The sequence below is a fragment of the Artibeus jamaicensis genome, unplaced genomic scaffold (genome assembly GCF_021234435.1).
Source record: "Artibeus jamaicensis isolate MK-2021 breed Jamaican fruit bat unplaced genomic scaffold, CSHL_Jam_final contig_465, whole genome shotgun sequence".
Classification (NCBI taxonomy): Eukaryota; Metazoa; Chordata; class Mammalia; order Chiroptera; family Phyllostomidae; genus Artibeus; species Artibeus jamaicensis.
This window is the reverse complement of record NW_026521843.1, coordinates 22082685-22154773: the sequence shown is the minus strand read 5'-3', so window position 1 is coordinate 22154773 and position 72089 is coordinate 22082685. Positions and strand designations below refer to the sequence as shown.

Below are 72089 nucleotides of genomic sequence, written 5' to 3'. Positions count from 1 at the left end.
CATATCTTAGTTGGAATTAATCAACCTGCTTCTTCTGGGATTCCCCCTGAGGAAATGAACATTCTGAAGAGGTAGGGATTGGGAATATTTTGGAAGAGGGGGTACATACAGTAAGGAAAGAAGACATTGCTGGTATTCCAGAGGAAGATTAAATAAGACATATAAGGACTAAGACAACAGAATCTATCTGCAGTGAAGATCAGGGCAGTGCTGAAGAAAGGGGCCCCCAAAATATAGGAGAAAAAGAAGTTGCAGATCATCAAAGTTGAGCTACATGGTGTTCTAAAAACTAGCTCTGGAGACTGGGCTTCTGGCTCTCCAAACAGCTCATTATGCTCCCTTCCTGTCCTTTATGACCCAAAGAAAGGCACAAGTCCCTGGCATACCTTCTAATAATCTGTGCCTCTGGCACAGGAGAAAGGGAGCAGAATCAGAGGCTCATCACCACCACCGCCACACCTGAGCCAGGAAATCGGCAAGCCATGCTCAGGTCCAGCTGCAATCTGCCAAGCTATAGAGCAGATACTGCCGGCCTGGCGTTTTCTGTGAGGCACTGTTGTAACTCTCTGCCAGGAAGTGCCTTTGGAAGGCAAAGAAACAGAGACCAGACACCTAACTTTATAAAAACTAACAAGCGTCTAATCTTCCCAGTGGCTTGCTTGTACAGCTGTAGTGCTTGCTTGTGACATCTCCTTTCCCCATACGCTGGCCAACCGTAACACTCAAGAACACTTTCATAAAGGGACAGAGGGAACCCAACACCACCAGGGCGTTTTTCCAGAAGGGATTTGAGAATGCCCTTCCTCTCAATTTTACTTGAGCCAACAACATTCATCTTACTAATATTCTTCTGTCAGAGACCGAATTTCAGATGACAAAACTCTATTTTCCAGAATCTTCTATGTTGCAACTGCCTATTAATTACCTCTGCTTCTCATCTGCCCCCACCCCCCAACAGGGCTTAATGTTTAGTCTGCAGTTTGTGTAATCATTCTCCTGCTTCATAATTACTCTCCAGACTTAGCTCTGAAGGCACCCCCACAAAGTCTGTGCTTTTCATTTTCTTATAATAATGCATCATCAGGTCTGTATTCAGCTTGCTCAGGGGTTGAGATGAATCTTTAGGCAGCACTTGCTCTTTGAGCAAATGCCCAGTTTTACACCTACTTCTCAGACTCTCGGGTCGAAGGCCAGGTGAGTGGGTTCTGGGAGTGGTGAACAGGAGAAGCCATCTGTGTTTCCATTGTGCGTGCAGATGGAGTTTCCACACATCCTGAGGCAAGGAGACTTCACCACCCCATTTTCAAAACTGGCCCTTTCCAAGTTGGAATAGTAATGAGCTTTAAGGAGTCCTCACACGGCCTTGTACACTTACCTGCCAGGCCTAGACTTGTGTCAGACTTGGACCGGTGCAGCCAGGAAGGGCAGGTCTATCCAGTGGGAATGGACTCTTGGCTTCAAAGTAGAAGCAAAAAGAAAAAGAAAGCCACGAGGGTTCAGAGGAAGATGGTTACCTTGTCAGAACAAGTCTCTCATGGTGCATAGTGACTCGCCTGTCCTTAAGTGTCAAGGCCCTCTGTAATCCAACACACTAGCTATTTCCGGTGCTAACTTCAATTATTCATCATTCTGAAGTTCATTGCAGCCAGATTGCCTTACTCATCTCACTCTTATGCACATTGGATCTCTCACCACCTCTGTGATTTGGCTTATGCCTCCTCCTGCCTGGAATGCCCTCGTTTAATATTCAGTTTGAATCTAGTTTCTCCAGAGATTTTCTCTTCCCCCCAGCCCCAAAGAATCTCTTACCTCTCTGAGACCATTCCATATATTCTGTTTGTAAATCAACCATCTCTGCTTCTCTTCTACTGTTACCTTCAAGTTTCATTCACATCTTTTATAGTTACTTTGAAGTTTTGATGTATTTTCTACACAAATCCAAGTTCCTGGAAGGTAAAGACCTTGTCATATTATCCTCACATCTCTCAGAGCATCAACAACAGTACTCAATAGTGTCTTTATTTGCTTTGGTTTATTTGCTATATCAAACTCAGAGTCTGCTGATTCTTTGCCTTCCTAGCAAAAGCCAGAGTTAAGAATCAGTGAATAGAGATTCAGCCCCTTTAGCAACAACACTGAGTTCATTTATTCACTGGTATTGTGATGTTAGGGTTTGCATTAGCTTTCTTACTCCTGCATTATAACTGCATGTCCACTACCAGAAAGTGCATAGTAAATTGTTCTGTGTTTTTGAGTGTCTGCATGTGTGTTGCTAGAATGAGAGCCAACTTGCTCTCTACTCTCTGTGAAAAGGGAAATTAGCCATGGTTACTGAAAACTGGAGAACAAATTCAAAGTAAATATCTGTGCATGAGTTTGCTTTCACCCAAAATCTGAATACCCACATGAGACTGAATTTGTAAATATTTACTGTAACTCGCGGTTTAAAAAAAATAACTGACTTCCTAAGCTCTATTGCTGCCAAAATATCTTTTTCTTGCATGACTACCCAGTGTTCTGACCTGTGGCTGGCAACATACACTGTCTTATGATAACCTGAAAGGCATCAGTAAGGCTCTACATGTACTTATATGTGCAGGAATAAAAAGGAAAAAAAAGAAGGAGAGAGAGAATATAAGAAACTTGAAAAAATTTGAGAGAGAGTAACTGACAAAACTACTATTTCCAATGATATCTGAAGTCCACTATATGAGTTAAATAAAACATTGCCCTAACAAGTACAGAAGTTTTATAAAAGATTTGGGCAGGGATGACTGATCCCCAAAGCTGACAGGTTCACAGCCTACCCACTGTTCCCACTACAGTTCAGGCCACAGACCCACGTTCTCAGAACCTCACCTGGAAGGTCATGGCAGAACTGCAATTCTCACAGAGGCCACACCACCCAGAGGCCGGTTGCTTACTGTCCTCTGTTCTCAAGTTTCTGAGCCCACGTGAACAATCTTTATGTTCATGCTGAATCAAATTGGAGTTAGAACTTGCTCTTTCCTTCTCTGCCCAGTTCTGCTATTTCTATCCCCCAGCATGGCTTCAATCCTTACTAGAGCAGCTGGATATAAAAAAAGGACCAGCTACATATTTCGTAGGGTTCAGAGGAAAGAGAAAATGTGGGACCCCTTGTTCAAAAACTGTTAACAATTTCAAGACAGCAACTGCAGAGCGTTAAACCAAGTGCAGGCCCCTCCTGGGCATGGGGCACTGTGGGACTATACAGGTTCCACAGCCGTGAAGTTGGCTCTGATACAGAAAGTCACAGGAATTGCAGCCATACACGTGAAGTGCATGCCATTTGTGGTCAATTACTGTACAGCATAATAGTAATTGTGCATTTCATAATTATGTAAGTGAAAAATGGAATCATGACATAAACACTGCTTTGTAATAACACAATGCAAGGCATTGTTTATACTACGTGCAGGATTTACTTTGCTGAATAGCATATTGATTACAGAACCAAACCCTATTCACGTGCAGACAATCTTCAGAGGGGCCCTGAGGTAATTATTCTTCTCACAAATTTTAACTTGCAGAGGGAATGGGTGATGTGACTCAAAAAGGCTTCTCCTTACACAACCACCAAGAGCAGCAATAGTAGGTTTAGGAGCTCAAACTAAGACTCTTTCCTTCTTTTGCTTTCAAGACAAACCAGAAAATTAAAATCAGACTGGGTCACGCTAAGCGAGGCGATTCCTAGGCTTTTGTATTTTGTAGACCAGTCATATTTCCAAGACACTTAAGAGATGGACATAAAATTGACATATTTTAATTTAGCCATGTAAGGATAGCAAAAAGAAACCATTGATTCATAAAAGAGAGAACATTTATAACAAAAAGGTGTACAAGAACACGATTTCAAAATAAAGACAGTTCTGTAGTGAATTTAGCATTATGAATTACTCACAGCAATGCTATTTTTTCTCACCTGTGCAGAGGCAGGTGAAAACTTTTCCTCTATTCTTAACAGGGTGAGTGGGTGGACATTAATGGACTATGGGCCTAAAGGTCAGGCAGGGGCTACGAGAATGCCCATAAAGAGGACTGAAGTGTCATTTTGCTCTAACATTGATTCCTTAAGACTCACGGCAGTTTTTGCTCTAGAGAAACCATCATTTTTGATATTGTCATCTAGCTGTCAGCTTCCCCCTCCTCTTGTTCTCCCAGCTCCATTCCTTAGAGATTTTGTTAAACTTGGCCCAAACCCTACCCCTACCTCTCTGGACCCTCAGAAGGGTTCTTTTCATCTTCTTTAGGAGCACCTGGGACTTGCTTCTCTTTTTGCCTCCCTGCTCCAGTATTCACACAGGATGCCTCTGGTTCAGGTCTATTACTTCCATTGAAAAACAACCAATCAAAAAAATCTATTCTGTTTAAGTGCTACAAGATTTATGAAACTTCATTAAGATTGGTTGGCCATGTGGTCTTCAACCATCATCCTTAATCCTCTTCCTTATTCCTTATCTCCCTGGGACATGAGACAAATCCCATCTCTCTTGCCAAACAGTTTTGCTCCCAACAAGATCCCATGGATATATAGCAGTTTTTAGTATCTATCACGGTAGGGCTCCCAAACCAATAGCATCCTCTCCTAAAGGAATCCTGGTGGATTTAATGTGTTCCCCACTCATTTCCTATCATTAACTCCACACACTTACTCCCCTGGTTACTTTAGCTCTCAATGATCTCTTTCTCTTCTGAGTTTATACACTCACTGCTCAGGGGCCATGGGTACAATATCATGTAATCCATTATCCTTTGCTAGTGTTTTATGTGTTTGTCTTGGTCCTAAATTGGGTTGTGATGTATCTGCCAGTCAGGGCAGTAATGCTTACATATCTAAGCATTCATTCATTCAACATCTGAGCCTTTGGGTGTTTCCTATGTGGCAGGCACACATGCTTAATACAGATAGCAGCAGTTGCTCCTGAGAAGCTGATGGCATAGGAAGGGGCAGAAGTATATACATAAACAGATGGATTACAATACATTGTGGGAAGTGTTATAACAGAGGTGTGAACGGTTTAGGGGAGTCCAAAAGAGGAAAAATTATTTCTACTCAGGAGAGTTGGAAAGGCCACTATAGGATGTATAAGAGTTTCTAGGTGAAAAGTATTCCAGATAAGAAGAATAAAATATGTAATGACTCAGATAGGAAAAGGCACGTTACCTATGAAAAAAACAAAAAAGTTCAATATGACTAGGATGCAGCCCCTAGAATGGATGAGAAAGAAGTAAGCGCAGATTGTTAGGAAAGGCTATAAAAAAAGCCTTCTGAATTTCTCATAGCTCCTGGACTATAGCTAGATGTATAGTCTGTACTTAATAAATAACAATAACGTACTTCCGTAGAGCACTTTAGCATCTTCAAAGAATTTCTGCATTCACAACAACCTTGTAAATGAATGATAGATCCTCCTAATTTGAAGATGATAAGTTGAGGAATGGAGAGTGTTAATGACGTGTTTCAAGCAACTCAGGACTTCTGGTCAAGATGGTGGCCTAGGTAAACACAGCTCACCTTTTTGCACAACCACATAAAAATTACAACTAAATTATAGAACAACCATCACTCAGAACCATCACTCAGAGTTGAATGGAAGTCTGCTATGGAATTAAAAGAACACATCCATCTAGACTGGTAGAAGGGGCTGCTCCTACATACTCATGTAGTAGGTAAAAATTCAGAAGGGGTATTTCAGGAGTGAGAAGTCCAGACCCACACAAGACCCCCTAGCCCAGGATACCAGGAAGGTAAGTTCCCTGTACTTCTAGCTGCAAAACCCAGCAGGGTTTGAGTCAGCAGAAGAAACTTCTGGGGTCCCAAGGAGTTCCTCTTAACCCACATACAAGCTTACTCAGACTCACTCCCTCTGAGCTCCAGCACTAGGATAGCAGCTTAAAAGGCACTAGTGCTGCATACAGGGAGGAACTGACATATCTGGTATCAAGGCAAGAGCTGGAGTTTAGCTGTCTTCCTCACAGAAAGGTGGGCAGAGCCACAGGGCTGGCAAGTGGGTGTAATATATAAGACTCCATCAATCTGTCTAGCACTGATTGCCTCACCCCGGAGATCTCCTGAGGCTCCCTCCCACCCAATTTGCAGCTATTAACAGTGATTTTTCCATATGAATGGCTGGTCTCGGCTCAAGCTTCCTAAATTCTTTCAAACAAGCAATAGCTGCTGTCAGTGAGCCTCTAGCACCACTTTTGCTAAGTGGCCCCAGACCCAGCACTAGCAGTAGCCAGTCTAAATTTACAGCTTGGCCTTGCCTGGGAATCTCCAAGCCCTGCACAAATAGCAATCATCTCAGATTACTTTATAGCTCAGGCAGGATGGCCACTGGCAAAACACAGATTGGGCTGACCTTGGCCTTCACCACCCAGGAAACCCCAGGGCCAGCACAACAGGGATAGCTACAGGCCACATTGGAATACCACTGTTACCGAACAACAAGAGGAGGTCCAAGGGAGGGGCAATACAATATTTGGCCCACCTAGGGATGCCCAAAACTGCTGTACAACAGGGGCCCCTCCCAAAACCAAAATACTAAAATCTACTGGGCCCTTCTGTCCGCCGCCAATTGGAAAGACATCTCTTAATGCCAGAGATTTGTGAAAAGGAAACAAAATGTTTATTTAATGCTACTCAGGCCTAATGCCACCATTAAAATATCAAAGTCCTTTAGGGTATACACCTACACCAACACAGCACTCCCTTCTCCCACTGTCCCAACTCCGGGTACCGTAAATCAGGAAAAGAGCACACGTCTGTGTTGCAGGCTGCTGGCACCGTCAGCTGTGTCCCTGTGCAGGATCTCGAGTTAATCCAAAGTACCATGGTACCCTCTCATGGTCCACTGGCAAGAGTCCTTTGTACCCAGTTCCAGTCAAAGTCTCTCTTGCTTTTCAGGCCCCGCGGGGCGGGGCACCCCAAAGCCGCGTGGGCCTCTTCTACCAAAGCTGCAGGAGTCCGCACTTCACCAAAAGCATGTGGCTGTCTTCTTCACCTGGCTGCAGGGATCTCCATTCTGGCAAAGCTGCGTGGTTCTTCCCTTTTCACCTGGGAAAGAGGGGGTCCACACCCTGCCAAAACCACGTGGCTCCCTCTTTCACCTCACCAAGAGGGGGTCCTCACTCTGCTGAAACCGCGTGGTTCTCCTTCATCTGGCCAAGCGGGGACCCTTCATGTCTCGGAGCCAGTCTTTTCCAAGCTCTCACCTAGGCGCTCTCACTCCGGAGCACAGCCCCTTGTTACATTCTAAGTCCAAGCCCTTCTCACTCCGGAGAGCAGCCCTTAGTTACATTCTGAGTCTCTGCTAGTTCCTTCTCAGTCCATTCACTCAGGAGAGCAGCCCCTAGTTTCCATCCTGAGTCCTCCTAGTTCCATCCTCAGTCCCTACTAGTTCCTTCTCCCTTCTTCCTCCAGGAGTCCAGCTCCTAGTATTTTTCTCATGAGTCCCAGTCTTTCTCCCTGGCTCCAAACTTGGCCAGTCCTATTTAACATATCTATGAAACCAGTTAAAGGTTATAGATATGTTAAATAACCCGTCCCCCCGGAGGTTAGCTCCAAAACTGTTGCTATGCAAAATAGCTCTCAATGGCCCTGGCTCCATTCATCCCTTCCCCCTGGGGGGGGCTGCACCCTCATATGTCTCTCCAACATTTCTATACACTTTGAATTCTGGACACCTTTCTAAATCTTTTGGGGGCCCCCCTTGCTGCACCCTGTATCACCACCACGCTGCCCCTGCAGGGCTGATCCTCCATAGATCGCAGAGGTTGGTGATCAGTGGTCACAGTCAGTCCGTGCAACTGACTGGCCTGGGTAAATCCCTCCCATTAACATGCCAACAGCAACCAAGGCTCAACTATAACAGGAGGGTGTACTCAGCCAACATGAAGGGCGCAACTCAAGTACCCATGTTGGGTGACAGGGGAGGCTGTGCCACTGGACCCTACAGGACACCTACTACATTAGGCCACACTACCAAGACATGGAGTCAAAGCAGCTCTACCTAATACACAGAAACAAACACAGGGAGGCTGCCATAATTAAGAGAGATAGAAACATGGCCCAAATGAAAAAAACAGATCAAACCTCTAGAAAAGGAGCTAAACGAAATGGAGATAAGCCATCTATCAGATGCAGAGTTCAAAACACTGGCTATAAGGATACTCAAGGAACTTAGAGAGGACCTTAACATCATAAAAAAAAAAAAAAAGATCTAGTCAGAAACAAAGGTTACACTAATTGAAATAAAGAACAATTTATAGGGAAACAGTTATAGATTAGATGAAGCTGAGAATCAAATCAATGATTTGGGCCATAAGGAAGCAGAAAACAACCAATTGGCACTACAAGAAGAAAAAAGAATCAAAAACAATGAGGACAGTGTAAGCAGCCTATGGGACAATGTCAAGCATTCCAGCATTCACATCATAGGGGTACCAGAAAGAGAAGAGAAAGAGTAAGAAATTGGAAATCTATTAGAAAAAATAATGAAAGAAAAATTCCCTAATTTGGTGAAGGAAATAGACATGCAAGTCCAAGAAACACAGAGTCCCAAACAGGATGGATGGAAAAAGACCCACTTTAAGACACATCATAATTAAAATGCCAAGGATTTCCCTGGCTGGTGTAGTTCAGTGGATTGAGTGTGGGCTGCGAAACAAGGGGTCGCCGGTTTGATTCCCAGTCAGGGCACGTGCCTGGGTTGCAGGCCAGGTCCCCGGTGGGGGCCACATGAGAAGCAACCATCCATTGATGTTTCTCTCCCTCTCTGTCTCCCTCCCTTCCTTCTCTCTAAAAATAAACAAATAAAATCTTAATAAAATAAAATAAAATGCCAAGGGTTAAAGATAAAGGGACAGTCTTAAAAGCAGCAAGAGAAAAGAAGTAAGTTACCTACAGGGGACTTCTCTTAAGACTGTCACCTGACATCTCAAAAGAAACTTTGTAGGCTAAGTGGGACTGGCAAGAAGTATTCAAAGTCATGAAAAGCAGGGACCTACAACCAAGATTGCTTTACCCAGTAAGACTATTATTTAGAATTGAAAGGCAGATAAAAAGCTTCCCAGACAAGAAAAAAATGAAAGGAGTTTGTCATCACCAAGCCCTTATTGTATGAAATGTTATAGGAACTTATTTAAGGAAAGAATATCTAAACTATGAACATTAAATGGCAATCAATACGTACCTGCCACAAAGTGAATCTAAAAAAACAAGCTAAGCAAAGAAAAGAACAGAGACAGTATCATGGATACAGAGAACATTTTTATGGCTTTCAGATGGGAGAGAGTTTGGGGGAATGGGTGAAGAGGTGATGGGATTAAGAAGTACAAATAGGTAGGTACAGAATAGCCATGGGCATGTAAAGTACAGTATAGGAAATGGAGTAGCCAAAGAACTTATACTCATGACTCATGAACATGAACAATGGGATGGGAATTGCCTGAAGGAGTGGGGGATGCTGGGTAGAAGGGGTAAAGGGGGAGAAATCGGGACAGCGGTATTAGCATAACAAATAAAATATAATAAAAAAAGTAACTCAGCTAAGTATTATCAGGTGAGACTCTAATCTAGCTAGCTCTCTTTATTCTAAATCCAAACCCTTTTTATCACCCAGATTATAGGTGAGCAGGCCATGGCTACCATAGTTAAAAAGCCTTTAGAGTGAGATTCAAAACAATTTGTTGGAAAGAAAATAAGCTTCAGGGCCATAATATCCAAGTTCAAGTCCTGATTCTATCACTTATGACTCAAGTGACTTAGGAACGTGACAAAACCTCTCCACCTGTTTTGTCATCTGTCAACAACACGACAGGAGAAGCCTTCCCCACAGAACTGTTGATGAGATCAAGGCATGCATACGATCCCTCCGTACATTGGAAGTCACTATGTGAATGTTACAAAACTATTTTCAAGTGACTGTTTAACAGAAGAAACTTTACTTGCACATTACCTTTCACTAAATAAATACGGACTTATTTTAAGTTATACCAAATATTTTTATTTTGGCCTAACTAGTCTGATGTGCCCTTAAGTCTATTCACTCTTATTTTTCCTGGACTCTACTTTATGAGGTCAGTTTTATTTCTAAAATGAATTATAAACTCACTTACATATGAATCATTTGCTGTCCTCATTTCACACCACAAGGACTATTTTTGGGGGGTGAAGGGGAAGAGTTGACAGCAATTATAAGCTCCTGTAAGAACTGGTTATTTGCTCAGATAAAATGACTCCTTTCTCTGTGGGCTTCCCTTTGAAAGAAATTGGTTAAGAAATGCTATTTTCCAGGACCTTTGTACCATTAAACTATGGCCACTAGGGTGCTGGGTAGGAGGAGAGGACACTGGGATATGCCATGCAAATGTCAGTCAGATCTGTCAACACCCACCCCAGTGACTTTGCAGGCCATTAGTCAGCTTTTCCTCCAAGTGTCTACATTCAGAAAAACCAAGCTTACCTACCTAAAATTAAAAAGTACCTTTAACATCAAAACAATAGTGAAGTAACTAGTCCAACACAGGAGTGAAAATAAAATGGTCTAATTTTATCCCTTCCACTCTGTGCCCCCATCCCCCACAATCTAGCCCTTTAATCAATTAGGGCCATGTAGCATAAAAAAAGGCCTAGAAAAAAATTACAGCTGATATTTTCCACTGAACCAGTCACCCCCACCTTTTTCCCCCCCTAAGGTTAATAGTGAAAGCTCTGTTTGTTTCACAATGCATTAATTCTTACTGCTTGCAAGAAATTATTTTTGGAGGTATCATATTTTAATATGTTTCCATTAATCTTTCCACATGATTCCCTTGCTTTTAAGTACTGCCCTTCCAACCAGGCTCACCCAACAATGCCCACGCTTCATACGCTCCCAGCCCCGAGACAGGCCAAACACTGTGTTCATCGCCTGGAACACAGCCTGGGTGCTGGTGGGGAGAGAGAGAACATTTGCAACCACGCTCAAGTGTCATGGTGGTTTTTAGCTGGCAAAAGCATCTGAGCATAAGTTGTTGCACTTTTCATGCTCATGAAGGGATTTTCCAAAAATCTAAGCTATGTTTTGAAATCGGCATTATTGTAGGTTATTATAGCTCCCTCCACTCTCATTCTTTCTCCAGCTCTCTGCTTCCCAAATGCTTGTGGGGAAGAACTTGTGGAAAACACAGCCAGGGGAAAGGCTGGCTTTTGAGGGGAGGAGAGGGGAGAGGCCAGAGATTAAAACAATAGGCTGATTAAAAGAAAAGTTGCATTATATTCTTTCACATGTTGATGAGCCTAATTATACCAAATCTTGTTTACTATGTTCTCCATTTAAAATGCCAGAGTGGAAAGGATGAATGCCAATGTGAGAAAGTCAGTCTTGAGACAGGAAGGCTCCAAACACACTGCAGTCCCCATCATGGAAGGCCACTGATTAGTACTTTTCTCTTTCCCTTCCAAATTCCAAGGCCTAGTTACATTAACGGTACACTCTTTCCTTGCCCCCCGCCCCCAGATATCATACTTCTATCTCTTGTATCGAGACCTTAGAAATAGAATGACCAGTGTTTGAATTCACTCTTTTCATCTTATCAGGTTACTTAGAGTTTCTGAGCCTCAGTTACTTCCCTTATAAAATGAGGATACAGGTACCAAGCTGATAGATTGTGTCACTATGATGATTAAAGAGAAGTCACATTGACTGGCACATGGGAAAGTACTCAATAAATGACAGGTATTATTGCCACGACCATTATTACTGCTGTGGTGGGCTGTTACACTGTGGCCTCCCCAATAAACAACTCCTCCTGGTCTCCATCCCCTTGTAAAGTCCCCTCCCGCATTAAAGCTGATCCTGATCATGTGACATGAGTTGGCCAATGTGGATTTAGCAAATGTGATACAAGCAGAGGCTTGTCAAGCACTTACACAATTAGGTTTGTTTTCTTGGAAAACTTCCTCTTGGAGTTTGTAGGTGCCAGCTGCCATACTGTGAGGACAGCTAGGCTGTCCTGCTGGAGAGAGGCCATGAGGAGACACCCTGGAGGACAAGACACCACGCCACATACTGGGGAAGGCCACCTGGGGGAGAACTGAGATGCCCCAGCTGACCTCCCATTGAATATGGCCAACACCACCGAAAGCAGAGTAACTGCCCACAGAATTGTAAGAAATGAAAAATTGTTGTTCCTAAAGAATTGAAACACCTGGGAAGGAAAAAGTAAACATTTTGATGAGTTTTACTCAACTGATAAAGATACCATAGCCTGGACTTTAAAGTCAGGACAGCCATGGGCTGAATCAATTACAAACTACACGACCGTGGGCAAATTAATTCTCCTCTCTAAGCCACAGTTTTACCATCTATGCGTGAAAGTAACTGTAGTTTCTTCATGGGGTTGTTGTGAGGATTAAACAAGAGAATCCATATAGAACAGTGAGTTCGATGCCAGGAGCACAGCTAGCATTTAAAACACGTAAGGGAAATTACCATCGTTTTCCTTCAGGTGGAAATAGAAACATAGCAACTTTGTTCAAAATACTGGGACACCTTGTTAATAACAAGTTGGCAAAGGATACTGCCCAACATTGTGACCCTAAGGACACATGAAGTGGCTAAAGAAGCCAGTCGTTGATATCCAGGTGATTTCTGCTGTGGCAGCTGAGTTAAAAGACCCACAACTGCTTACACTCTCTTTTCCTCTACTTAAAAAAAATATTGACTCTGAGTTTTCACAGGTGCTTTAGATTTACTCATGGGGCCTTTGTACAACCACCGGTCTTTGTTGTTCTTCTAAGGGGGGGGGGGTAGAGCTAAACCCCAGCAAACCTGATTTGGCTCCAGGAATCTGACCCAAGAGAGAGAGAGAATGTACGTCATCTTTTTTACCAAAAATGAGAAGAGTTCATCAGAGCAAACACATTAAGAACCGCTTCAGGGGGATCTAACTCCCATGCACTGTGAGGGCAGTCTGCCTGGTTTTCAGCCTAAGCAATGGCCAGGATTTTACAAAAATCCAAGCGTTTCTGGAATCACCTAGCCAACCCAGAAGGGGAGTCGAGAGTGTGTTACGGGAGTGAGAGGGGCCTCTAGGAAATGCAGTCAGTGTATATTAGAAGGCGCCTAAAAGATGTTATTTTAAAGGAAATCAGGCTGGTGCATGGGTAGTCATAAACCTCCAACACCTGTTCCACAGCCCCTAACCCTGCCCATCTTTAAGGAATGCACAGTGTTACCTTTGCTGGCAGCGTGAGCCTACTGATGAGGAAAGATTGAGTGTTTTTCAGGCAAATTCCATTTTTCTGAGCGATTTGGAAACTTTGTGTGGAGGATTGGTGGAAAAAGTTTTCCCAGAATCCTAGGACTGGAAGGGATTACGGAGTTGCTATCCATATATCTGAGAAAGACAGCACAATAGTCTTTCTCAGAATCCTTAAACGCTTTAGAACTTAGGAGCGTTTGAGTCTTCTCTGTGGAGTTTTCTCTCATCTTAGGACAGTTGGGCAGTTTGCTGGACCCTGAGACTCCTGGCAGGTGAACTGTGCTTCTCGGGGGCAGCACCTCCCTCCTACTCTCTGCTTGGCAGTGTCCATCCTCCTGTCCTTCTCATTTATCCAAGCAGGCCCCTTCTCCTGTCTGCAGATCAGCTCAGACAGACTCTAGGAAGTCCCCATCAACTTCCTCAGATTTAGAGATTACCCAGGGAACCTCTGTTTAATTTACTCCATGAAGTTGTCCCAAATGTTGCCAATATGGCGAGTGAAAGGGGGAGATATAGGCAGACCAAAAAAATTACAGAAAGGCTTGTACCACCAAGCAGCCAAGACTCTAGGAGAAGGAAACAGACACTGTGACCCTGCAAAGGACAGGGCAAAGGCCTAAGAAAAGCAAAGGAAAAAAGAGACCAGCCAATGGCAAGGCAACAGAAGCAGAAAGACTACCACAGGCCGAGAGGGCAAGACCCCATTTCTGCCCACCTCTTCCTCCAGGGCCCTGGCAGGGACTCACTGGGCAAAGTCTCTGCCAGCACCACTCCAGCTTTCTGCTACCAATGATAGGAAGATGCTACCTGGAGCCCTTCTGATTAAAAGCCAGGCTACAAGTGTGTGAGTGCCAGATGAGAAACTCATGGTAGAAATGTCAACTTGGGTCATTTTAAAAATGATCCCACCGGGAAGTGCTTTATGGAAGAGGCATGGTGAGCACAATGGAAAAGTCTAGAAGCTTTAGTTAGAAGGACCATGCTGGCAAATCTGTCAAGGAGCTGAGGCCAAAGGAGAGCAGCTCCAGATCACATGACGATCACCAAGCAAGAACGTTCTGATTGCTCCTCTTCCTCTTCCTCTTCCTTTTCCTCTTCCTCTTCCCCTGGCCCAGCCCTGGCATCCCAGTGGCTCCCCAGAGAGTTGTGAAAGTGTTCTACCAGGGACACAAGGGACAGGCACTTTCCCCTCCCCAGCCACACAGGTGTCTAGGTAACAAGCTCAGGATGGTAAGCTTCCCCTTTAGTTGTCACTATTTTACAGTTTGAGTTTCGTAAGGACAAATAAGATGTATTTTTGTGGCTAGATGTTGTAGAAGGGCTTTTTAATTTCTAGCTAAGGACAACCAAAAACATGATGACTGTTACATGAGATTTCATTCAATGGTGGGAGTCAGGAGGAAGGACCCGAGACCAAGTTTGCTGGAGAGCCATGAAAACAATGTTCAGGGTCACACCAGATCAATCTCTACCTGTTTGCCACAGCGGTGAGATGTTCGCTGGGTCCTCAGTATGGATGGTCTCTGATTAACATCTCTCAGGGTCAGTCTGGCTCAGGAGGAATGAATGGAAGGGCAGCCAGGACGCCAGATTGGGTTAGCAAGGTTCCAGGACTTCTGTGGTTGTTGGGGTGGGGTGACCAGTTCTTCCCCTGCTTCACCTCTGGTCCCCTGTGTCCCCAGGCTCTCCATCCACTAGCCCAGATGATGCCCTGCATGGCTAGCCACTCATGGTGCCTGAGATCAGGTTTCGATCTTTTCTGAAGCTATCCTTCAGAAGTCATTATTGGGATTTTAGAAAATTAATACAAATGCCTCTCTCACCTGCTCATATTCAGAACCAGTGGAAAGAGATAAATATGGGAGTTAAGCAGATGGAGACCGAAACCATCACTTTATTACTGATAAAGCTGTGGGTGACTGTGGCTTTGCTGCAAGGACCAGATGAGTAGGCAAGCATCACTCCCCCAAAATAAGACTGTCCACAGCAGCACTGACCACCCGCAAGTCTCTCATGAGGGAATCTGCCCAGGTAAACCCCAGTTCAGGGGAGCCCAGGGGCCATGGAACAAGGCCTCTGAGGTGGGCTGGTCCCAAAGCTAGAGGGGCATGAAGAGGGCTGAGCCCTCCTTCTCAAGGGTTGCTCCAAGTTCCCCAATCAGGTAAGTCTCCTGTCCTCCTCCAGGAGAAGAGTGAGGGGGCAGAAGTAGCAGAAGAACCAAGATCCTTCTACAGTGATTAAAACGGGCAGCAAGTCCCTGCACACCTGCTGCCCATCGAGTTTTACTGGCAAAGAGATCAGAGCCAGGACCCTCTGCTGGAAGAGGCGCGAGTGTGGCAGGCACACTCCGTTCCCTCCCCACAGTGCGGCTTGGACATCCTTGGGAAACGTCATCTGGGCCCCCAGGGAACAGCCTCCTCCCACAGACACAGAACATGCTGCCCCTTTGGCTCCTCTGGAGATCTGATTTCTGTGGCTTGATACCCACCTCCTTGAGGTTTATGGGTGCCCCTTGCCTCTTCTGTCCCAGTACCGCTGCTGCCCATCGGCACCTACACACTGCCTGGCACAGTCAGCAGGCACCTCTGCTTGAGGAAATCAGGAAGGAAGGGGTGAGGCCAGCCACCTCCCTCACTTTGGCTTCATTCAGAAGCAGGGCTTGCCTACAGCCCTGAGACCTCGCTGGTCATAATCTCACTGTGGGCCTCCTTCAGGATCTAAAGCCAGCCAGTTGTGCCTGGCTTTGGACTGGATTCACAACAGCCATCATCTACTTGCGTGGTCAGAAGAACAATTCCTGGGAGAAGCCAAAAGGGATCATGATGTTTACTGACTGTGGAGAAGGAATTGAGAGTAGAGCTGTGTGGATTCATATTACTGGATATTTCTTTCCATCCCCTTTAAATCAGTGATTTTTAACTTTGCAGGTGGGTGGGAGGAAAGTAGGCAAGAGGGGAGTTACAGTTCCTTTAAATAAATTAATGAAAGCTAGAGGCACTCTGCCTCCCAAAATGCACACACACAATGTTTATGTATATAAATATGTGTGTAAGTACATATGTCAATGTGAATATATATATATACATAGTATTTTATACATAATATGTATAAAATATTATACAGTATATATATTAAATATAAAAAATATATTTGTGTGTATATACATACATATAGATAGATAGATAGATAGATATAAAACCCTTGCTTTTAATCATATATAGTTTAGAAATATACAGGACATTAAATGTAATTTGGTACGAAAACGAGATTTCAATTGCATTTAAAAATTATTTTTTTAATAAATTGATATCCTATATCCTTTAAAAGTTGAAATACATTTCATAAAGATAACTGAAACTATTCAAAGATATGCAGAATAAATTGTTCAGCTAAAAAGATTGTTACTGTTATTGAACATTTATTTAAGTCTGAGCTTCCTGGCAGTTAAGAAAAAGAGAAACATCATAAAAAGTAACCAATTATTGAGAACTGTGTGTTGTTTTCTAAGACCTGTGAAGGATACAGAGAATGTTTAAAGCATGGTCCTGCCCTGAAGGAGGAACTATTACAGAACAGACACACAGGGGCCCGGACTCCAGAGGACGGTATACTAACACTGTCCTGAACGCCTACTGGACTCAATTGTCCACCACCAGAGGAAGGACGTCTCTCAATGCCAGAGATTTGTGAAAAGGAAAGGAAATGTTTATTTAATGCTATACAGACTTAAAGTAGTGACCTAACATCTTCATTATATCAAACTCCTTTAGGATATCCACCGACGCACACAACTCTCCCTTCTTCCCCTCCCTAATTCGGGGTACCATAACTCAGGAAAAGAGCAAAAGTCTGGGATCCAGGCTCCTGCCACCATCAGCTGTGTTGCCCTCCAGGCAGGATCTCTAATTAATCCAAAACCATGTGGCACCTTCTCACAGTCTACTGGCAAGAGTTCTTTGTACCCATTTTCCAGGCAAAGTCTCTCCTGCTTCCCAGGCCATGTGGCCAAAGGGAGCACCCCAAAGCCACGTGGTCCTCTTCTACCAAACCTGCAGTGGTCTGCACTCTGGCTAAGCCTCATGGTTCTCTTTTCTTCCGCCAGAGCCAAGAGGGGGTCCTCACTCTGCCAAAAGTGCGTGGCTCTCTCCCAATGGCTGCCGTGTCTGGATTTAAATTCCCATGCCAATCTTCCTTTGTACCCCCATTTCCGACTCCTCCCACAATCGGTTACACCTGCCAGCATTCCTGTATTATTCCAAGTTTACTGAGCTGCCATCATGAGTCTGAGCAGGTATGGCCCCATGTCGCGGAGCCAATCTGCTCCAAGCTCCCACACAGGCACTGTAACTTGGGGGACCTGCCCCCCAGTTCCATCTTTGGGGAAGTGACTTCCAATCCCCTGGCTCTGAGCCTGGCCACAGCTATTTAACATATCCAAGTGACCCGCCAAAGGCTATAAATATGTTAAATGACCAGGCCATGGATTAGCTGCAAGGCTGTGGCTGTACAAAACAGCCCTGCATATTCCTGCTCCATGTGTCCCTTCCCCCAACTCATACCTGTGGGGACGGGGGAAGGACATCTTATGTGTCTCTCCAATATTTCCTACACACCTTGAGTTCTGGACCCCATTCCAAATCCCTTTTTGGGGCATCTGCCCTTGGCTTCACCTTGTATCAGAAAGAGTAATTTTCAGTTTTAAATAATTCAGAAGCTGAAGGCAAGGGCAGGGATATGTGATGGGTCCCATGTTCCTACTCTAAAGGCTGGAACATTTGGAGCCTGTATGTACTGTGTGATACAAAAAGAGATAGCACTACTTAAAGGGAAATGCATCTAAAATTCATGAAGCATATTACAAACAGGTTTAGGGGAAATCCACTTTTTATTTTATATGAGTATATCTTATTTATTTTTCTCTGTTGTTGTTCGAGTACAATTGTCTCCATTTTCTCCCCATCGCTCTCCCTGGCCCCACCAACCCCCACCTCCTACCCTCAATCCTGCCCTCCTTTGGAAACACCAGTTCAAAAGAACCTATGCCTCTCAATGTTCACGGCAGCACAATTTACAATAGCCAAGTGCTGGAATCAATACTACAATACTACAATAGCTAAGTGCCAGTCAGTAAATGAGTGAATCAAAAAACTGTGGTATGTTTACATGATGGAAAATTTACTTTTTAAGTGAGTCCTTCCTTTAACAGATTAATGCAGTCCCTCCAGGAAGAGTCTCCATTCTCAGGAGCCCCCTGGAAGAGTGCTCATGCTCAATTTTTGTCATCTTGAGGATTTCCTAAGCTTACAGAGATAGCATCATAGACAAATGCACTCTTTGCTTAGAAGCATCAATTCCAGAATAGCTGCTGAATTTTACATTTCTCTCAGACCCCCCAAAATCCATTTTCAGCCCAGCTGGTGTGTTAACATCCTTCAAGGGAATCCTTGGGAATGCACTTTTGGGAAAAGTGGCTTCGCCCACTAGTTTTGTAAAATTTGGCTGCTGCTGAGAACAGCATTTCCCTCCACCTTCTCATTGAAATTCTCCTTCATTGTATTCTCCAAATTTGGAATGGTTTGCATCACAAAAGGAATCTCTGTTTCACAAAGGAATTCCTGGAAGTTTTTTTTTTTGAAAGTGCACTTAAAAATAGTATCTGAATTGGACTAAGTCATAAATTAGGCGCTGGGTGTTTGTGATGACAATAGCATATACAGCGCCTGACAAGGCTGAATTGAAGCAGCTTTGAAGGAACTGGTTTGTTCTCACTGGAAGTCCTGATTAACACTCCCCCTCTGAGTCCTGCTGCTAATTCTGCTGCCCACAAAGTTTTGGTGAGTGATAAGACCTTCAGAAATCACTGAGTTGTTTGCCAAGCCCTTTGTTAACAAAATAGACATGAATTCAATTAAGGAACAACTCAGGTAATAGTTTATTTTGCTAGAGAAAAGCTAATCCAAGTTATTGTTCATTAGTCTTCATGAACAGTCCTTGAGTCAATAAAGTAAAATTCATTCATTAGATTATGCTAACAGAGATCAATCCACTTGCTTGTTTTTTTGAACTCGCACTGAGGTTCTTTCTCAGAATAACCCTGAAAAGGATTACTCAGAGGAAAACTTAATAGATGACAGAATCACTTCATAAAAACAGATGGCAAGATATCTGCTTAAATTCAAAATTACAATATAGTGACTGAAGACCCAGTTCGGGTCATATTTATGCCACTAAACTGGTCTTAATAAAAAACTTTCCTTATCAACTATCTATCTATTTCTATTTCTATTTCTGTATCTATATCTATCTACATCTATATCTATACATGATACATATTATAATGCTTTGGTCAATGATATGATTGTGATATACTATATATAGTCTAGGTATGTAGTAGGCTATACCCTCTGTGTTTATGTAACTGCACTCTGTGACATTCACCCAATGATGCACTTGGCACATTCCTCAGGCATGTCCTCTTAGTTAAGTGGCACATGACTGTGACTAAGTCTATAGACTCTCCATACATCCCCCACTCTACTTCCTTAATCATTTTGGTCTAGCATAGGGTTGACAGATTTAGCAAATAAAATGCAAGATACCCAGTTATCTTTTAATTCCAGAGAAGCAATGAAAAAATTTAGCATAAATATATCCCAAATATTGCATGCATTTTATCTGGCAACCCCAACCCAATGCTCTCTCTGAAGATCTAAGAGTGGACTGAGTACTTAGCCTTCTTTTTGCCCACCCTCAGCCAACTTTTTCCTCCTATTGCTGGGGTCTCTATTAAGCTTCTATCCCTCTTTCCTCATCTCCATCCACCCAACTAGGCTCAAGATGTTCAAGTTTTGGCTAGAGCTCAGGTCTCTAGATTTACAGAGGACATGGAACTCAGAGATCCAGAGTCTCAGATCTTGGAGCTGGGGAGCACGTGCCTTAGCTATGACGGCATTTTTAATAGAATATGACTTTTGTAGTCTTGCCTAAGAATGCACTCATTGTTTAGAGTATTGTTTTTAAAAAAAAAAAGTAAATTCTGAGCTCCAATGATAAGAATAACCAAGTAGTGAAAGTAGAAGGGAGGGGAGAGAGTAGAGAAGTATTTAGAAGGTAAAATAGAGTTTGATGACATATTGTATGTAGGCGATGCAAGATAAATTAAAGATGACACCCAGTTCCATGTCTGGATGACTAGGTTGATAATGAAATAATGGAGCCGTACAGATATGTTTGTATTTGAGGGCATCAGAGAGTTACACCAAAGCAGTCAGGACTTGGAGGGCTGAGATTCTGGAGAGAGAACATTCAGGGATGCTTTTTTGCCAACTCATTTACCAGTTCACAATGTATTAGTAGAGGAGCTGAGAAGTCAGAGAGCTCTTGGCATTGCCAGGGGACAGAGAAACAGACATGAAACTCCGAGCTCACGTAAGCTCAGAGTTTGGTTTATATAGAGGATCTCATATAAACCAATAACTTCAGGCTTTCACGTAAGATCTCTGAGGGGCTGTACCTTTGGAATAAAAGTAACCTGGAAATAGACTTACCCTTATTAATACCAAAATCCTCAAATCAAAACAGTCCCAGACTTGATTAAGGTGATGTGCCTCAATTCTAAACACTCTCTGAAAGAAGAAAACATCTAGGTTTTCAAATCGTCAGTATAGTTTTTTCATATATAATGTCTATCATTTAATCAAAACTTGCAAGGCAAACCATTAAACCATAAGATCAGACTAAATGACTGAAAAACCAGACGGGAGTGGGGGTGGAGAGAAGAGGAATGCTCTCCAAGTACCAATAATTAGGATACTAGAGTTATCTGGCACAGACTTTAAAACAACTGTAATTAATATATATTATCAAACATTTTTGCACTTAAAAAAATCCCTGGAATACCTTACTACTACAAGAATTGGCACAGTTTAAAAACATGAATTGAGACTCTGGACCAAGATGGTAATACAGGAGGCTCCTGAGTTTCCTTCTCTCACGGATGCACTGAGTATACAGCTCTACACGGAGCAATCCCCTCAGAGAAATTCAGAAACTGGTGTAGTGACTCCTACACACCAGGTGACTGAGAAAATACATCAAAATGGGAAGAAAAGGCTGAGATGCACTTTTGCCATAATTGTGACAGAGCACCACACAATTAGAGAGGGAGGAACTAACTCCCAGCTTCTCCCTGAGGAATGAAAAGTTTGGATCATACAGCCAGCACCCCAAAGCCACCTGAGGGACAGGCCCCAAACCACCTAGTTCTAACAGCCAGCTGGAGGCTACAGACACAAGCCCCACAGGAATATGGCAAATGAAGAAGCTGTTGTTAATGGTGAATGAGTATATTCTGAGGCTACTCCCCCAGGACTCAGTGCAGAGGGAGGAGGAGAAAATTCTCTTCTCCCAGTCTTGCCCTGGAAAGGGTTTGGCTACACACATTTACAAGTTGCTCCCTGAGAGTACAGCTTCCAATTATCACCCATCTGGGTGCTGACTTTGATTCTCCTCTTGATCCTCCTCAGACCCCGAAAAAGCCAGTGGGCACTGTCTCCACCTCCGACAAGGAAACCATATTGTCAGTATCCCCCTGGAAGGAACTTGTCCCATTCAAGGGCCCCAGCTTTTACAACAAAATCATGAAACTCCTAGAACAAAACATGAAGGGGCAAGCTCCTTGGCATTGGTTTTGGCAATGATTTTTTTGGATTTGACATCAAAAGCAAAGGCAATAAAAACAAATATAAACAAGTGGGACTACATAAAATTAAAAGGCTTTCACACAGCAAAGTAAAACATGAACAAAATTAAAAAGTAACCTATGGAATGGGAGAAAATATTTGCAATCATATACATGATAGGGGGTTAATACCCCAAATATACAAGGCACTCATGTAACTCCACAGCAAAAATCAAGTACCAGTAATTCTGTCCGAAAATGGGCAAAGGACAATGAAAACATGCTCAGCACTATTAATCATCAGGGAAATGTGAATCAAAACCATGAGGATATATCATCTCACACCTGGTAGGATGGTTATTACCAAAAAGACAAGAGATAAAACATGATGGCAAGAATGTGGAGAAGGGGAACCCTTGTACGCTGTTGATGAGAATATAAACTTGTACAGCCACTATGGAAAACAGTATGGTATTTCCTTAAGAGACTTTGAAATAGAGCTATCTTATGATCCAGCAATTCCACTTGTGGGTGTTTATGAAGAAAAAAAATCATCACCTTGAAGAGATGCCTATATTCCCATACTCATTGTCATATTATTTACAATAACCAGGATATGGGAATAACTTAAATTTCTGTTGATGAGAAAAATGCATGAAAAAAAATAGAATATGTATATAAAACTTTAAATGATTAGATAAATTTCTGAGGATCTAGTGTATAGCACAGAGACTATAGTTGATAATACTATATTTGTACTCGTATGATTGAAATTTACTAAGAGAGTAGAAATTAAGTGTTCTCATAAAAAAGGATAAATACTCACTGCATAAGGTGATGGTAGAAATCCTTTCATAAAGTACACATATATCAAATCATCCCATTGTATACCTTAAATATCTTTACATTTTGTCAACTATATACTGATAAAGCTAAATAAAATGAATTAAGAAGGATGTGGAAGGAGAAAAGTCTTGCAAAGGAAGTGGAAATGTATACCTTGACAGCATTGTATGAGATCTTGATTGTCTTGGTTTCTTGGGTATGTACATCTGTCAAAACTCATGAAATTGCACATTTTAAGCAAGTGTAGTTTACTGTGTGTAAGTATTACTTTAATCAAATTTTGAAGTTAATTCAAAATTTAAAAAATTATGTAGTCAAAAATGTTGAATCAAAATAAATAACAATCTTGAGGCAGACTACAATGTCAGAGAAGAGAAACATGTCATTTAGATAGTTTGGGGATGTTAAAGGGGTAAGAGGTTCTCTCTCTCCCTTCAACCAGCGTAATCATTTTCCATCATTGCAGTTTTTCCATCTCATAATTGGCTCTTCCCACAGTCAAACAGAATAAAGGTGATAATGAACAATTTCCTTCAGTTTCCCCTCCTTGCTTGTGAGCACTGATTTCCTGCCCTGCTCTCAAGGGCTCTCCTGGTTGTTGACTTTTACTTGGACACTTGATTTCCTGCTTTACGTAGTTCCTACAACATCCTTTGGTAGATGTTTGCAAGGACTTTGGGTCCTGCCCACACCTGGTGTCTGGACCCACTGTTCTCTTGCCTTGATTCTGATTCTATTGTCACCCTAAGTTCACTCCAAAGCTCAGATGCTCACTGTTCTCTTAGTATCATCTGATGCTATGGTCTGTGATGCAGAATGAAAGGAACTTTCAAGATAGTTGGCACATGGGTCAACAATTCTCAGATTACAAAATAAATTTTAAAGTCCAAGCCACTCCTTTAATCATCTGTTACTATTTCAAGGTTACATAAGAAACTAAGACTTCGTTTCAGATATAAACTTCCAAGTTTGAGAATAAAAACAGCTAAACTATTTCCCAGAACGGGAAGGACTATCTTCAAAAAGTGGAAAAGCCTACCCAAAAATGTCAAGGTACAGTGATAAGACATTGTTGACACCAATGCCCTCTGTCCAAAAAGACAACCCTGCCCACCAAAGAAGCTTATTGTTTCTCTGCAGTTCCCCAAACCAGCTGAATCTCCCTTTTCTTTTATTACCTTCCTTTCACTCTGTTTTCTGTTGTTCTTTTGTTCTCTTGAGTTTCCACTGCTATAATTTACCAACTTCTCTTCATATATGTCTTCCTAACTGCTTTCATTTGAATTGCTTATATTACAAAATTTATATGTAAATCATTGGTTGGATTTCTTGAATATAACTTTAGCTGTAACCTGTTTTAGCTTTAAGATTACAAATTAAAACTGAATCATGGTATTCCCCTTTTCAGTATCTAATGAGAGCAGAAAAAAACAAACAAATAAATAAATAAACAGTAGGGAGAAAATTACTAACAGCCACAAAGCAAGGAATGGGGAGGGTAGGTTAAAGTTATAAACTTCAAAAAAGGAAATATACAGATGATTGTAAATGAAACAGAGGTAACAGCTTTGCTTTTAACCCTACCCAAATTACCAGAAATTGTGCTGCTAAACTAATGAAATCAAACCTGGAAAAAAATGCAATGATCTTTTCCTTTTTCAAATTGAATAACTGGGGACAGGGAGGCTGTTGGTGAGGGGAGGGAGTAAAATAGGGACTGGGTATACAGAAATAAAGCTTCATGGCTGAATAATCCAAGGGCCAATGCTACATTCTCACAGGAAAGGAGCACACCCATCAAGTAGACCTTGACAAAAGACCATTAGCAAACTCCCAAGACAATGAGCACAGCCTGGGTTATCCAACAAAAACTGGAAACATCCCAGCTGGTCTCTTCTTCTGTTGTCATTCTCTTCAGTAATTGAAGACTGTGTAGAGCACAAGGGCACTCAACCACCAACCTAAGGACACTCAACCACCAACCTATGGCTGGGAAGAGCAAACAAACTGGTTATAAATAACTTGGAAAAAAATCAAGAAGTAACCTCAGTGCATTAGAACAGATAGAGTGTCTGACTGGAACCACCCAAACATGAATGAGATACAAAAAACTGCCATGGCAATGACATAACTATTACATCATAAGGAAGGGAGAAGGCAAAGGGAATACAAAGAACTTAATAAATAATTTAAAAACATGAAAGCGCAGAATAAAAATCATTTCACACTATGGAATAACGTAATAAGTATGCAGTCTGCATAAGACAAGAATTCAAGGGCCTAATAATAACAACCTAACAAGATGTAAAAAGTGATTGCAGACTTAAGGAAGTAAATAGAGGCCCCAAACAACAGCATTGAGGAATTAACTAATAATTTAGAGATAATAAGAAACACAATGGTTATTACTATAAATCAAATTACTGACATAAAAGAAAAACAAGCTAATTGTGACAAAGAAAGTTGAAAAAGAGAGATCAAAACATTTAGAGACAAAGTAACAGACATGGAAGACAGGGAAATATGATCCAACATGAGGATTATTGGTATTTTTTTTTTTTGACTGTATGATCTAATTTTTTTTAATATTAAATTTTATTTAGTTACTTTTCAAGTACATTTTTTTTTAATCTATTTCTCCCATCCCACCCGCCCCCTGCCCGGTCTCCCCCCTCTCTCCCATTCCCCCCCCCCCAGTCCTCATCTCTGTGTCTTTCATACTTGTTCCTCAAAATCCCTCCCCCTTTTTCCCCTTAAGTTCCCTTCCCTCTCCCCTCTGGTCGCTGCCCACTTGTTCTCTATTTCAGTGTCTTTGTTTTTATTCTGTTTGCTTGTTTGTTTTATTCTTTAGCTTCCTGTCAAAGGTGAAATCATATGGTATTTGTATCTTTGAAGTAGGAAACCCCGCAAATGAAAAAAATGAAATCAAATGTGTAATGCAAGAGAACCTCCTTCAAATCAAGGGAGAAAAAAACCTAAATCTGTAGCTTGAAAGGGTCTTCTGTTGTCCAGAAACGTTTGATACAAAACACTGTGCACTAAGCATAGTCCAGTTACATCACGAAAATTAAAGAATAAAGAAATAATTTATGTGACTGGCAGAAAAGTAAATCATGTACACCAGTGGGGGGGAGCATACCTCTTTATGACAATAGTAAATGCCAGAAACAATGAGTAATGTTCACAGAGTTTTGATGAAGGTGCGATTCAAGGACATGATCCCCGGCCAAGATGTTGTTTGACTGGAAGGTGATGGGTACACTCCCTCAAACAGGACAGAGTTCAATAGCACTTTTGGGGACTGGGGAATATTAAAATATGAAGAAAATAAATAACAGAGAAATAAAAACATCCAGATTTTAAAGAATTTAATAGACATTAAATTCACTTAAATATTGAACTAATTAAACTGAGAACTATAGTTACAGTAAAACATAAATGTTATATTTCTAAACAATGTAAAAATACTAACAAAATTTGGGAAAATGGGAGAAATTTTGAGAATGCTAAGATTGAAACATGTAGCTTAAAAATTATTCTGATGATTTTTTTAAGATTTTTTTTTATCTAAGAGGGAACTTGTAGGAAATAATATATCTTGTCTAAAAAACATTTATTTGAAGTTTAACAACTCCAGTTTTTCTTCCATTAAGTTTCAAGTAAAATTATTACATTTTTATTGTTTTCTATAAGATTTCATCTTAATAAAATTTCTAGATGCTATATCTATATATGTATAAAATGGACTGTAAAATGATGTTTATCTAATGTTAATTTTTCAAAGGGTAGTAAGATTGTAGGCGATTTTTTCATCTTTCTACTTTTTTCTATTTGTAAATATTTTATAATGAGCTTCCTTTTAACAAAAATAACAGAATTTTTTTAAAGCTCAAGAATCTACCAAGAAGATAAAGTAAATATTTAATACTGGAAAGTGAAAATATGGATGATTGAGGGTTTTTGTATGTTTTTATATTTTTAAATTTAAAAAGTACACTGATAAACTACTTTCTAATTTTCTTTATTTTTTTAAATTTTGAGATCTCATTTGATATTTTCTCTATGGGTTTATGCTTCTTGATAGAAGAATTATTGCCCATCCCTAGTTTAGAAGGAAAAGGAAACATCTACAAGTTGCTGATTAATAATCATCCAAGTACATGCTGCTCTGCTTACATTAACAGGAAGGAAAAATGGGTTCTGGAAAGCTCATGTCTGGAAGAAGACTATTTTATTATAAACTACATTGTAATTGGGCCCAGAAACATAAAGAAATCCTTCCAATGTACAGGTACACGATGTAATAAGCATCTCCCAGATACTTTGTCCCAATATAGGTTATGGAATTCTACACCATAAATCCACTCTAGTCCCCTAAAAGGAAAATGTTTACAGGGACCAAAATTCTTCCAGGTCTGTGTAAAGAGAAATATCAATCACAGGTCAGATTGAAGCACATGTTTCTGGTTGATGTAACTTAAACTTTTCTTCAAAACCATTGCAAAAAGTGGGCAGGACGTGGGGGGGGAGGGCGGATAAAAGAATTATCCAAGTCTGTTAAGCTAATCCTCAAAATCAAGTAAAACCCTCCAATTAAAGAGTTAAGGAAAAAAAAAAAAACAATACTTGGTAGCAGGCACTGGCTCATGCAGGGCTATGCAATTTCCCCAAACCAACTCGGAGTGTCGTATCTCAGTTTACAGGTTCAAATTGTGGGTTTACACACGCAGCCTGTGTTATAAACTTGGTCAGACTGAAAGCGCACATATGTACTTTATATCCTCCCCTCTAACCCTTAGCATTTGGTTTTCCATCTTCCTGGAATATTGTGTTAGCTGGGGTTTTTTATTTTGGTAGAGCAATTTTAGAAGGCAGAGAGGGGAGGGACTGGTGGGTTTCGTGGTTAGACCAGTCTATAACATTGTCAAAATAATTGTTTTTCACAATGCAGGGTCTGGTGCCAAATGGAGCAACCAAGACGTCAAAAGTATTTCACAGCGCTGCGCCTGTCTTCATGAGTCTGTGGCTCCCAGTAACTTGTTTACTACGCCCTCGGAGGAGCTGAGGAATGCAGCCCGGGGTCCAGGCAGTCACTGGTTTCTTTCTGGAGGGAGGTACACCATGTTCCTCTGTGAAACAGGGTGTTTTAAGTTTTCTCTTTCACGTACAACCACAGCTCTACCACACAGACAGGGGAGACAGAACAGGAGAGACTCAGATGCCAAGCAGTTATGGAGATTCTGCAGGAAGCGATTTAACTACCACAAAAATGTCCTCACAGAGCCAGGCTGACTCCTGAGGTATCGTCCTTTCATCTCCCTGGCTCCAGCTTCCCCTGTCTTCTCATTAGATGGTCCATGCTCTCTCTCTCTCTCTCTCTCACTTTCCAACCATTTACCTGAGTCTACTCTAATGTTAATGCCCATAAGCCCCTCAGTTGTAAAGTGGGAACTGCTTTGGTTTTTAGTTCTTTCCCATTAATTTCTCTTTAAAAATGAAATAAAAAGAAAGCCCTGCACAGAGAAAAAAATTCACATCTGAACAGATTTCAAACTCAGATATTAATCTGAGAAAAGCAGAAGCAGCCCTTCCTTTAACAAATAGCCAGAGTAAGGAGAATGGTCAGAGGGGAACCCAGTAATTTTGTTCCTGAATTCACCACAGTGAAATATCTCTGGGGCAACGCCCTGCTGTGCTCTACAGATAGTCATATGATCGCGTTGGGATAAATAACAAATAACGCTTTTTCTCTAGGTCCATGAGGAAATACTAAATATCTTTAAGGCTAAGACATCAAAGCAGAACCCCAAGCAGGGGCTGGGGCAGTGATGAGACAGAACAAATTTTGAGTAAATGTCAGCGAACTCTTTCTATTAAAAACCTAGGGTAAATATTTTAGGCTTGTGGGCCATCAGGTCTCTGTCGAAGCTACTGGGCTGGGCGGTTCCGGCACAAACACAGCCACGGTGCCTAGCAAATGAGCAGGGCTGTGTCTCAATAAAGCTATTCATGGGCCCTGAACTTTGCATTGCATGCAATTTCCATGTGTTAGGACACATTATTCTTCTTTTGATATTTTTCTAACCACTTAAAAATTTGAAAAGCCATTCCTAATTCATGGGTAATACAAAAACAGGAAGTAGGCTATATTCGGCCTGTGGGTCAAAATTTGCCAACCCGTTCATAGGAAACTGTGTACCAGCACGAAGCCCCGTCCTCTCCTCTGGTCCATCACAGGCACAGTGATTCCTGTGGGCAAGGTGCCTTCTCATGCCCTGCTTCAGGCAACCCACACGACAGTCTGTGAGACACATATTATTATTTTCACGTAATGGACGAGAAAACTGAGGTTCAAAAGAGAATGGTCATTAATTCACTCAACAAACATCTGAGTCTATTACAAGGTGCTGGACTGGCGTTAGGCCCTAGTGACTAAGGCATAGCTTTTAACTGCATAGAAACCCTAGGGACAGACCAGTTCAGTCCTGGTCGGTACGATACGGGGGATAGGCAAGCGGCACACAGAGGAAGCATTCAATTCAGTTCAGGGGCCCAAGGAAAGCATTCTGGAGGAAATGACATCCCGCTCAGATGAGAAAGAGGGAGTTTCCCTTAGATAGAGAAGAGGGAAAAACTGTACCAGATATAAGGAACAGCATGAGCAAAGGCATAGAGTTTCTATTCACAGAAGAGATAGTCACTGCACAACGCAAAGGGGGTGGGGATATGGAACAGAATCACAAAGAAGAAACCAAAAGATACCTGCAAGCAACCACCCAGATACTACCGTCATAATTTTTTAGTATGTATCTTTTCAGTATTTTTCTTTGAATATAATAAATATTTATATATATTAACAGTAATTTACAAGCTGATTTATAGTATACTATTTTGGCTTAGGATATTCTGAGCACTTTTTCAGTTCCTGACGTATGATTTTAATGGCATGCTTTTTTAATAGCTAAGAGGGTTCTACCATACCAACGTGCTTTAATTCATCAGGTTGCTTCCGACTTTTTGTTTTGATAATTGATGCCGCCGTAACCATTCTAATGATTAAAAATAAGGTGTACAGGTGAGACAGCCCAACGCATACAGGAACTTCAAGTTAGTAAGTTTACATCGTTGAGCATGAGGTACATATGATGGGGACAGGACAGGAGCAGAAGAAATGCTGCTCAAACCAAAACGTGAGCAAGAACTGTTTTCTGTCACGTCACACAGAGGGTGGGCTTTATCGGGAGACTGTGGAGCCAGGAAACAGGTGGAAGCAAAGAAGTGGTAAGGATCAAATTCACTTTTCACCAAGACTAGTCTGGCTACAGAGCGGAGAAAGGATTGCAAGACGCAAGTGTAACCCCCTTATTTCACAATAAAAAGCACGGATCTCCTCATAAATACTCTAACTTGCTCTGGTTCACTGAGCTGGTGGTTGCGAAAGCAGCCCTGTTGACTCTGTGCCCAGCGCCCACTGTCCCCCCGGGATCACGGTGCTCTTCCCACACACGCAAGAGTAAGTGGACAGCACATAATCCAAGTCACAAGTACAGCCATGGGCTTATTTTGGTGGAGAACGGTATTTAGAACCCAAGATTTAGCCCCTGATTCTGTTCATCGTTACAAGGATGTCATTGGAGGCGGGGGTGGGGAGCTTTCAACTAACAAAGCCAGGAAAACAGCCACAGCATTATACTCCTATTGCATTGAACTATTATTAAATAACTATTAAAAAACTTTCAGTTAGGTGTCGAAAATGCCAAAAGAAGGAGGAGAAGGAGAATGTCAAGAAGGCAGAGTGAAGTTGCCGGTGATGCCAGTTAAAATTTGTGAACTGGGTAGACTTGCAGTGAGTTTAATGATTTACACCATGGGCGCTTTATAACAGAGGGTCAAGCATTGCCATCATCCTACAAGAGGGGTGAGAAGTAAGGAAGGGTTCCAGTAGATGACCATAACAGAGGCTGCAAGTCTTGACTTTTTAGAGCACATAACTGTCATGGAAAGAGAGTCAAAAAAAAGCCATAGTGATCATTTAACTCAGTCTCTCTATTTTGGAGACTGGGACCCCAAGGCTGTAGAGCTGCACACCCCTGGGCCTTGGAGCCCTGGCTCTGCAGTCAGGCGCACCTGGGTTTGTGTCCCCTCTTTGCCCATCACTGCCTTATGGCTTTGGACAGATGACTTAGCTAGGAAATAATTCATGTTAGGTAATGTAGCTCAGTGCTTGGCACATGGAACATGCCTTATAAATTATCTTTATAATTGCTATTCCTAATTATAATAATCCTTTCTAATATAGTAATAAGCATTCACAGGGCTCTGCATTATTACCATTATTGCTATTGTTATGCTTGTTATTTATACAAGGTTACAAAAACTAAATAGTAACTGGACTCAAACCAGAATCATCTCTGCTCCAGACCTGAACTCCTACTTCAAACCACTTTCCACTTTAACAGTGACTTTTAAACAATGTCTCATGGAGTCTTGAGATTTGGAGAAAGGCCTCACAGAGAAGGTGGACCAACAGAGATCCGGATCTTCCATCCTCACTTTTATTTGATATTTCTTTTGAGGAGAACTCCACATCCAAAAATCACTTGAAAACCGGCACAAACCAGGCTGTGACTAAAAATGAAATCAATAGCAAGCACATACCTCGATCTTAAAGAAATGACAGCAGCTTATGAGAAGTCAAGCAACGAATGTGAGATACATTAAGCAGCTCCTGTCTCTCCTTTCTTTTGCATTGATAGGATTTTCACATGAAGCTAAGGTTAGAGGGATAGCTGGAGGCCACACAAATAAAATAGATTCACCCACTCACTTCCACCATCCCTTCTCCACTTAAGCTTGGCCAGCTTTCTTACATCAACTGCATCACATACAGGCCTTGGGTGGCGACATGTCTATTGCCCAAGAGGTGGACTGTGGAATGGCTTTGGAATTTGCATCTGGAAAAACTGGATCTCTGGGAGAGGCCATTTTTTTTCTTAATGACCTACTTGGTTTATTTATAGATCAAAGTGATGAAGATATCAAAATGAATTAAGTATTATTATTGGGAACATGCCGAATTTTTATTTCATTTTTTAAATTTCCTTTTTCAGTTACAGTTAACATTCAATATTATTTAATATCAGTTTCAGGTGTACAGGATAGTGGTTAGATAATTATATAATTTACAAATAATTCAAGGGCCCATCTGGCATGATACATAGTCATTACAATATTATTGGCTGTATTCCCTGTGCTGTACTTACATTCCCATGACTATTTTGTAACTACCAATTTGTACTTCTTAATTCCTTCACCTTTTTCACCCAGCCTCCCACCCATCTGGCAACTATCAGCTGTTTCTCTGCATCTATGATTTGCTTTCTGTTTTGTTTGTTTATTTTGTTCTTTAGACTCCCCATATAAGTGAAATCATATGGTATTTGTCTCTCTTGGTTTGACTTATTTCACTTGGCTTAATACCCTCTAGTTCCATCCATGTTGCTACAAATGGTAAGGTTTCATTCTTTCTCATAATCAAGTGATAGACCGTTCTACATGTGTTCTACCACTTCTTTATCCATGAGAGAGGCAATTGTTCATCTGAAAATGGGATCTTGTGTTCCTTTGAGCGCCTGACTTGTCAGGCTCCGATTTATCTCTCAAATGAAGATGATTTTATTTTCTGGGCCCCTAAGATGCAAAATATGAGAAGGCATTGTGAACACATTGGTCAATGGAGCAGACGGTTCATATGATAGGCTCAATTGCAATTGGTGGCCTAATTTTGAAAAGCTTCCTGTGAAGCTGACTTCACCTGCTGAGTGGTGTCCTGAAACCACCTTTTGGCTTATAGTTCACTTATGCTCCCACTCCCCCCTCCCCTTTGTAATACTTTGAATCAATAGCTTCTGTGCAATCAAGTTTTGCACTTACAGTGAAACACAAGAAGGGACTAACTTTCTTCCATTCTGAAAATTAATTCTTCACTTTAGAAAAAGATTTATGCTTCTGAGTCACAGAAAAGCCAACACCCTCCAAATTGAAAGGCAAGACCACAAAAAGAAAAAAAAAAGAGAATGAAAACCAGTGAATCAATTTCCCTTTCCGTACAGATCTGAGAGGTGAGATAGTTCTCATTTCCGCCAAGAGGCTTCCGGCTCTGCCAAGTTGAGTCAGCATGCTGCAAATTGTTCGAGAGGGTTTTTGGACCACGCATGCTGGAAGAGACTAAACTGGGTCAAGCTAACTTCTGCCAGGTGCCTTAGGATTTGGGGAGATAAGGAAAAATTCTTAGCACACTAACTCAATTTTGTGGTTCTTGTAATTGTCTGTGGTGTTGTGGGGAAAGTATAGCAGAGAGACCAGATATCTGAGAGGAATTCACCCATTCTTGCCTCTTTGTGAGCTCTGATACTAATGTGATTCCTGGGTGTGGCAGCCAAGGAAAGGCACTGCTCAGATCTTCCTTTAAGGGAGGACTTTTAGTGAGCAGTGTACTTGTCTGCCAGTCTGCAGGTTCTGAAACTTTGGGATGCGTGGCAACATTCACACCAAGGGCATGCTTTTTTATATTTATTTATTTTTAGAGAGAGGGGAAGGGAAGGAGAAAGAGTGGGAGAGAAACATCAATGTGTGGTTGCCTCTCATGTGTCCCCTACTGGGGACCTGGCCTGCAACCCAGACTTGTGCCCTGACTGGGAGTCAAACTGGCAACCCTTTGCTTCACAGGCCCGTGCTCAATCCACTGAGCTACACCAGCCAGGGCAAGGGTATGCTTTTCCAGAGCAGCCCCTAGCCAGTGACCAAGCATCGGGCGGGGGACTGACTAGAGGCGGCATGCCTGCCCAGTGGAGGAACTTCTCTAGTGGGAGTTGCTGCTTTGGGGCCCCCTGTCAGGCTAGACAAGCCTGTCCCAGAGCTGCCTTGCGGTCTGAAGCTCTACATGCCCAATTCTTCTTCCTTCCTGCTCTCCCTTCGCAGATGTCAGGCTTGCATCATGATTCGAGGCTCTCCTTACCATTTCCTGCTCCTTTTCCTTGTTCTCTTTCTTATCTCCCAATAATGTCTTGCGTTTCTAATTCCTTCCTGGTGTCCACTTCCTGCGGGACCTACTCAGAGACAATGGGGTGGAGGCAGAACTTTCCTTTCCGGTGCCACACTGCACCTCTGGCTGCTTCTCCACCCGCCTTGGCTTTCCGAGCAGCCCCTGCTCCCCCTTCAGCAGCAGCTGTGGCCTTCAGCAGTGTTTGCCCTCGGTTGTCATGTGGTCTTTTGCCATTTACTTTCCCAATGGAAACACCAGGCCAAAGCAGACTGGAAACAGCAGTGTCTTTAATGAATGGAGAGCAAATATGAAAAGCCAAGGAGGTGCTGAGAGCAAAGGCAGTCACAACTGGGGATCTGAGGGGGGGAGGGGTGTTCATGCTCACTTGGAGGAGGAGGAGGTAGTTAACATCTCAGGCTTAGAAGTAATTGTCTCCTTGTAATTTTAATGAGAGAGCAAATTAATAAAGATGCATTATTTCACCTTTGCAATTCCTTTGCTTACCCCCAAACTACCAGTTCCCTTGACGAGTAGTAGAATAAATTCACTTCTATTTTATTTTGTTTCTCTTTCTGTTGCTGTAACTCAGGGAACTAGTCAAAACTCGGGAGGGGTGAAAAGCCAGGGGAAATAAATATGAATGAGCTGAATAAGGCAAAAACTCTTCGATCAATGTTTAATCGAACAATTGCTACAATTTAGAATGATCATTATTCTGTTTTAGTTTTTCAAAGTAACCTATCCAACTTCATCTTAATTACTAAAATGAAAGAGACCCAGGAAATCAAAGGAAAAATTACTTTTTACAAAGTGAAAACTCAGCAACTGGTCATAACCAAGTCACCTATTCGGAAGTAAGAAGGAAGCTTAAAATACCCTGAAAATGCAAAATAAATATTCTGAAAATTATACTTCCAACAATGGATTCCAAAGGCAGGAAATTAACTTTAAAAAATTAAAACATACACCTAAATCCAATTTATTTACAATCACTAAGTGTAGATTCTGTTCATTTTGGCTTCAAACATGAAAGATGAGTTACCCCAATCAAATCCTGTCTATCCCAAGGAAATGTCATTCACAGGTGCCAGAAACACTGCACACATTTCTCTCTCTCCTCTCTCTTCTCTGCTCTCTCCTGTCACCTTTCCAAAGGCTATAAGGATGCCCTAAGGACAGGGATCTGTTGGTTATAACAGGGGTTATAATATCAGCACTAAAAAATACTTCAGAGACCTCTCACCACCTGCACCACCAACAAGGCAGGAACTACATGCGAAGTGATCTGGACTGAGGACGGTGACAAATGTCCCCACCCTGCCCTGCCTGCTTCTTTCCATCTGTCTAGGGCCTGAAACAGCTGACTGGGACAGCCTTTCATCTTTCATCTAATCAACTGACTTTTCCCATGGGAAACAGCCAGTGAAGCCCGAACTGACACCCAGGCAACTAGCCACATCTGACACTTCAAAAAAAAAATCAGTAAAAGTGACTCCTATGAGTCACTAAGGACAAGCCGAGTTCCTGAAAGAAATGAACATGACGAGCAGGAACACATCAGTGCTTGCTTAGAAAATGCTATGGGTCCCTATAGACCTGAATGGTGTTCCAGCCTGAATTCTCTCCACTGGTAGGATACCTTCTATTTGCTGTTCAATTTTCCGTAAATATAACTATTTCCTCTCCATTTTCTTTTTGACCGTAATAAACTAGCACTGCAAATACAGTTGGAATGTTCCGTAACATTCTGCTTTCAATGACTGTGAGAAGTTTAAAGGAGTGGTTAACTATAATTTGCTCTATACCAGTGGCTTTCAGTTTTTGGGTGGCCATGACCTACTACATATCACATTCTGGCTTAGCACGCACACACACGGTGACAGTGGAAGAGACAGGACAGCTAAATGCCATGTGGCATCCAGGATGTCATATCTTAAAGCAGGAAAAGGATATTAGGCTACAACTAAGGAAGTTGAAATAAAGTATAAACTTAAGATAATACTAATGTATCAATATTGGCTTATTAGGGCAAAAAATGTACCATGGTAGTGTAAGAGGCTAACAGTGGGGGAGGTTGGCAGTGGGAGGAGAGGTATAAGGAACTCAGCACTGTGCTTGTAAATTTTCTGTAGATCTAGAAGTATCCTGCAATAAAGAAAGCTCATTCAGATAACGATAACAATGAAAAGGCCACGGCTGCCAGCAAGGGGACTGAAGTGATATCAGGCTCTTTTGTCCCCTTTACCCCTCACCCCCGACTGTAAAATGCTGCTGCTGATCCAGAATCCCTTTCCAAAAGCACAGATGAAGTAAAAGACATGGCACAATGAAGAGGTCGCATGTGTGAGGTGCCCCAGAAGGGCAGCTGACTAATGGCGAGTGCAGTTAAGGAGGTAAAGCCTGGCATCTTGTTCTCCAACGGGGGTCCAGAGGGAGGCAATGAAGCGCCGTGAAATTTACTCCGAAATCTGAAATGTGTCCAAATCACCAACTGCCAACTAACCTGCCCGAAATCTGACAGGAAATTCAAACCAGCATTATTTTCCTGTTTTAAAGAGAGGTGCTGTTTTGCTTCTCCTTTTCTTTCTCTTCTTCTTAAGAACAACCGTGAGTTAGTAATGAAACATTTGAAACATTTGAAAATGGGATAAAATGGCACAAAACCAAACAAATCCCTGAGGCCGAAGAAATTCCTGGCTGTGATAGGAACCCAGGCCTTTGCAGTACGGATCTGAGTGGGGCCGACCTCAAAGCCTCAAAGGCTTGGGGGTGAAGCTTCATGAAATCAAAGTGCGGAAATGCAAGTGTTCGCAAATGGAAGCTCATGAGTTTTCCGAAACTCCGTCGACGACAGTGTTTCAGATCAGCTGAAGCTCACAGAGTTGCTGACTCCGGGCTCAAAGCAAGAATAATATGAGTATTTTGGAAACAATCTCTTTTGTCTGATAGGTCTCTGATCACTCCTCCTTTGTATTTGTGAGAAGATCTTTTTTGGCTCCTGAATCTGAATGGAAAAAGGTTCTGGCCCTTATGTGGCCCAAGTGAAGGGAGCAGCCTGGCCAATTTCAGTACTTCTCAAACCTTTTTTCCAGAAAAGAAATTCTCCTATAAAAAAAATTATTTGGAACCCTAATACAAAAACAGTTAAAATCAGAGTTGCTCAGGAGGAGAGAGAGAGTCACCTCATTTAATGAACAAATTAATGTACATGCTTAATTTGAGTGTATACAAATTTCATCATTTATAGAAACATGATTTAAAATGATCTCAACGTTTAGTGTTTTTGTTATAAATTATATTAATATAATAATTTTACTTTGTATTTGTATAATGGGTGAACTTTCTTGTCCCCAGAAACCCCAGGGACTAAAATATTTCAAAACACACCTAAAGATGAGAGGAAGAAAATCCCTAAAATGAGTATGAGATTTGGCAGAAATCTCATTTATCTCACGATGCTCATTTATCCCATTTCGTCCTCCTAGGAACAGAGGAATTACCACATATCCCAGCTGCCTTTGCAAACAAATTAGGAACATGTGACTGAGTTCTGGCCAATAAAACATGGGTGAAATGAATATGTAGCACTTTCGGGCCTTGTCTCTAAAATTTTTCATGTATTTTTCCACTCCTCCTCTTTCTCCCTTATTTGTACACTGACAGGTAAGGACTGCTAGTTGGCAGGGTTAGAAGACAGAAGGAGACCAAATCCCTGAGTTTCTGCCTTGTGCTTTCATGTGAGCAAGAAATAAAAATTCCCTAAGTTAAGCCACTGAGATTTGAGGGCTAGTTTGTTACCATAGCGACTTGGCCTGTCCTGACTGATACAAATGTCATGGACTTCTAAAATTTATTTTCATTTAAAGTTTATAAAGATTTTGTTTAGAGACCTAATTTCAGCCTGAGTCTCCCCAATACTGCAGATTCCTTTTTAAATGTATTACTAGAGAAGTGTTCTCTTTCACGTAGAATGGGCATGCTTATTCAAGCAAATAAGAATGACGTCACCTCTCATGTCACTCTTTCTGCCCTGGGTACCAGAAACCTTGGGTCAAAATTAACATTTCATCACAATAATCTGTCTAGCCCTCTTGATTAAGATGTCTATCGCTGATTCCTTTATATGGGTTTGAATTTCTATGTCTCACACTTTTCAAGTGGAGCCTCCTCCAGAGAGATGGCCATGGTCCCGGGGGCTGCAGTGACTGTGGATGGCAGCAAGTCAAATGGAGCAAAAAGAGGTGGTGGCCATTAGTTCCAGGGTCTGCCGTGTTGATACAAGCTGCCATAAAGCTTGTTAGCGGGTCCCTGCACCAAACCTCCTGGGCACAATGGTGGGGGCAGTGGGATCCATGACTGGGTCAACTTGTCTCTTTCACAGCGCTTCCCAAGGAACAAGCCACTTTCCAATAAAAGTGGGGAGCTGCAGAGATGCCTGAAAACTGAGAAGAAGGTAGTGGAGAAGGAGGCCAAGCAGAAGGACCTCAGTGAGAAATAGCTAAGCCAGGCCATGGCAACAGCCCCCAACCTCACCACTAACAATGATGTGGGTACCGAGGGGGGAGCCAGGACCCAAAGGGATACTACAAGGTCTGCAGCCAAGCCATCCACCAACTACAGGTCAATGGGAAAGACAAGGGAGGTTCTAGGTAGACACCTCCCTCACTCACTTTATCCAAGAACATAGTCACCTTCAATCTGGGACCACCTGATGGCATCTCCTTAAAGGTGGTCAGCAGGAGCCATGCCAAGCAACCTCTGGGGGAATGAATATTCATCTTCTATGACCTTTGAGGAGAAGGGGTCAAGCTGCAATTCATGGCCATTTCCAGGAATTATAAATCAGAAGAACTTACATCACTAATAAGCGGCATTAGGGAGACATAACTGGAGTTCAGGGGAATCCTGGGAAAAACAAAAAGGGTGAACTTCATTCCCTATGAGATCACTCTATTGTCTCCTTCCTTGCATATTGACCTTATCTTCATTTTGGCCTCAAAAACAAGGAAACACAGTATCATCAGAGATACTTGGACTTGATTCTGAATGACTTTGTGATGCAAAAATTTATCACCTGCTCCAAGATCATCACATATATAAAAAGTTTCTTGGATGAGTTGGGATTCCTAGAGATTGAAATTCCCACAGTGAACATCATCCCAGGGGCCAAGCCCTTTTTCATCTACTGCGATGAATGAGGCATGAGCTTATATATGAGAATTACTCCAGAGCTCGACCAGTAGATGCTGGTGTTGGTGGCATTGCCTGGGTTCATGAAACTGGATGCCAGCTCTGAATGAAGGAATTGATTTGATTCCCAATCCTGAGTTCACCACCTGTGAGTCCTACATGGCCCATGCAGACTATCCGGATCTCATGGAAATCACAGAGATGATTTCAGGGATGGTGAAGAGCACTGCAGGCAATTACAAGGTTACCTACCATCCAGATGGCCCGAGGGCCATGGCTGTGAGATTGACTTCAGCCCACCCTTCTGGAGAAGCACCATGGTGGAAGAGCTTGAGAAAGCCCAGGGGGTGAAGCTGCCAGAAACTGAACTTTGAAACTAAAGACACTAGCAAAATTCCTGATGACATCTATGGACAAGCTATTGAATGCCTCCCTTTGGACAACAGCCAGGCTCCTTGATGAGCTTGCTCAGGAATTCCTGTAACTGACATGCATTAATCCTACCTTCGGCTGTGATCACTCACAGAGAATGATCCATTCAGCTCTAAAGAGGGTCTGACTGAGCACTTTGAGCTGCTCGTCAGGAAGAAGAAAATATGCAGCGCTTACACTGAGCTGCATGACTCCATGAGGCAGCGGCAGCTTTTTGAAGAACAGGCCAAGGCCAAGGCCAAGGCCAAGGCGGCTGGTGATGATGAGGCCACATTCATAGATGTTAAGAGCTGCTGCCCCCCACAGCTGGCTGGAGCATGAGCATCCCCTGAGTCACCATGTTGCTCACAGACTCCAGTAACACCAAGGAAGTACTTCTGTTTCCTGCAGGAAAGAAAATGTAGCAACTGCTGATACACTGGAAAACACAACAGCTGGCACTTCTGTCTAGAAAATAATAAATGCAAGTCAGATAACTCAGGCATCTTTTCATTTCTGCAAAAGACCAAGAACTGCAAAGGAATTCTTGTGTGTTGCTATCCATTTGAGGATTGCAGTCACCAGAAGAGAGAAAAGGAATTAAGTATTCCTTTTTTACTCCTTGTTACTAACTAAGCCATTTGTCTCTAAAAAATAAATGTAACGTTTTGCCACTGTGTCTGTTGTTTCAGCGGAAGTCACATCACAATTAAATGGAGATAACTTGTAATGTTGTAGCTTACGGAGCACCAATTCCAGGGGAGGAACTCCGGTGTGACCTTTGGCCATGCTCTCAATGATGGCTGACCACGTGACCATACTGTGTCCACTTCCTTCATGCCCTAGATATATGAAGAGTATGACTGGCAAACTAATTTCTATTTTATCAAAGTTGGAACCAGATTTTAAAAACAGGCTTTAGTTAAAGAATACTCCATAATTATTAACTTCTTGGCATCTAACATGATAATGTGATAACAGACTTCCCTTCGTAGCAATCACTGCTCTAATTTTATATTTTATAAGGGCTTCTACAGGAATATTAATATACCATTCTTCCTCTCTGGTGAGCAAATGAATGAAAGCTGTTTTGTAGATGATTCTGCTTTTTCTTGTTGACAAGTGGCTTCCAATAAACATAAGAAGGGCAACAGAGAACGTGTGCAAGCTTGGTTCACCCAGCTGGTGTGGGCTATTTTCACACTGTGAAAGGAATCATGACTATACACTCCCAAATAGCATACCCTTCCCTTCCTCCTCAGCCAAGTCTGAATTTTTACTTTTAAACATCAAGCAGTGGTTATGACACACTCCAGCCCCAAAGGGCTGTATCTGAGTTCTTATTCTAGGAAGGAGTCAAGAACAAGAGTAACCTCTGCACATACGGGTGGAAGCAATGGTAACAATGGGAGAGGGATTCAGAGTCATTTTAATGTGAATATTTAAGGGGAGATTATCTTCTATATTTCTCTCAGCATGGTACCATACACATCAAGCGCAAATGTAAAGATATACCCAATTTTCAAAGGGAGACATTTATAATGCTTATCAATATAACCACACCTTTATGCTAACCAACTAACAGAGTTGATACAACATGAATTAGATCAACTTCACATTTATTTATTAGCAATGTAAGTGCCGGGTATTACACTATTTGCTAGGTACATAAATGTGAATAATAATACATGGTCCTTCTGCATGAGGTATTGGCCCCTGCACTTCTCTCTGACCACTGAGAATATTTACCTTGGCCATCACCTGGCCAAAATATTTTCCACAAGGTCTGTCACCATCTTTTGAGCCAGAACCCTGAGTGACATTGGTTTTGACACAGTTTCAATAATATTGCTGTCACAGCAAGGTGATGTCGACAATGGTAAGAAAATGGCACCAACATCCTGTCCTTGGTCCTAAGCCCAGGTATTTGAGGAAGTGTTGTCTCTCAAACCTGTCCAGTCCGGTATTTACACCTGGATTTTAAACTCCCAATGCTTGCTTAGTCATTGGATTCTTCGGTAAAACCAAAGGTTCTATTTCCTGGTATTCTTGCCTCTCTTTATCTTTCAACTAAAGCAACTTTGGTATTTAATGAGTGAGAAGCCAGAGGCATAAGACAGAGATTCTAGATGAAGGAGAGACATTTTCATTCAAGAGTCGGCTAGCCGACAAAGCATGTGTGATAACAAACTTTCATAACTTCCCTTCCTCTGGGTCAGGTGTCTATAATCCCGAGTCCTGGGAACTACGAACTTCCTACAATTGTATGCCATATTGTATGTAAGCGGGGATATTTTACTGAGTAATTAATGCCTGCTTTAACCAGTTTTTGTTTGTAAGAAACAAATAAAAGGGTAATTTCTCCCTTCCCCCTCATACGGAGATGGACAAGTTTTACTTCTCAGTGCTCCTTGGACCTGGTTCTGCCCTGAAGATCATCTCCATCCACTTCTTTGCTGAGGGCAGAAGACAGAGCTAGAAATAGCCCTGGAAGAGGGAAAGAAGACAAGGGGAGTGTGGCTGGGGGTGGGGATGGAATGGGTTGGTGGTGGTAGTAAGAGAAGAGAACTGAGGGTAGGGGATGAAGGAGAGGTGTGGTCGATGTAAGTTCTTCCGGGCCTCCCCCAAGAACGGCTGGGTGTGGGTTTCCTGCCCACGCAGGGAGCCCAAATGCTGGTGCTGCAGGGGGAGCTCAGGATGCCGAGCTCCCACAGATGCCGAGCAGAGCCACACAGCAGAGTGAAGAAGAACCTTGAGCGCACTGAACTGGAACGCTGAGGCTCTCCCCGACAATTCTGGGCCAGGTTTCCTGCATGAGCTCAACTGAATAGTGAGGAAGACTGAGAAAGGCCCTCCCACAAATAATTGGACTTGGATTTCTCATCCACTTGGGTGGAAGCCTGAGTCAGGTTGGAAAAATTATGGATGAGACATTTCTTACACTTCCAAGATCATGGAGCAAAGGCGAGGCACTTATACGCGCACCGCACGTATATTTTCTTTTAGCAAAAGTGCCCAGAACTTTCATCTGATTCTTAAAGGAACCTAAGCTTTAGGAGATTGAAGGTGTTTTTAGGTTGGGCTCCCTGAGGTGAGGATTTGAGATTTGTGAGTAAGTTATTTATTAAGAAAGATTTCTTTCTAGAGGAGATTGGAAAGGGGGGGGGTGGGCAGGAGAGGAGAGAAAGCCAAGCAAGGCCGCAGTTTCAGGCAGAGGACCTCTGGGGTATAAGTTACACTTCTGAGTAGGACCAAATGGGGCAAGAGCGCTGTGCCATGGGCAGGGCTGTGGAGAGTCAAGTCCCAGGCACTTTGGACTTAAGGGCTCCCTGCACAGGCTCTGGTAGAACTAAAAGCAAATTTCCAGAGCTTCAAATGCTGTCAAATGCGCCACAGAGGTGTGAGGAAGTACACATAAAATCGGTCAAGGAAAAAAAGATCTTAGGAGATCTGTAGTATTACTGTTAGTCCACTACTCCCCCTGAAAGAAGGTATTTTTTAAAAGAGCCATTCTAACAGGAGGGCCGGGACTTGGTGTCCCAAGTACAGTGGTGGGAACTGTAAGGGAAGAAGGACGTAGCAGAGAGCTGGGCCCAAGAATAAAGAGACTAGGTGTGTCAAGAGGAGAGTGCCCTGAACAAATGTGTCTGTGAATCCTGTCCATTGGCTCCCTGGTCCTTCTGGAAAATGTCTCCTCACTAGACGTTAGTTGTCTCTGTCCTAAGAGTCCAACAGCCTTTTCCATCACACACGGCTTCTCAAGGGCCAGTTGCCCTTTGAGTCCCAGCCTCTAGCCATTCTGCTGGGCCTTCTCTCCCGCCCCCCTCCTCCAGTTCATGGCACCTCTTCCAGTGTTTCTCTCTTCCTGGGTCCCCTCACTAGTATCTTTTTCTCTTATAATGAAGAGACACATAATTCCTTTTGTTTTACTACCCGTCCAGTGAAGCTCATTTTCACACGCAAACATACCCATATAAGGTGTGTTCTTAAGCAGAGGCGGTTCTCTCCCTGAGAGACTGCAGTCAGCACTTCACGGGATTTTTCGCTCTCCCCAATACACATGCATATATAAAAACTGAAGTCCAGAGAAATGGCACGCTGCCCAAGGTCACTTAACTAGTCGGTGATACGACCAAGACAAGAACTCAAATTCCTAACTCTCTCTTCAGTGTTCAGCACCTCTTAACACGCTGCCTCTCGGGTGTTCAAGCATTGTATATCAGTGCTAATAAATAGAAAATAACTTCTTCAGGGAGGCAACTCAAGCCCAGAGTCAGATGCATTCCACAGATCCTCGGGTTTGTTTTTCCCGAACCTGGGAGGCTGGGGCAGGTAGTATGAAAGTGGGGAAGCAGAACGTGGCATATGTTCCCAAAGAAGGTGGAGGAGCCTTTCCAAGTGGTAACAGATGATCCTGCAGGGCTGAAATCATCAAGTTAAGTGTTTCAGTTAGATAATCCGATTTGCTTTCCCGCCTTCAAACAGAAAGGGGTGGTCTCATCTCCATTTGCAGAGAAATTAGGTGAGCGCCAGAAGTCACGGGGTTCACACTGGCTCAAGGGCCAGTTAGAGGACCGGTCTTTTACTGCCTCTCTCTCCAATGCCAGATCTGACCTGGTCCTTTACAGGCCACCGACATCATACTTTATGTAACTCTCATAGCAACCAGGTGCAACAGGTAAAGTACTGCTTCACTTTACACATTAGGGAACCTAAAGCTCAGAGAGGGGAAGCAACTTGCAAGCACCCCACTACGATGCGTCACGATCCAGACCCAAATCCAAATCTTAACCCCGTACCCTGTGCTCTCTTTTCCTTTTTTACTCCTCTGTCCAGTTACTGTTGGTGCTGGAAGAGGTAGGTTTTATTGGGTCACTGGATTGGCTGTTACAGGAAAGAAGGAAAACTGCCTGAAATGTAAGTCACTGCTAGTGGGATCTTATCTTGACGAACCAGGAGGTCTTGGCCGAACAGGAGCTGAGCCTCAGATGCTGCCCGCGACTGGGGCATTTCTCCACACCAGGCTCTGTTCTGGGGGTAGAGCACCACCAAACCGGAGAGAGGCCCTGCCCCCGGGAACCTGCATTCTAGTGACCTGAACAGAAGTGAGGCCAACAATGCGTATGAAATGATGGCAAGTGCCGCGGAGAAAAATAAAACCGACTGAGGAGCCTTTGGAACATGTGCACACACCCAGGGGGAATGTGGCTCTATTTTGTACATTGGGTGCTCAGGAAAGGCCATCAGCTGAATCTGATGGCTACATTTGAGAAGGGACCAGAAGGAAGTGAAAGAGCAAATGTTACGGAGATCTGGGGAAAACGTTTGGGTGCAAGGGCCCTAAGGTATGAGCTTGGTGAACGTGAGGAGCAAGAAGGAGGCCAGGTTAGCGAGGGAGAACTTAACAGCCATAAACTCGTCTTTATGGAGCAAAAAAATGCAATAAGAGGAAAAGAAGTACACATTTTTGAAACATGAAAAATAACACAAGGTAAAACTGGACGTACTGTAGAGAAGCAGAAATCAGATATTATAAGACCGTCGAGGAAGTACGGGAGGCTTAGCATCATGGAGTCAAAACATGATTCTGTAGCCCAAGATGCTATATTTTTCAAACAGTAAAATATGTTTTTTCCAAATTATATCTCGTGTAAATTGCCAATATGAAAACAAATGGAATTAAAACACTCTGGTCAAGTTGAGGTTGTAGAGGACTAGCCTTTCTGACTTGGCCTTACTCTTTCTCATCTGCAGCCACAGAGGCACCTTTAAGGAATCCTCGGGCTTCATGAAACAAAGTCTGCCAATGACCGATTTAGTTCAACTAATGCATTGTACAAGAGAGGAATCTGAGGTCCATAGAAGTAATCCCCTTCTGGCATCTGCTGGAGTGAAGTCTCCCCAGTTTTCTGTGTTGACCTCTGCCACAGATGACCATGGCTCCCGTTTCAGCAAGATCCCACCTCCTATGTCGACCCCAGGCCTGGCTGACCTAGAACTCCACTGCTCTCTCTCTCTCTCTCTCTGCACTGCACGTGCTGCCACAGTGGTGCAGCTGCTTCTCTCGGCTCCTAGTCAAGGCTGACGGTAGTGCTCCGGGAGCTTCTCTGTGTGGCTTGCCATCTCCCCTGCAATGATTCCACAGCTGGGACCAATGCATTCCTTGTCTCTAAGGGGCACTCTGAGACAACTGGAACAAAGAGATCATTGCATTTCAAATTAGGTTTTTGAGTCCAAAGTGAGACAAGAGTCTTGAAAACTGGATTTTTGAGAGGATATAGCTCTTGACCCATGGGGATATAGGAACTGAAGCTGTCCCACGTTCACACACCGGAGTGACCAAACACACCCCTGACTTCCTGCCTTCACTTCTGATGTGCTTCTTTACTTCAATTTCTCTTTTTGGTAAGTGTTCTTTCTCCTTCCAGGAAGCTAAATTCTCTTGTACTTCAGTACTTTCTCAGACTTTTCCAGGCAGAACAACTGAGCCTCCATCTGTGCTCCTGTGGCACCTTCTCTGTACCTATATTACAGCTCCCATCTTCCTGCATTGGAAAAATGTGTTTGCGCATCTTTCTCTCCCACTGACTTGAAGCTTCTCTCATGAGTGAGAAATATGACTTATTTGTATATGATGCTTCAGCCGCACTCACTCAGTGCTCTTGGTGCTTGATCCATGTGCTAATCGATGTAATTCAGCACCAGCTGAGGTTATAAGAAATGAGGGTTCTTCTCCACCATAGGGCTTTTGAGAAGTTGCCAATTAGCAATAAGCCATCATCAATTATTTTCTTGGTCAGCTGGAGAACTTAGGGAAGAGTCAAATGACTGTGTGAATGCCCTGTTACTAGTCCTTCAAAGGTTCTGATGAACAGCAGGAGCACTCACCTTTGGTCTTTTTCAGTTACATGCCCTCCGACACATTTTTCTGTTTGTCCATACTGAATCTGCTCTGTGTCCCGATGGCCAACATGGCCAGCGATGACACATTCTCCCTCACGCCTGGCCACTGCCCTGGTGACTGTCAGCCCTTCGAATATGACCGACAAGACTGGAAAGCAAAATCTGTGGGAAAAAATATGAAATCAGTCCCCTCTCTCAATCTCTCATTATGTAAAGATGAGCTCATGTTTTCTGAGCATTGTGTGGTGAGTTTCACGTGATTCCCAAGACAGAGAGGTCTTTACTAGGAAAAGAACTGTTTTCCAGAAAGACACGTGGCCTGGCTCATGGTGCCCCTAGTCAGTGAGCACTGAGAGATGAAATTAAGTTTCAGTTCCCAAATTCACATGGAATGTCCTGATAAGAGAAAAGGGTCATTGCTTTTTAAGAATGGCAACAAAACTGAAGCCACTTTAGTTTTAGGAGTTTATAAACACCAGATTATCCCAGACCCCTGTTGTTAAGCCAAGAACAAAACAATCTCAGTAATTAAAAAAAGGAACTTAGCTCTCCCACATTGCCTGATCTCTGCTTTGTCATTGAAGACTTTTCAAATTGTGTCACCTGCCTAATCATTTCTAGAGCTAACTTTATAGTTAATAATTCTAAGTGCAATATTCCTGCTTTCATCATTAAGCATTTATTGAATCCCATGGGATTTGCCATGTTTATTGTCAAACAATTGATCTTTTCTTTCTACAGCCCTCTAGGATTTCTTCCATCTAGCTGATGTAGCTTTCATGTTTCTCATAGAAGCAGCAAACAAGAACATAAGAGAGAAACATTTGTATCTTGCCAAAATGTGGAGTGTCTGGGGTTGTCACTAAAAGGCCCTTGAGACATGACCACAGCAGATGGAGAATCTGAGGAACTGTTTGGGAAGACAAATCACATGAGGGGTGTTTATTTGGGGCTTCTAAAATTTCCCTTTCTCTGGCTTTATTTGCACTGCATTAATATGAAGCTATCCAACCTGAATAATCGTTTGTCCAGCACGGTTTACTCATTTGACTTTTGTAAGCAGCCAGATAGCAAAAGTGATCCTAAACAAGCTCCTGGTGGATGCGAAGCTTCATGTTTATTGAATTAGAGACCTTTAAATAAAAACTGCCTTTTAAATGTAATATTTCAGAAACACTGAAGTCTATTTCCCTTGGGGAAGCACATAAGTTACTCCTGCTCCCTTAGGAGGGAGGTCAAATTTGTTCCCTATAATCTAATAAGGTGGAGGAATGCTTTCAAGGCCAGGAGTTGAATTATCAGGTTTTAATTCCTCAACTGGACTGAGTTCAATGGGCTTTAGCCTTGACTCTTTCCAGTTTGTGTTAAAGTTCTAATGAAGCAGTGTTCATTTTAATGAAGTAAGAAACCAGGTCTTGCTTTCTCTGCCTAGCCTTTCAATATTGCAGAGTTCTTTCTTAATTAAGATGGAGAATTCCCTTTGGCTTCCACAGCCAAAATTTTCCATTTGTTCCACTTAGAACGCCAGTTGGCTCCCATCCCCTGTGACCACGTGCCTCTGACACAGCTGGACAATTTATGAACTTCTTTGGGATTAAAAAGGTGCTATATCCTTGGGAAACATTCCTAATAACTTGGGTGTCTATTTATTCTCACCAGTGATGCATCTTTTCTAAGCAATGACAAGCAAGTGAGTAGAAGAGGCCGGGAACACTGAGATTTGTTTTTTTCCGAGAGGTCTTCTCTGTTCAGAGCCCAGAGCCTGAACTCAACAAAGACAGGCAGTTTTTAGCCAAGTTCTGGCTTCCATTTTAGAGTCCAGGGACAAGTCAAAGACAGAGGAGAGAGGGGCCTTGGGCTGTCCCTATGGCTGCCTACGTTGTGTGAAGGCACAGAGGTAATAGCGTCCCAAAGAGAAGCGTGAGGCACCACAGCTGGAAACAGAAGACTCAGTTCTAGCTCCTGCCCTTCCCTCTGACCGACTGTGCAAACGGCCAAGCCCCTCACTTCTCTTAGCCTTGGTTTTCTTGCCTGTTGAGAGAGAGTCTGACTAGACCAGGGCTTTTCAAATGATCTACGCTGAGAGAGCAAGATTTTTCCTTCCTTCTCTTCTCTCTCTGTTGGGAACTGATCTGTGAAATACAATAAAAATGAATACTGTTGTTAATTAGTGCTGAACCGTATATTAACAAATTTCTAAAGGAGTGGATTTTAAAAGTTCTTATCATGATAAATTGTGATCAAGCAAAGTTCTTATACAAAAATTGTAACTATTTGTGTTGCTGTTAACTGGATTTATTGCGGTAATCACTTCACTGCATATACTATATATATATATATAGTATATATATAATCATTACTTTGTACACTTGACACTAATGTGACACTATATGTCAATTATATCTCAATTAAAAAACAGATAATAGAAATTTTAAAAAGAAGTTATATGATATATTTGAAATCTCTAACATATTTGAGATAAGACATTATGTAATTACTGCTCTGTCTTTAACAAACTTGTCTCATTTAATATTAAGCATGCAGTAGGCATTTAATTAATAAGTCAAAAGAATTACCAGAAAGATATCATTTGGATGTAGCTGCACCGTCAAGGTGCTGTGAGTTTCTAAACCCTTGCCCTCACTGCTGTTTATCTCCTGTGACCAGGTGGCAGCGTACGGACCAGCGGCAGTCCACCACCACGCTCTGAGGAGCACTGAACTCCGTGACACATCAGGTCTCTTCCAGGTCCTGCCCCACATCTCAGCCTCAGTTGCCCAAGGACCCCAAACACTAAGGTTGGTGGCAAGATCAAAGTTATGCTTATAGAGCAACAAAGACCAAAATAACCACTTGAACAACGAATAGTGTTTTCCTTTCTTTATATCTCTCTCACCTAGCCAATCTCCCCAAACGATGATCTGGATTCCTGGCTGCACCATTTCGTATCAGGTGGCTAAAAGCAAGTAAATGAACCTCTTTGTGCCTCTGTTTACTCATCTCAAAAAATGAAAATAATAATATTTTCTTCATAAGGGTGTGTTTTGGTAATTGTTTACTTTGATAAAATTTTGAACCTACAGAAAAGTTGCTGGAATAATAGTGCAAAGTAATCCTATTATTTATTCAGATCACTCCTTTGTAAGATCATCACCACTTTATTTGTCCATTCTCTTTCTTCCCTGCTCCATTATTTTCCTTCTGAAGTCTTTGAGAATCACTAGAAGCCATCATGCCCATAGAATTGTTTGGGGGAAATTATAGGAATCAATATAGGTGAAATCTTCAAAACAGTGCCCAGCACACATCATAAGCTCTCATAAAATATTAGCTCTTATGCTTGATTTTCAAAGGCCTTTCCAGATGTTCAACAGAGACTTCAAATTCTATCGATTCGGTGGTCCACCCCATGTGAGATCTCCAACATGCTGGAGCCTGTCCCTATGAGTCTGCCCTTCTTAAAGATGTATGCCAAATTCACTTATTATCAAATGTGTTGGATTTGACCAACCTAAAAGAATATTTTCTATGCCATATGTATCTGGCCTTGAACACTAGTATTGAATGTATCTGCTCTAAATTACCACGTGTTATTAAATCCGAAGAACTCTGAGGTAGTTTTTTCCCCCTTCTTTACAAAACGTTCATACTGCTGTTAACATAGTATTAAACTGATTAGTGGTAACTAAAAAGCCAAACCTTCACTTTTTGTGTTCTTTAGGGAAATGATAGGAATGGTGATTTCTAGGAAATTCAAATATGACCCTTAGAACGAAACTCCACTAAGCAGCTTAAATGCCTCCTATTTTTGTTACCCCAAATGTCTATGCTTCTGCTTCAGAAACAAAATTTTGATTAACATAATGCCTTGTCTACCCCTGGTGTTGGTTTAACTTTAAGCTGAACCAGAACTTTCCTGTCTCACATTCACCCTGGGTTCCTTTGCTTCCTGATTTCTTGCCTCATCCAAATCCTGCTGTGCTGAATTGAATTAAGTATGGGGGGGAAAATACTGATTCAGCTTCATCTCTGTGTACCCAGATTCAGCTGCAGAAAAAAACAGAAAGACTGTTCAGTTGACAGTAATTTTAAAAATCATTCCCCGTGAGTCATATACCAGAAAGAAATCAAATCACAGAGGCATCTGGTGTCCAGAAAGACCACTCTTCTCTATGGCCAGAATCTAGAAGGTTGGGTGACTTGCCCAGGTGACTCATTGCTCTTCACAGAACACTAGAACACGGCCCATAAGTCTCCCAGGCCCTTTCATTCAGGATTACCATGTGACCAAAACAAACCTTATCGTTGCCCTGGCCGGGCTCATCAGTCATGACTTTTGTACCAGACAATGCCTGGGGGAGGAAGAGGAAGCAAAGTAGATGCCTCTTCCACCCCAGAATGAATTACATGTGTACAACTCGAGCCAACTGAGCCTCACATCGCTCTCCCTGGGGAGCCTGCAGATGTGGGGCTCCTACACATGCAAGGCCCATGCCAAATGCTCTGTTCCCTGAACAGCCTATAATCCGTACCACACGATCTGGTATTTGGTCAAAACCTTTCGTTCAACGTGTGTCCCTTGTTCTCTGGGCTAATCTATTGAGAGCCAAGGCCACTGTGTGCCCTTCAGAGCAACCTCACAGTGTGTTGGGTACACAGTAGGTGCGAATTTATTTCCCTGGACGATCTGATATAAAAAAGAAAATAGGGAAAGCTGTCATTCCAGCTGTCGAACCATTGGCTCCATCCCCACTGGCAGTCCTGGCTAGTAGCAGACAAGCCTGCTCCTCAGGCACAGCAAGGCCAGGCTTCCCTTCTCAAGAGAAATCAGCATTTCTGTGGTTGTCAGAGACTTGGACACCTCGAGGCGCAGCTCCCACTCATGCCGTTCCCCAAGCCACCTCACCTTGCAAAGCCACATTTCTCTTGCCAAGAATTCAGGGAGTGTTGCAGAGATAAGGACATGCACTGATGCTCACCGGGTTCACTTAAAAATCTAAGGAATGGTTGCTCCAGAAGTTACGCACAGTGTTACCACATACACAACTAGAGCCAACTTAGTCTCACGTCACTCTCCCTGGGGAGTGTGATGTCCGAGGCGTATACCCAAGAGAATTAAAAATTTATGTCCACACAAAAATTTATGCATGGATATTCATAGCAGCATTATTTGTAACAGTCAAAAGTAGAAACAACCCAAATTTCCATCAACCAATGGATAGATAACAAAATGTAGTGTGTCCATAAAATGAAATATCATTTGGCCATAAAAAAACTGAAGTACTGGTACATGCTGCAACATGAACAGACCTAAAATACCATGCTAAGTGAAATGGCCCAGATGCAAAAGTCCACATATTAAATGATTCCATTTATATGAAATATCCAGAATAGGCAAATCCACAGAGAAAAGACTAGAATAATGGGTGCCAGAAGCTGGGGCAGAAAGCAGACTAGGGAGTGACTGTTAATGAGCCCAGGTTTCCCTTTTGAGGTGATGAGAATACTCTGGAACCAGAGAGTAGTGATGGTTGTACATATCTGTGAGTATCCTAAACCACTGAACCGTACATTTGTTAGTGGGTGAAGTCTATGGTATGTAAATTATATATCAATTTAAAGGTTTGATTAGGAATAAACTAGGACATACATTTAAAAAAAGAAGATGTGAGTACAAGTGAATTCCAGGTTAAAGGCTGGCCTGTTGATTTTACTGTTGTCCCAGTTGAACTTGTCTTCCTTTCTTTTGGTTCCCCTCAGATTTGGCACTGCAAACATAAGCTTCTCTGCAACATGTTGTGTGTACTGAAGATCCACAGTGTCCAGATCAGGATGGTCACCCAGGCCGTTGGGCCCTTTGATCTGGCCCCACATCTTAAGACAGTGTGAGCCTCAGGGCTCTGGCTTCCATTTCCACATTGCCAGTGATTATTTCTGTCAAAAATAATCATCTGTCTTTCATTGCAGTGCAGATGATCCCCAAATGTTGCCCTCGTTCATCAAACTGTCAGGCTAATTGTTTATAAAACATCCGGAACTGGCTGTCACAGAACATCAGTGAACCTAGTCCAAACCAAACAGAGCCCTGTGGTTGGATGCAGCCTCCGGGCGAGGGGAGAGCCCTGCTGACATTTCCTTCGTAGACACCTTTCTTAATCCAACAATCCTCAGAAACCTAAGGGTGCTGCTTCCCTCCTGGGATGCCAAATCTGCTCTCGAGGAACTTCTCTTTCCTGTGACTGGAAATGTTGTGTGATCATCAGAAAACTGCTTCCAGTCCTAAAAGACTCTAGGATTTGGGCTTGAAGTTTCTGCCATGGTTCAACGGTCAGGTGGGCAAGGCAGCGTTTTCCTACCTTTGCTGCAACACCTGATATTAGAAATACTTAGTCTTGAGTGGCACTTGGAATTTGCTGAGCCCCTTCATACAGATTGACTTTCAGTCTCAGCCTCCCTGTGTTGAAAGCAGAGCAGATGGTGTCATTTCCACTTTTTCTCTAGGGACCCATACTCCATGTCATTGGACTTGTCAGTGGCAGAGAGCAGACCTGACCACTCTCAGCTCGGGGCTCTTTTTAGAGCACAGATACTGGTGTAGCCTGGGTCAGGGGACAAGTCTTACCTCCCAAGCACTGCTCTGTCCCCTCTGCTCAGCCTCCTCCCAAAGCCTTCCTCAGCTAGTTTATCTTTTTTTTCCTTCAAAAACTTCTACTATTTCTCATTGAAGCCTTTTTCTTCACCTAAAGGAATCATTCATTAAAAAACATTGGTTAAGTTTCTGCTAGGTGTCAAGTACTGTGTTGGTGTGATGAACTTCAATTGTCAAGCAAGTTATTGGTCATAGTGTGTGAGAGGTCTATGAAGAAGACCAAGGAGAAGGGGAGGGGTTGGAGATGGAAGGAAATGAAGAGACACAGAAAAAAATGGAGCAGTTCTGAAAGAGGAAATGGGGAAGGAGGAAGAAAGGAGGAGGAGAAAAATTGACTTATTATAATAGGTAGCACAACTCTACCCTAGCAACAACTCACAGAAAAGAGCCCAATCACACAACTCATTGACCACCTCCCAGCCCACGGCTTACTCGACCCCCTCTTCCCAAATTTCTTTCCTCTGCTTCTGTGACATCTCTGGTCCTGACTTGTCTTCTGATTCTCCATCTTCTCTGTGGAGCCTACAACTCTTGTGCTTATTCCTTAAGGTTCTCTCCTTCATTAACCCTTGGCTTCAACCAACTAGGAAATGAAATTGATGATTTCAAAGACCATGTCTTCAGCCTAGATCTTTGTTCTGCTGTAATTCCTGTATCCTGCAGCTTTTTGGGACATCTTAACTTGCATGTTTCACAGGCACTTGGAACTCAACCTATCTCGTATCAGACTCATTTCCAGGGCTGTGTGACCTTTTGGCATCTCTGGCCACACTGGTTTTAAATAAATGTACAATTTTGTATTGGGCCATATTCAGGGCCATATGTGGCCCATGGACCATGGGCTGGACACTCTCAAGTTTATTCCAACTCCTGTTCTTGTGCAATTTATAATTAAGATTGGTATCACCAGCTACCTTGCAGATCAAATCAGAATCCAGGTTCTTCCTTCCCCCTCATGCACACATACATTTACCTAATCAATTCCTGTTCATTTGTCTGCCTATGTTTCTCTTGAATCCTTCTAACTATTATTTTCATTGCCTTCCCTGAGCTTCTGCACCACTTGGCTGATGCACTATTTCCATTTTCCATGTGGGAGCTGCGATCTTCCTAAATTGCAAATCGAACTGTGTTCATGTCTTACAGCACTGTAGATGTCTTACATCTATAGTTGCCGATGATTCTGGTTTAAAAAAAAACACCCTGTAGTTTATTTTTTGGCTTTTGCCCAGGATTATGTAAGTTAATATTATGCAAACAAAGATCAACATTGTCTGCATAAGTATGGTTTCTGTCATTTCTGCAACGGGAGACTATCTTAATTCTTTTAGTATAATTTAATTTTGCCTCTTTTTTATTAAACTGCATTTATTATAGAGAGGGTTTTATGGTCCCTTAAATGTATGCTTGCTATTCTCTCTACAAATTGTATTTTCTAAATGCCTGTTCTTCCTATAACTACGTTCCTATTAGAAGCCAGTATTATTTTTCCAAGAACGGCAGCCCAAGTCTCCATTATTTGTTTGCAGTAGAGTAATCCTGGGAGTTTTGCATTTGTTTATGTTTCCCAGAATCGCATTCTGTAATAATGCAGCATTCTCATTTTGTCCAAACTTGGGATTTTTGCCTGTGGTTCAGTAAATGGGTGTGCACACATTGCTTAAATTGGTAAAAATAGGCCAGTGGTGTCTAACCCTGGCCTCTTGGCTAGTAGGTAAACTCTGAAGGGCCTGCAGAAGCTCACGGCTATTTTAACACAGGAGCTAGTTTTCTCCATTTGACATGCAGTGACTTACCTTTGATACATACACCGAACTGCCAAGACTAGACCTTCTTTTTCCTTATTTTAGGTTAAACTATATAATTCATCAAAACTATAATCACATAGGTTTGGATCAGGGTACTTCAAATGGAAATGGCTCCCGCTGATTCAAGCAGAACAACTTTTTAAAAGGATGCTGGGCAGCTTTAAAATTGTCAGGAAAGATGGAGAACTGAGAAAACATATACGATTTCTCCATGAGTGCAATATCCCTTTTGATTTACAATTTTTGCATGGAGGAGGAGTTTTAGAGGTATTTCATTGGCCCTTCCTCCCGTAGGGTCTCTTAGTCGTAGCTCGGGGTGCTGATGGGAGAATTCTGCGAGTTGCTGATTGCATCTATCCCAGTACATTGTAAGGGAAATGAAGCAGGGCTGCCTCCTCCCCAGGCCTACTGTGGAGTGGACGTGGCTAAACACTTAATTTATTACATAACCAAATAAATCCTTACCCCTTGATTAGGAGGCTGCAATGGCATTCTAGGTCCTCAGGAGTCATCAGTGAAGCCAGGGCCAGAATCTTGGGGATCCCAATATCAACATTGAAACCAAGGAGCCTTTTCAAATGCAGTGTCTTTCATCAGCCTACAGAGAGCAGCCATCAAGGGGACTAAGATGGAAGAGTTAGGAAAGCAGGGGAAAACTCTAGGGTGCTAGTTTTTTCACTGCCTTAGCCCCAGTCAAGCCACATTAGCTGTCTTTGACCCCTGCACTGCTTCCAGTGGTGCTGGGGCTGCCCTCAGCACTTTGGTAAGAGAGCGTCTTGAAGGCCAGCTCTAGAGCCATTGCTGGAGGGTAGGGTGAAAGGGGGGCAAACCAGGGTGCCATGATAAATCCTCTGAACAGCCCTATCTCCCTAGTTTCTGGGTATTTTTATCTATGTTGCACAAAACATTTTCTGTCACTTCCAATACAGTTTGTGTACCAATGCACCTGGGCTGGTAGAAAACCAAGTATATTCCCAGAAGCACTGCTGCCTACAATTCTCGCCCCAGGGTCTGTTCCAGCCTGTGTTCACTGTTTCAAGCGAGTGAAACAGGCTCTCATTGACAAAAAAAGATTGAGAACTTGTTAAAAAGAGTATTAAGTGGTTTGTGGAATTTCCAAGGTAGTTGGAGACGCAGACTCAGAGACAACAGAACCTCAGAGATTCCAGGTTGTCAAATCAGGCCACAGAACTAATGCTGCCATCACTGCTCTACGCTGGGTATCGCCCACAACACTCCTACCCCAGCCATGGCTACCATGAAGATTCTATGTTACAGCAGCCTCTGCTACCGCCAGACAAGATCCCTGCAGACCTTGCTTCCTTGAGACACCAGCCTCCAACTGAAAGACTAAATCAGTATGTCACATTCCTGTGCCCAGCTTCAAATGAGACTGGCAAAAGGAGTAACTGCCACTTTTAGCTGCTACAGTGGGAAAACAGCTCAGTGTTCTCTAAAATATCATAGATAAGAGAGTCCAAAGACAAGACTCAGGTGTCAGATGCTGGGCAGGAAAACAATAATGACAGATGACTACTGTGTTTCCAGATTAAAGCTTCATCGAAATACTTTGAGATGGGCATGCCCAACCCTTATGATTTATTTGGTCTCACTAATTTATTTTAACTGGCTCACTGACAAGATACAAGTTGATGCTTCAGTGGAACCGTCGTTCATCAAATTGAACATGCTGTCAATCATGAGTCCTGCCGGTATTTTATGTAACACTAAGGAGAGGATGCCAAGTAACCTATGCCTTGTTAAAGCAGTTTTCAAAAGCTTAAAGAACAATACCCTTGCACAAATTCAAAGTAAACACATCAAAATTTTACTCAACTCCCTAGTTATTGAAGAAACCAATAAGATGTTATGACCAATTCAAAGAAAATTTGAGAGGCTAGGTATAGAGAGGTGATTTAAAAGTGTTTTTGGCTAGAGTCAAAAACAAAAAAAAAAGAACTGGTTAATGTCACACAAGGCTATAGCCATAATCATTGGGCTTCTCTGTTCCATTGGACAGAAATTATTTGCATTTCTACTGGACATAAATCTACAAGCTAACATTTGCTGACCCAGAGTTGTAAAATAGCCAAGTAAACAGAAAATCAGACCCACACACAGTATTGAGATACACCTGGTAATCTCTTTCATGTATTTCCAAGCTCTGGATGATATTTTTGACAATCTCAATGTTTTCATATCACTTAGAACACCTCTAGATTTATTTAGAATCAAATTTTATTATGTCAGTCTTATGCATATATAAAAAGGAACATACTGCCTCAATAAATTAGAGAAATCTGTGCACTTGAATCCAAATTCCTAATAATTCATTTTTCAAGTCAGATTCATCAAAGTTTGTCTTTTTCCATCCATTACTGTTCTCGATACCATAAAGAGTATCGTAGTATAGCAATTCTTTTCAGCATTTCACTCTTTTTGCTGAAATTTTCTTCTAGAAGTTGATGCTCATTCTGCAATTTTTGTTTCTTTTAAAAATTGCTAATGTTGTAAGAACACTGAAGGTGAGAGCTACCCACTGTACAGATGAAGTGTACAAGACAGTATCGCAGCCTCTGCCATTCTGCCATCTGTGATGCTGCATTATTCTTATTTTTGCAAGTGTCAGAAGAAGATTATAAAGCAAAACCAATTTCTATTTCCTTTCCTCGCATGGTCTTTAAATATTTTTTCCTGTGATGAGCTTATTCTTTTTAAAATTTTATTGGGTGCCTTTGCTTAATAAAATCATACAGGTTTCAAGTAAAAATTCTGTAACACATCATCTGTGTATTGCACTGTGTGTTCACCACCCAAGGTCAAAGTTTCCTTCTGTTGCCATATATTTGACCCTTTTTTAATGGCCAAGATTATGAATGTGCAGGTAATAGCAACCACTTCATCACTGTTTCCTGGCTGACAGAGACTGTGAGACTCCATAAACTGTTAAGGCACATTTTAGTATCAGAGCTGCTATAGGGCAAAGCTGTGTGTCTTAAAAATGATGAAACAGCCCTGGCTGGCATAGCTCAGTGGATTGAGCACAGGCCTGCGAACCAAAGGATCACAGTTTGATTCCCAGTCAGGGCACATGCCTGGGTTGCAGGCCAGTTCCCAGCAGGGGACGCATGAGAGGCAACCATACATTGATATTTCTCTCCTCTTCTTCCCTTCCCCTCTAGAGGTAAATAAATAAAATAAAATAAATGATGAAACACAGATCCAGATAGGTTTAAATATATATATATATATACACACACACATGTTTTCATTTTGTATCATGAGAATATTTTTTTCTTACTTGGGGGGTATCAAAATTAAGAATTAGATGAGGCAGAGGTTGCTAGATATTCCTCAGAATATATTTCCCCTTTCTTCATTTTCATAAAAGAAACCTCCTCCCACGGAATTCTAGCCCAGTAGCTACCCTGCTAAGTATACACGTCCCAGCATCCCTTGAATAGAGGTATGGCCTGGTGACTAAATTTTAACCAAAGGATATGAGCAGAAGGCTATGTGATAGGTGCAATTTCCACATTTTATTTTTCAAAGAAAGCTTTTGCCTCCACTTCTTTTCTCTGCCTTCCCTGTGAGTCAGAATAAGAACATGGTGCTGGGAAATCAGGTTCAAATACGTAGCTGAAGCTGCCCTCTAAGACGGCAGAAAAATGAGACAGAAGGAACCGAGCCACTGGATAACCCCATGGGGCAAAGCTTGATCCTGCCTCTTTAGAGAGGAGAGAAATATTGTGTGAGTTGTGGTATTTTTGTGTTTTTGTGTGACGACAGCCAAGTCCGTACCCTACATTAATTAGTACACTAGGTACTATAGTTGTGATGGTTTTTCTACAAGAGTTTGGCTTGCCTTCTCTACTCAGGGGTGGGACTGGGTAAATTTAGGTTGAGGCAAGCCTTAGGGTTATCTGGCAATTACAGGTCCATAAAACTTACAGGTCAGGTCAAATGATTAAGAGATTCAACATTTCTTTTAGCAAAATATACTATGTGCAAGTTAAAAAGAGGCTTTCAGCCTCTACCTCTATAGATATAGATGTAGGTATATCTATCTACATCTGTATCTTAAAAATCTACATACACAGTATGAAAAAGAATTCCTATGAATCAATAAGAACCAGGCAAAAAAAGGGTATTCGTGAAGGAAGAAATACAAATGACAGAAAAAATTTAAAAGGACTCTAAATCTCACTAATTATAAGGAAAATGCAAGTTGAAATAATAATGACATGTTATTACTCGTTAATGGACAAGAGTTACAAGGTCGATGTTATGATGTGTCCTGGGCCAGAGCTTCTCAGCCACGGTTGTGCTAGGAACGGGGTGCAGGGCCTGAGATATTTCTCTCTGCACTCTGGGGGTGAGGAGGAGCTACCTGAGGTCCCTAGAGCTCCCAGCCAGTTTCCCCACAATGCAAGAGCATCCTGTTTACATCAGGGTGTGGTAGAAATATTGTCACTTCATATGCATGTTAACTGGTGATAAATTCTCAGTAGGACTGGTTTCAGGTTTGAGAAAATAAGACACACTTAGTGCAGCCTCCTTGGAGGACAGCTTAAAGCAGTCATGACCCTTGTATCAGAAGTTTCACTCTGGGAATGAATGTACATTGGAGAAATGTTTACACATGTTCGAGAAAAAACATAAAGATATAAAAAAACTAGTAAGTTCACTGTAGGATAGTTTTTAAATGTGAACTATTAGGAACCTAAATGTCAACTCATAAAGCAGTGGTTAAACAAATTGTGTTTTAGAAATACCTAGGAATACTATGTAAGTAATGAAGAAGGAAGGGAAGAGAGAAAAGAAGATGCATAAAATGAATGTATTTTTAAGACATTATTGTAGTAAATTGTTTAACAATATGTATAACATGATTGCATTTATCATAAGACTATATATATGTATACATACATGTGTGTGTTGTGTGTATGCATGTGTATATAGATATATGGACAAAAAAAGACTTCAAAATCTTAAAAACAGTTATGTTAAATTTCTGGGCAACTCTGTCTCTCCTCTGCCCCAAATCCACATAACACTAATAAATATTTTTAATGCACTAAAAAGACACAACTGTGCTTAAAGAACAGGATAAACATTCCTGCGGTCCAGAAAAGGAACAGAAGTACACAGAGGTGAGAAAGCTCAGACTTGCTGGGCCCCCCACCAGGAAATCGCAGAGGCTGCCTGGAATTCAAGTCGGGCAGGGTGATGGGACTGTGGAAGGAAAGGGAGCCAGGGTCACTGTGTGAAGTGGGAAGGAATGGCGGGCTCCCCTGGCAATGAAAAGAAAGCAAAAATGGAGCTGCAGCCCTACTCAGAACTCCCCCGGCACGCAGCTGCTGTCCAGCTGGCTGAAGGAATAAAGCTAATGCCGGCAAAGCAGGCTAGAGAGCAAGAGATCGCGAAATGTCCTCTGGGTCACTTCTGTTCAAGGCTCCATCGAGGGAAGGCGTGTGCAGCAGGCACTAAGCGCGAGGCGCTGTTAGCTCCTCCCTTTGCTGCTCGTTTGGAGGAATTGGAAATGCCAGCAGGAGACACGCACCCTTTGCCCTGCACTGTCATCTGGAATGGAAGTCGGAAATGTGTCACCCACTTTCACAGAGCTGAATGATTCATTTCCCCAGTTCTGCCTTTCACTTAGCCAAATCCTGCTAGAAGGATTTCAGGGAAACATGCACTTTCTAAATTACAAAAAATTCTATGCATTTTCTTACAGAGCTTCTCTATTACTGCTCAAAAGGTGGGGGCGGGGGCAGACTTTATAAACTTCAATGTTGAGTATTACACAGCCTCCAAAAGAAAAAGAAAAAAAATATTTTTATGCATTAGAGATATAGGGATTGCATCATAAATGTGTGTTAAATATATACATTTTTTTTAAAAAGGTACCAATGCTGGTTATTAAATAAAGTTATTTAATCAGAGTTGGAAAACCTAGGTGGAAGACATGCAAGTTGGGGATGAGGAAATCTACCTCAATATGCAGGTTTTCAAAGTCAAACAAGAAATGTGTTCCATATACACGTTGAAGAAATTGACTTATATTAAATAATCAGAAAACTATCAGAACTTTCTAGCACAAAATGCTGCTAATCATTTTGTAGATAAGGGCTATAAATCACATATATCTCAGTGAATGAGGTTTCGATCATTTTGTCATCATTCAAACATGATGACATTCAAACATTTTTTTCTTTCTAGTGAGAAAGAAAAAAATAAAAGCCTTGAACTAAACTATTATTATTCTCTGTAAGAATGAGGAATGATGTCAGTTATTTGTTTTTTTTTAAATAATTGAAAAAAAATGTATTCAAAATCAGAACACACAGAGGTCATAAAAAATTGTTCAGCCCTGACTGGTGTGGCTCAGTGGATTGAGTGCTGGCCTGTGAACCAAAGGGTTGCCGGTTTAATTCTCAGTCAGGGCACACGCCTGGGTTGCAGGCCAGGTTTCCAGTAGGAGTTGCATGAGAGGCAACCACACATTGATGTTTCTCCCCCTTTCTCTCTCCCTTCCCCTCTCTCTAAAAATTAAAAAATAAAATCTTTTTAACAAGTTTTTTTTAAGTTATCATTTGTAAACACTATTAAAGATTTGGTGAGCAACAATAGAAATGATTAAGAGAGCTAAAGTGTTTACTAATAAGGAATGCACCAAATGATCAAATACATTTCATGTACTTTGAAGTAGGTGAGGCTACTCTACAGCATTTGTTAGTACAGAAATAAATTTTGATTATTAAACTGTGATGACCCAAATGACCAAATAAAATAGATGGTATATACAAAATGGGGGTAGGTATTCTCTGGGGAGCACAGATTTTTTAAAATATAAGGTATATATAATATAACTTAATGGTAGTGCTTGCTGTCCAGACCTCTCATAAATATTGATTCATTCCATTTTCATAACTTAATAATATAAAATAGTATTATTTCCTTTTTACAAATGAGAAAGCCAAGTTTAAATAATTTGCATAAGGTCACAGCAGAAGACTGTCACAAATCTCCAAGAAGAATTAAGTAGCTGAGATTTATAGAAAATGTTTAAATCAACAAACTGTATTCAGAGTAAAAAGAACACAATAGATTTTAAATCTATTGGAGAAGATGGTTTAATCTTAACAGATTACATAGAAAACAATTACCTCATTCTAGTGTGGCTGTATCTTTTCCATAAAGCACTGGTCTTCCATCTGAAAAAGACAGAACAAACATCACTAGTTGGGAATTAAAGACCGAGATGTAAGGTAATTTTGAAAGAAAGCACCTAATCAAGCTAAAGGAATTTAGATCTCTACACCCAAATTCATCACATTTCAGTGAGCTAAAATAAAATGAGGTAGGATTACAATAACCTTTGAGAAATCATGAAGAACAAGACATGAAGGCTAACATGGACATGGGCAGGTTTCCTGATTTTGAAAAATGAGGGAATAGTATTATTACATGTAACCCTGGCAAATCTTAGGAGGGATTAGTAAACGGATTTTATGAGCACTTGGAAAGCATGCTGTGAGTGCTGGAAGTCAGCATGTGTTTACTAAGGAAAAGACAAATTAACTTCATTCCTGTTACTATCTGCAAAGAAGCGTCATTACATCTGTGATCCCTAACAACATCTCTTTGACAGGACAGGAAATGGCTCAAAAAAGAAAAGTGATGTGTTCTGTGGTGCGCCATGAGCAAACGGCAAGGAGATTTCCCCATCTACATTCCTGATTGGAAGATCAGGATTTCAGACTGCTAGAAAATTTTCCTCCCACACATGCAATCCTCCAAATAGCCAAACTTGACATTGTAGCCAACAAAAGGAAAAATCAAGGTTCAGCGGATGAGTAGGGGGACAAAAGAGAGTAGATGATATAGCCTACACTAATCAGGTTATCGGCTCCAAATAGATACAGTCCCAGAATTTGTAGGTCAGTTGAGAGCGTGACGTTCTGCAACACTAAAGCTATTAGAATCAACTTAAAAATAAGTGACAGCAGTCGTCTGCAGAACTTCATTTAAATGTTTGCAAATGTGTTTCTCAAAAACCTAAAGAGATTCCCAAAACTGCTGAAGAGGCCAAAACGTCTCAAGCACAATCAAGGTTACCTACTGATCACACCAACAGAAAGAAAGAGGTAAACAAATTAAATTTATGATCATCTGACTGAAGAAATTCTGAGTTAACAGACAGACAGGTGGTAAGCCAAACCACATGGCATCGAGAGAAACAGAGCCAAACAAGAATTTGGCTGGGCTTGCCCAACATGTTACAAAGTATGGAGAATGATACTACCCCTGGCACCGATAGCAATTTTTTTGTTAATATTTTGATGACCTTCCCTCTGGCCTTTTTAACAAAGCATATTGGAAGAAATTACATACTGTTGTCATTTTGCCTAGCATTGTAAAATATGTGTCTTCTCATATTATCAAAACTGCTCATAAACACAATCTTAATTGCATCACAATCTTCCCTAATGTGGAGGTGCCATCATTTACTTAACTATTGCCTTATTTCTTAGGTTTTTTAAATTATGATTTTCAATATTCTGCAAAAATATAAAACTTTTGCTCTGCTTTGCATTATTTCCTCAGGACATGTTCTGGAAATAGAATTTCAGGTGCACAGAATATTGACATTTTTACTCTTGACACAGATTACTGGATCATTTTCCTCTGTTCTCTCAACAGTCTGATTAGTCTTTAAAACAATTAAATTTTTGATAATTTAGAAGGTGAAATTACATCTCATTTTAATTCACATTGCTTAATGAGGCTGGACACTTTTCCCTGTGTTTGTCTTTTGATTTTTCTCTTTTGTGAATTGTACAATCACGCCCTCTGTATCGTTAATTTTAGTAATTTTTCTTATGAATTTGAATGAGTTCTATTCAGTAAAGAAATTAAGCTTTTCTTGTCATATATGTTGCCAATTATTTTTACCAACTTTTCCTTTTTTGCATAAGTTGTTTCTTAATGTTTTACATTTCTACATAACAAAGCATTTTTCTTTTCCTCTGTTATTTCTTCTATCTCTTTTTAATTTAAAAGCCTTCCTAACCCTTAGATTTAAAATATTCTTCTATGTTAATTTAGGTTTTGTTATGGCTTTATTAATAATACTTTACCTGTCAACATAAGCTATAGTTTGAATCACGGTATGAAATGTAGACCTGAATCTGGTTTTTTCTTCACTTTTTTGTATTGCTAATTATGTGCAACTAAAATTCACTGAATAAATTCCTTTCACTATTCTGATTTATGAGACTTCCTTAAAAAATAGATTAAGTTCTGTCTTGGCTGGTGTGGCTCAGTTGGTTAGCTGTTGTCCTACAAAGCAAAAGGTCACTGATTTCATGCCCAGTCAGGGCACATGCCTGGGTTGCAGGTTTGGTCTCAGTCAGGGAACATTCAAGAGACAATTGATCAGTATTTCCCTTTTTCTCCCTCTTTTCCCCCTCTCTAAAAAATACATAAATAAAATCTTTTAAAAATAGTTCAAGTTCTTTTACACAACATTGTCTATTTTAGGGCTAACAACTATTTTCTAGTAATCGATCTATTTTAATCAGTATTATAGTTTTAATTAATATAAAAATTTAATAAAATGTAAGTGGGGCTATACATGCTCTATTGTCTAAAGTATTGCCAACAACTCCAATTTGTTCTTTTAATTAATCTTTAAAATAACTTTTTCAGATTCAAAAAAACCCCAAAGGGCCTTTAATTGTAATCTGTTCCATCAGAGTCAGTATTTAAAACACCAATATTCCAGAAACAACATATATTGGAAAAGCAGTACTACTCAAAGCTCTTCCTGAAACCATCAAATTATCTTGGTTCTGAGTCTTTGCCCAATAAATCTTTTGATTGTAAGTTTTGTAAATGCCTTGATATTGGTAAGATGATGCCTTAACTAATGGACATAAGTATTCTACCTAAAAACATGTTACCTATTAATAAAATATACAAACACTCTAGCTAATGCATCAAAATATTATCTTTTTACAAAATAACAAAAGAGAATCACAAATATTGTGTTTTTAAGTGAAAAACTAAAAAGCTGACAATCAGAACCTAGATCAGTGTTGAGCCTACCATTATTTTGAAACTTCCTAAGTATCAACTAAAGTGTTTAGCTATTTTGTGTCATTCTCTTGAGAAAAATACCCCCCCAAATCAAAAGCAATATTGAATGTCAACTCACAAATTACTATTGTTGAAGTCCCTTGGCAATATCCCTATCAAGTAGTATTCAAATTGTGCTTAAATATTTTCAATAATAGGGAGCTTTGCCTCCTGAGGTAGTCAATTTCACATTTAAGAAGCTTTGAGTTTCAGAAATTCTTAAATAAAATGACATTAATCTTCCTGTAACATCCAAAGTGCAGAAGTCCTAATCTCTATGTTACCTAACAGACCCATCATATGTTTAAAAACAGTTATCATTCAGCCCCTGAATCTTTTCTTCTCCAGGCTAATCATATTCAATACTCCATGGAATGTCTCATCAATTAAGATGCTTCTAATTTTCTTACTATCAGTGTGTCTGACAACTCTAACTAGTTTCTCTAATTTGAAGGGGCTGCAGATTGGAGGGGAAGGGGCTTGATTTTCATGTCTTCCTTAAAATGCAAGTCCAGAATGGACCATAAGAACCAGTTGAATTGGAGAGGCTCTTCTACTTAACCCAAAGAAAATATGTATTAAAATAAGACAATGTGAAAGATGTTGGGTCGGACTTTTTGTTGTTATTGTGCTGAAGCTGGTGACTAGAAATCAGATTTGAAAACAAGAGGTTTACATTGTCTCACTTTCTACAGTTACCCCAAATAAGTGTCTGACACCAAGCCTCCCTCACCCCTCTCAGCACTTTGGGGAAGCGAAGGGATGATAGACACTTCAGGGAATACAGTCAAATAGACTGGGAAGAGTTAAAAGTTTACACAAGAGCTGGGTCCCCTTCATTAAGAAATTGTGATTGTGGGGGTTCCATAGTCCCCTATGAGGAATCTACATGATCCCCCCAGAAAACCAGCATGTGAACACCTTCCATTATACCTGGAAAAACCAATAGAGAGAAGATGACATCCTCACTAGCAAGGAAAATGACATTCCCCCCATTCCCCCCCACCCAATTTTTCTCCCTTCACCTAATAGTTGAACTGCTGTTGCCTAGAAGAGGGAGACAGAGGAGGTATTTCAGACAGACTATGCCTCCTCTCACCCTCCGATCTGATGCTGGAGTGTGAGAGGAGTGAATGAGCCGACCACGCCCCATTCCCACCTCAGCTCTTGGAACTATAAGTCCTGAATCAGAAGGATGTGAGATGGGGAGTTATAGACAGAACTGAGAGCAACTTTGAATTGCAAAGATGACTGTAAAATTATTGAATCTGCCTAAGATATCAAGTGATTAGGGAAAAGACTCAATGGATCATTGATGAAGTCAATAATAGAACAACTTGAAATTGTTCTCTATAGCCCACTGAGGGGCAATTTCTCAATAAACCAGTTATGAAGCTAGAACTTTCTGTTTTGCTTTGATACTTCGAGGTCAAAATAACAAAATACTAAGGACCAATTTCAAAGAATTCCAAGATGTTCAGTTTCCACTATACAATCTTGAAATTAACTAATTTCTGTTGTGGTCTAAAATACTGTTCAATGAGACCCAGACAGTTTGATAGATGCCTATAGTTTAAAGTGGCATCTATCAAGTTCCTTCTGCCAGTTCTGCATAGCAGCTTTACTGCCAAATACACTCCCTGTCAGCAGTTTGAAGCAGAGTGGAGACATTTGTTACATTTCAAAGCAATTTGGGGTTTTCCTAGTAAAAATTGTTTACTGTTAAAAGTTCTGTAACCCTCCCCCTGCAAAGCTGGCAACCTGGTGCCATATCTGAGATTCCATCAACCTGACTAACACTGTCTGACCCACCTGAGAGATCCCCAGAGATTCTACCCCACCCAAGTTGCTTTTCCATATGAATGGCTGGTTTTGGCTCATGCCTCACAACTTCCTAAACCCTCTCAAATAAGACACAGCTGGCCTCAGTGAGCTCCAGGTCCAGCACTAGCAGCAGCCAGCCTAGATTCACAGCTTAGCTTCATCTGGGAATCTCCAAGCCTGGCACAAGTAGCAGCATTTCAGACTGCTTTGTAGCTCAGGTAGGATGGCTCCTGGCAAAAAAGAAGTAGAAGCTGACCCTGGCCTGTACCACCCAGGACACCTCAGGACCACTGCATCCAGTGGACAGCTACAGACCATGTAGGAACATTACCACTCTGCCCCTGCACAGCTGATCCTCCATATATGGCAGAGATTGGTGGTAAATGGTTACATTCAGTCCTTCCTTGCAACTGACTGGCCTGGGTAAATCCCACCCATTGACATGCCAACAGCAACCAAGGCTCAACTATAAGAGGAGAGTGTACTCAGCCTACGTGCACCCCAAGTACCCATCTTGGGTGATAGGGGAAGCTGTGCCACTGGACCTTAAGGACACCTACTGCGTTAGGCCACACTACCAAGACAGAGTCACAGCAGCTCTACCTAATACGTAGAAACAAACACAGGGAAGCTGCCAAAATGAAGAGACAAAGAAACATTGCCCAAATGAAAGAATAAATAAAAACTCCAGGAAAAGAGCTAAACAAAATGGAGATAAGCAATCTATCAGATGCACAGTTCAAAACACTGGTTATAAGGATGTGCAAGGAACTCAGCGAGGACCTCATCAGCATAAAAAGAGAATCCAGTCAGAAACAAAGAACACAGTAACTGAAATAAACAGTTTACAAGGAAACATCACTAGAGTGGATGAAGCCAAGAATCAAATCAATGATTTGGACCATAAGGAAGCAAAAAACAACCAATCAGAACAACAAGAAGAAAAAATAACCCCCCCAAATGAGAACAGTATAGCCAGCCTCTGGGACGACTTCAATAGGTCTAACATTCACATCATAGGGGTGCCAGAAGGAGAAGAGAAAGAGCAAGAAATTGGAAATCTATTTGAAAAAATAATCAAAGAAAACTTCCCTAATTTGATGAAGGAAATAGACAGGCAAGTCCAAGAGGCACAGAGAGTCCCAAACAAGATGGATACAAAGAGGCCCACTCTGAGACACATCATAATTAAAATGTCGAAGGTTAAAGTTAAAGAGAGAAAAGTGGCAAAAGAAAAAAAGTTATTTACAGGGAACTATAGGGAGCATTTTCATAAGACTTTGAGCAAATTTCTCAAAAGAAACTTTGCAGGCTAGAAGGGATTGGAGAGGAATATTCAAGTCATGAAAAACAGGGACCTACAGCCAAGAGTGCTCTACCCGGCAAAGCTATCATTTAGAATTGAAGGGCAGATAAAAAGCTTCCCAGACAAGAAAAAAATGAAAGAAGTTGATCATCACAAAACTAATATTATATGAAGTGTTAAGGGACTTGTTTAAGAAAAAGAAGATCAAAACTATGTACAATAAAATGGCAAAAAAATACAAATGTATCAACAATTGCATATAAAACAACAAACCAAGCAAACAAAAACAGAGACAGAATCATGGATACAAAGTGTTTTGATGGTTGCCAGATGACAGGGCGCTGTGGGGGAATTGATGAAGAGGTGAGGGCGTTAAGAAATACAAATTGGTAGTTACAGAACACCCATGGGGATGTAAAGTATAGGAAATGGAGCAGCCAAAGAACTCATACACTTTACCCCTGGACATAAACCATGGTGAGAGGATTGCATGAGGAGGTGGGAGGTGCTAGGTGGAGGAGGGGAAAAAGGGGAATTTAAGACAATTGTAATAGCATAATCAATACAATACAACTTAAAAAAATAAATTAAAAAATTTCTATTTAACTAATGTGAATATTAAATAGTACGTCCCCTGCCCATGCAAACTTTTATAACCCATGCCATTTTACACCTTCAGGCATTTATGCTCCAACTGTTCTGTCAGCTGAAAAAGCCTTTGTTCCCACCTTCTGTGTGGTGTTCTCTAGTGTTCTTTCAAGTGAGATCTCTCTTGTATCCCTGCCTCAGTCTCTCATCTAGGTAGTTGTTTCCACGGGCCCATTCAATGCCTCCATGTTAGCTCTTAACCCACCATTGCATCTCTCTGTATTTGCAAAGTCAGTTCCACAAAAATAGAAATAGTATTTTATCTCCTTTGTGATTCTGTCATCTAGCAGAATCAAAGTACATAATTAGTGCCAAAGAATTTTTTAAATAAATAAAGATATCATCCTATTTGTGGACAAAATCACCTATCAAACATGGGAAGCAAGAATTACTGAGAATAATGGAGTGAAGTAGCATGAGTAGTGAGTTCCTAGATTTGGGTCCGGATGTAAATCCAGGTGGTTTAGGGCTTTAGCCTGTAGGGGGCGCTGAAGAAGCAGCCTAGAAAAGAGGCAGAAAAGGAGCCAGAAGTCAGATTATTCTACAAAACAGGGGACCCAGGAAGGAATCTACCTACAGGGAAAGGGTGAATGAAGTGTAAAAGTTCTTCATCTGCTCGGGACCTGGGGATGGGGGAAGGTTTTTTTTTTTTGGTGGGGGGGGGTGATTTTTTAAGATTCCTTAAGTATGAATGACTATGGGCTCACCTTCACATGCATTTTGGAACCAGATCTATACTCTTTGGTTCTAAAAACTACAAATAGAGACTCGTAACTTAAGATGGGCCACGTTCTAATGCTGAATTTAAGGTGGTCACAGATTTAATGCCCATAGGTATGTCTGATAGAAGAAACAAAAATTTTTCCTAGGCGAATGCATGCTCAAATTCAGCCTCAACAATATCTCATGGATAGAAGTACAACCACTATGAGCTCACAACAAAAAAAAAATCAACAAAACAGAGACAGAAGCAAGACACCATGAGTGAGAGGCAGAGGAAAATAAAACAGCAGGATGAGATACACAAATTCATCAGATAACAAAACTACAATACAGAATATAAAATAAATGTGTTCAATATATTTTAATAAAGAGAATTAAAAGTATAATAAAGAAATAATCTTCAATATGCATCCATATATAGAAGGAATGTCATGCATTTTACAATATTCATAGTTTCCTTTAAAATATGATAGTCAACTAAATTTTATATCTCTTTATTAAAAATTAAATAATATAAAACAGAATATGGACTTATTTGTTTAAACATAATTACATGACCTATAACAGTTTAATCTTAACATGATTGTTATCATCTATATTATGTATAATTTATTTTTAGTGGATTTTATAAAATTATATGAAGTAACTTTCAGCCAAGATGGAGGTGTAGGTAGATACACTGTGCCTCCTTGCACAACCAAAAGAAGGACAACAATTTAAAAACAAAAAACAACCAGAACTGACAGAAAACCGAACTGTATGGAAGTGTGACAACCAAGGAGTTAGAGAAGAAACATTCATCCAGATCGGTAGGAGGGGTGGAGTCCGGCAGCCAGGACAGAGAGGACTCACAGCAAAGTGGCGCCTGGCAGACCCTGGGCACACAGGGCAGCAGCTGGCAGACCCAGCCAGGTGGCGAATAGTGGAGGGGCGTGGTGCACAAGGTGGCTGGAGGATCAGATGGTCCCACATTCGCACACGGAAAAACCAGGTAAAACAGGGGAGCAGGACAGACTGCACAACCCAGGGTCCCAGAACCAGGAAATGAAGCCTCAAACCTCTGACTGAAAACACCTGTGGGGGATGAGGCAGCAGTGGGAGAAACTCCCAGCCTCACAGGAGAGTTTGTTGGAAAGACTCACAGGATCCTAGAATGTACACAAGCCCACCCACCCAGAAATCAGCATCAGAAGGACCCACTTTACTTGTGGGAAGGGGAAGTAACTGAAATCCAGCAGAGAGCAGAGCAAACACCATTTTCCCCTCTCAGACCCCTCCCCCACATACAGCATCACAACCCAGCAACTGGGCTGCCCCACCTAGTGAGCACCTAAGACTCTGCCCCTCATACGAAACAGGTGAGTCAAGGAAAAAAAAAAGGGTCCAAATGAAAGAACAGATCAAAGCTCCTGAAAAAATACAACTAAGTGACAGAGAGGTAGCCAACCTATCAGATTCACAATTCAAAACACTGGCAATCAGGATGCTCACAGAATTAGTTGAATTTGGTTGCAAATTAGATGAAAAAATGAAGGTTATGCTAAGCAAAATAAAGGAAAATGTACAGCGAACCAAGAGTGATGGGAAGGAAACTGGGACTCAAGTCAGTGGAGTGGACCAGAAAGAAGAAACGTCAAATCAGAAAAGAATAAAGAAACAAGAATTCAAAAAAATGAGGAGAGGTTTAGTAACCTCCAGGACATCTTTAAACATTCCAACATCCTAATTATAGGGGTACCAGAAGGAGAAGAGGAAGAGCAACAAGTGGAAAACTTATCTGAACAAATAATAAAGGAGAACTTCCCCAATCTGGCAAAGGAAATAGACTTCCAGGAAGTCCAGGAAGCTCAGAGAGTCCCAAAGAAGTTGGACCCAAGGAGGAATACATCAAGGCACATAATAATTGAGTTACTCAAAATTAAAGATAAGGAGAAAATCTTTAAAAAGCAGCAAGACAAAAGGAGAGAGTTACCTATGAAGGAGTTCCCATAAGACTGTCAGCTGATTTCCCAAAAGAGACCTTATAGGCAAGAAGGGGCTGGAAAGAAGTATTCCAAGTCATGAAAGGCAGGGACCTACATCCAAGATTGCTCTATCCAGCAAAGCTTTCATTTAGAATGGCAGGGTGGATAAAGTGCTTCTCAGATAAGGTCAAGTTCAAGGAGTTCATCATCACCAAGCCCTTATTATATGAAATGTTAAAGGGACTTATCTAAGAAAAAGAAGATCAAAAACAATGAACAGTAAAATGACAGCAAACTAACTCACAATTATTAACAACCACACATAAAACAAAAACAAAAACAGACTAAGCAAACAACTAGAACAGGAGCAGAACCACAGAAATGGAGATCACGTGAAGGGTTAGCAACAGGGGCAGTGGGAGGAGGAGAGAGGGGAAAAGGTATAGAGAATAAGTAGCATAGATGGTAGGTAGAAAATAGACAGGGGGAGAGTAAGAATAGTATAGGAAATGTAGAAGCCAAAGAACTTATAAGTATGACACATGGACATGAACTAAAGGGGGGGAATGTGCGTGGGATGGGGTGTACAGGGTAGAGGGGAATGATGGGGGGGAAATGGGACAACTGTAATAGCATAATCAATAAAATATATTTTAAACAATTATATAAAATAACATGAAT

General features: G+C 41.5%; 1 pseudogene; it reads left to right on the top strand.

Annotated features, from left to right (window-relative positions):
• Positions 1-36211: 36211 nt before the first annotated feature.
• LOC119063837 (lysine--tRNA ligase-like) lies at positions 36212-39912 on the top strand (annotated as a pseudogene).
• Positions 39913-72089: the final 32177 nt, after the last annotated feature.